Source organism: Lithobates pipiens, unplaced genomic scaffold, assembly GCF_037356315.1.
Source record: "Lithobates pipiens isolate NorthernLeopardFrog02 unplaced genomic scaffold, aLitPip1_a1.2 Scaffold_1, whole genome shotgun sequence".
In the NCBI taxonomy this organism is placed as follows: Eukaryota; Metazoa; Chordata; class Amphibia; order Anura; family Ranidae; genus Lithobates; species Lithobates pipiens.
The window spans coordinates 211,529,174-211,592,861 of record NW_027507685.1 but is presented as its reverse complement, the minus strand read 5'-3'; the positions used below and the strand labels follow the sequence as shown (position 1 = coordinate 211,592,861).

The 63,688-nt window shown below is 43.6% G+C and overlaps 1 protein-coding gene across 1 annotated transcript; it reads left to right on the top strand.

Annotated features, from left to right (window-relative positions):
- Positions 1-19,641: 19,641 nt before the first annotated feature.
- On the top strand, positions 19,642-61,900 carry LOC143982716 (cytochrome P450 2C8-like). The gene is made up of 9 exons (XM_077481675.1): positions 19,642-19,869; positions 29,550-29,712; positions 37,013-37,162; positions 39,571-39,731; positions 43,826-44,002; positions 44,808-44,949; positions 53,527-53,714; positions 57,475-57,616; positions 61,537-61,900. The coding sequence occupies exons 1-9, from the start codon at positions 19,690-19,692 to the stop codon at positions 61,716-61,718; spliced, it is 1,485 nt and encodes a 494-aa protein (XP_077337801.1). The 5' UTR covers positions 19,642-19,689; the 3' UTR covers positions 61,719-61,900.
- The last annotated feature ends 1,788 nt before the right edge of the window (positions 61,901-63,688 follow it).

Genomic DNA, 63,688 nt, shown 5'->3' with positions numbered 1-63,688 from the left:
ACTCAACTTCTGTTCTGAGCTGAACCTGTCCTGTTAAACCACTGTATGGTCTTGGCCACCATGCTGCAGCTCAGTTCCAGGGTCTTGACATCTTCTTATAGCCTAGGCCATCTTTATGTATAGCAACAATTCTTTTTTTCAGATCTTCAGAGAGTTCTTTGCCATGAGGTGCCATGTTGAACTTCCAGTGACCAGTATGAGAGAGTGAGAGCGATAACACCACATTTAACACACCTGCTCCCCATTCACACCTAAGACCTTCTAATGAGTCACATGACACCAGGGAGGGAAAATGGCTAATTGGGTCCAATTTTGGAAATGTTCACTTAGGGGTGTACTCACTTTTGTTGCCAGTGGTTTAGACATTAATGGCTGTGTGTTGAGTTATTTTGAGGGGACATCAAATTTGCACGCTCTACACTCACTACTTTACATTGTAACAAAGTGTAATTTCTTCAGTGTTGTCACATGAAAAGATATAATAAAATAGGGATGAGCCTGATGTTCACCAATTCATGAACACCGAATATTATGGGGCATTTGTGGCAAATTTGAGTGCCATGGAACACCCCATAATGCATTGCGAGACCGCAGTGCAGTGATGTCTGATGATTGGCCAAAGCATGCACCTGACCTGCATGCTTTGGAAAATCACAGCGCGCTCTACTGCGAGAGTCATAATTGGCCAAAGGTAGGGTGTCTTTGGCCAATCATGGCTCAGGGGGACTAAGTACACGCCCCACACTTTATAAGGCTGCTTACATATTGGCCGTGTATAGTGTGTGACTGTGGACAGAGATAGATTGAGATAGATTAGGCAGGCAGATTAGTTAGTGGAAGTGTATTTAACATATATATACAGTCTAGTGTGTGTGTATGTATATATGTATGTGTGTGTATGTATGTATGTATATATATATATATATATATATATATATATATATATATATATATATATATATATATGCATTTAGTGTAGACTAGATATTCAGTGTAGACTCTATATTCAGTCAGTGTAGTATACATAACACAGTGTATTGAAGTGGTTAAGGGTAACCCCACGCCAACATTTTTAAAAAAAATGGTGTGGGGTCCCCCCCAAAATCCATACCAGGCCCTTCATGTCTGGTAGGGATTTTAAGGGGAACCCCGCGCCAAAATAAAAAAATGGCATGGGGTCCCCATAGCAAACCCTTATCCGAGCAAGCAGCCATGGCAGGCCAGAAAAACAACCACTGAGCAAGGGTTGTGGGAATGAGGCCCTTGCCCAAACCACCCTTCCTATGTGGAGGGCAAGCGACCTGGTATGGTTCAGGAGGGGGGGGGGGGCAGTTTCTCGCAGTCAACATAGGAAGGGTGGTTTGGGCAAGGGCCTGATTCCCACAACCCTTGCTCGGGGGGCTTATCGGAATCTGGAAGCACACTTTAACATGGGGGCCCCCAGATCCTGCCCCCCCATGTGAATGGTTATGGGATACATTGTACTCCTACCCATTCACCAAAAGAAGTGTAAAAAGTGTAAAAATGACAGGAGACAGTTTCTGACAATTCCTTTATTTAAAAAAAAGTGTCCCGCGATGTCCATCCAATGGGAGGTGGCTCGATGACTGCTGTCTCTTGGCTGTGACAGCTGTTATATAGGAAACGGCGGGGTCATGTGATGTCAGAGGGGTCACTCGATTACCTGTTTTTCATGACTTTCACGGTGTTCGTATGTTCGCACAAATGTTTTGTCTGTTCGCATATTCTGGTGTTCGGCTCATCACTATAATAAAATATTTACAAAAATGTGAGAGATGTACTTTTGTGAGATACTGTATAATAAAATCTTTAGTCATTTTTTATTCATCTTAAAAAAAGTTGATATTTTGATCTTTAAAACACAACATTCTAAAACCCATACAAAGCTATAAGCAAGGTATTACATTATCCATAAGACAATTTCTATTACACATACATTTATGGCTTCACAGTATGCCCTAAATATCCTTACCCTTCTACATGTGTTATTAGCAATTTGCATCAAAAACACATCCATTGTTTTGTAAGAAGCCTGTCAGGCCTATTGTATTTCTCCTAGTGCTCCTTATTATTCTTGTGGGTAATAGAATAAAGTCAAGGAAGAGGTCATCTCTTAAATGCCATCCTTCAGTCTTTGTGGGGTGGTTTGGGCCATTTTTATAATATGATTTTTTTAGAATTATAGGTTTCGAAATTATTATTTTTTTTACCTATCTATGGGGTGTTTTATCAATGTTTTTCACTCAAGATTCACATATCTTTCCTTTTTTTGCCATTACAAAATTAGTGAATCTTAGGTGAAAACATATACAACATTAATAGAAGTGGACAGAATAAAAGATTAGGGCCTTCAGTACACATCTGTGAGGATTTATTCAAGATTGACACAAATAAGGAGAATGTCTGAAAGGTTGCAGCACTTTTATTTAAATTAATTAAGAAGATGGAGAAGAAGAAGATGGAGGAAGAAGAAGAACATCAAAGGAAAACCAGAAGAAAGAAAATGGAAGAAGAAGCTGAACGAAGAAGAAATTAATAAAGAACTTGTCAAAAACCATCTCTTGTGTTTTTTAACCTTTTTGACACTTTTTTTGTGAAATGGTAGGGGTACATTTGTACCCCATTACCAATTCACACGGGAAGCAGGATCTGGCGGTCTCCTTTTTAAAGGGGGCTTCTAGATTCCGATAAGCCCCCACCCACAGACCCCCACAACCACTGGGCAAGGGCTGTGGGGATGAGGCCCTTCTCCCCATAAACATGGGGACAAGGTGCTTTGGGAGGGCCGCTAAACCAAAGCACCCTCCCAATGTTGAGGGCATGTGGCCTGGTACGGTTCAGGAGGGAGGGCGCTCTCTCATCCCCCCCTCTTTTCCTGCGGCCTGTATGGTTGCATGCTCGGATAAAGGTCTGGTATGGATTTTTGGGGGGATCCCACACCATTTTTTTTTCATTTTGGCATGGGGTTCCCCTTAAAATCCATACCAGACCTGAAGTGTCTGGTATGGATTTTGAGGGGACCCCCACACATTTTTTTTTTTAAATTTTGGTTCGTGGAGAAATTCCATGCTGTTTTTTATCAATGAACTTTTATGTGTATTGTTGGACCGACTTTTTTTCCTTTAGAAATGTAATTTTTGCTGTCAGACTGTTCTAAACATGGGAACACATGCGCCCCTTTACAAGCATACAATAGACACCCCCAGGTATGAAATTTAAAGGAATATTACACTTTTATTGTTTCACTTTAAGCATTATTAAAATCACTGCTCCTGAAAAAACTGCAGTTTTTAAAACTTTTTTTTTGTATTGATACATGTCTCCTGGGGCAGGACCCAGGTCCCCAAACACTTTTTATGACCATGCAATACCATGCATTTAAGCCTTTACAAATTAGCACTTTTGATTTCTTCCATAGACTTTTGTTCCGCGGCTTTCGAATTTGCCGCGAACACCCAACATTTTTTGCTGTTCGGCGAACAGCCAATGTTCGAGTCAAACTCATATTCAACTCGAACATAAAGCCCATCCCTATCCGCAATTTCAATTCCAAGTTAGGATGTTGTGTAAAATCTGCATAAAAACAGAACGCAATGATTTTTGATTTCTATTCACAATAGAAAATATATCAAATGTTTAAACTGAGAAAATGTACCATTTTAAGGGTAAACATTTTTGGGAAATGATGACAGCAACTTTTATCAAATAAGTTGAAACAGGACCATGTTTACTATGATGTACTGTTGCATCCCCTCTTCTTTTAACAACACTCTATAAGTGTTTGAGAACTGAAGAGACCAGTTGCTGGAGTTTTAGGAGAGAAATGTTGTCCAATTCTTTCCTGATATAGAATTCTAACTGCTCAACAGTCCAGAGTCTTCTTTGTCACATTGTTTGTTTCAAGATGCAGCAAGTATCTTCAACTGGTGAAAGGTCTTCTACTACAAAGCCATGCTGTTGTCATAGATGTACTGAATATTGCAGGCCTTCACTTAACCACTTCAGCCCCGGAAAAATTTCCCCCCTTCCTGACCAGGGCACTTTTTGTGATTCGGTACTGCGTCGCTTTAACCGACAATCGTGCGGTCGTGCAACGTGGCTCCCAAACAAAATTTACGTCCTTTTTTTCCCACAAATATAGCTTTCTTTTGGTGATATTTGATCACCCCTGTGGTTTTTATTTTTTGCACTATAAACAAAAAAAGAGCGCAATTTTGAAAAAAACACATTATTTTTTACATTTTGCTATAATAAATATCCCCCAAAAATATATATAAAAAAAACTAATTTTTTTCCTCAGTTTAGGCCAATACGTATTCTTCTACATATTTTTGGTAAAAAAAAATTGCAATAAGTGATCATTGATTGGTTTGCACAAAATATATAGTGTTTACAAAATAGGGAATAGTTTTATGGCGCGTTTATTAATATATTTTTTTTAAATGGCGGCGATCTGCAATTTATGACATTATGGCAGATACTTCGGACATTTTTGGGACCATTGTCATTTATACAGCAATCAGTGCTATACAAATGCACTAATTCCTGTGTAAATGACACTGGCAGTGAAGGGTTTAACCACTAGGGGGCAGTGTAGGGGTTAAGTGTGTCCTGGGGCGTGTTTCTAACTGTGGGGGGGGGGGCGTGACTGTGTGTGACACATCACTGATCTCTCCTCCCATCACAAGGAGCAGAGATCAGTGACAGTGTCACTAGGTAGAACGGGGAGATGCTTGTTTACATTAGCATCTCCCCGTTCGGCGATTGTGGGTATTCCCACAGCGATCGAGCCCATGGGACCCGCAACCAGACTCATGGAGCATGCCGCGGGCGCGTGCCTGCTGGCTGCCTCTTAAAGGGCAACGTACAGGTACGTGATTCTGCCTGAATGAACCCTTCTGCTGACGTATATCAGCGTGAGGCAGTTGGCAAGTGGTTAAAAAGACGTCATCTGAATGGGAGCATATGTTATTCTAAAACCTGGATATATCTTTCAGCATTGATGGTGCCTTTCCAAATGTGCAAGCCACACATTTCATATGCACTAATGTGTATGGAATGAGTGCCCCCGTAATGCGTATGGAAGGAGTGCCCCCCCAAACCATCAGAGATGCAGGCTTTTGAACTGAGCACTGATAACAAGCCGGAAGGTCCCACTCCTCTTTAGTCCAGAGGATGCAACACCCATAGTTGCCAAAGAGAATATCAAATTTTGATTCTTCTGACCACAGAACTGTTTTCCACTTTGCAAGAGATTTGAATGAGCTTTGGCAGAAAGAAGATGGTGGTATTTCTGGATAATGTTCCGATATGGCTTCTTCTTTGCATAATAGAGCTTTACCTTTCTTTTTTGGGTGACACTGCAAACTGTGTTCAGACAGTGATGTTCGGAAGTATTCCTGAACCCATGCAGCATTGAATCATGCCTGTTTTTAATACAGTGCCATCTGAGTGCCCGAAGATTGGGGGGGGCATCCAATATTATGTTCTGGTCTTGTCCCTTGCACACATAGTGTTAGGACCTGGGCTTGAACCTGGGACCTCTGGTGTGTCTGGCAGTGACCCTGCTTGCTGAGCCACCTGGAATGCTGGACAGCTCCTTGGACAGCTCCTTGGACAATTCCTTTAGTGATCTTGTCTTGAATCTTGTTTGTCTTGAACCTTGAACCCTTTGCTCCTCCCATGAACTTCCTGATATAAGCCATGTCTCTGCACTTCCTCCTTGCCAGAATATTGTGCCTTTACCAGCCAATATCTTGCTTCTATCTCTCCTGCTGCCGACCGTATCCTCGCTACCTTTCGTTACCGACATTTGGCTTGCTCCTGGACTACGCTTCTGCTGAATCCCAACCTGCAACTATTGGTTACCGACTTTTGGCTTGTTTCTCAACTACGCTTCTGCTTGATCTCTACCTGCTATATCTGCTACCAGACCCCCGGCTTGCTCACCTCCTGGTGGGGCTATCCTGAGGACCGCGACCTGGCACTAACACGCAGCCAAGCCCATCTCCACCTTTGGGAGCTCTGGTGAATACCGGTTAGTGCTTAGACCCCGCACCTCAGGTGAACCCGTGCCATAAGCCAGGGTGACCTGTGTGAATATCTGCTCTGCTGCTATAGCTACTGGTCTCTGAGCCTGACTCCAGATCGTGACACATAGATTTCTCCAGATTCTCAGAATCTTTTGATGAGATTATCTACTGTAGATGATGATATATTTAAAGTTTCTGCAAGTTTATGCTGAGAAACTTTATTTTAAAATTGTTTGACATTTTTTAGCAGATTGTGAATCTCTGCCTATCCTTACTTCTGAGACACTCTCACTGTATTCAATGCTCTTTTTATACCCAATCATGTTACTGACCTGTTGCCAATTACCGTATTTATCGGCGTATAACTTTTTTCCCCTTAAAATCAGGGGAGAATCACGGGTGCGTGTTATACGCCAATCCTCCGCGATTTTTGAACGATTTTTGACCCTCTGGGCGGCTTTCAGCTGCCTTCGGCCCTTCTTGCGGCGAGAATGGCCGAGAGCGGGCAAAAGCTGACGAGAATGGCCGAAAGCCGACGAGAACAGCCGAAGGTGGCCGAAAGCCGCCGAGACTTGATGTGTCAAACCCATTGGTAAATCAGTTGTCTTGATGTTAGGATTGGTGTAATGGAAAGGAGGGGGGAGGGTACTTCACCTGGGTCATTATGTGGGTACTCTCCTTCATTGACCAATTTGTTATTGAGAGTTAATGATAAAACTTTCCATTTTTTTCTAAATAGTTTATAAAAATATGCCATCAAATGAGGCAAATGTGGGGCACATACCCCCGAGGTAGGGAGAGGCAGGTCCTATTTAGGATTTTTAGGAAACACAAACAGGCCACTAGAGTCACAAACACTCATCCAAAGTGTAGACTATGCCATCCCTTTTCCCCACCCACTCTATTCAATAAGCTGTACTGTTGCTTCCCGCAATGACCAATGGTGGACCTTTCATTCATCCTCCAATTTTCCATTTATACAGCTAAACTCTGCAAGATACTCACATTCAGCAAAGTGACGGTTACATCTGGCTGCTGTCATCTTCTTGTTGTGAGTAAGTTCGAGTAATTCGTGTGAAATGTGACAAGCTTTCTTGTGTTTATGCTTGGCTTGGTGACAATGAAGGACTTCCATTCCAAAAACTTGACTTTGCCTGTGGTGTGCCACCATTTCCTTTTTTTTTTTCTTTAATTTGCCGTCATCTTCTCCCTGGGCTACTTTACGGTACAGGTTTACAATCTGTTGATTGGCTGGTTGGGGGGGTGACATGATCCAGAGCATGTGCAGCTCAGTGTACATTCAAAAGAAGACACAGGCAGGTAAATGTTTCTTATTGCAGGAAAGGTATATACGTTTTTTGGCAATAAAGAGGTGCCTGCTCACATTTAATTTCTTTACATTTCTGGTTTATTCCCCTTTAACCAACAATGACAATTAGTCATGCAGTACTGTACCCATATGAAACTTGCGTCCTTTTTTTCACACAAATAGAGATTTATTTTGGTGGTATTTAATCACTAGTGGGGGGTTTTTTGTAAATAAAAAAAAAAATATGTACATTTTGTTTCTGTCATAAATTTTTGCTAATTAGTAATTTTTCTTCATACATTTTGCCCAAAATTTATACTGCTACATATCTTTGGTAAAAGTAACCCAAATTAGTGTATATTATTTGGTCCTTGTGAAAGTAAGGCTGCTTTCACACTGGGGCGGTATTCAGGCGTTACAGCGCTAAAAATAGCGCCTGTGTAGCGCCTGAAAAAAACCGGCCCCTTTCCCTCCAGTGTGAAAGCCGGAGGGCTTTCACACTGGAGCGATGCGCTGGCAGGACGGTGAAAAAAGTCCTGCTAGCCGCATCTTTGGAGCGGTGAAGGAGCGGTGTATTCACCGCTCCTACCCATTGAAATCAATGGGACACCGCGGCAATACCGCTGCAGCGGCGCTTTGCGGGCGGGTTTAACCCTTTTTCGGCCGCTAGCAGGGGTTAAAACCACCCCGCTAGCACCCGCAGACCGCCGCTAAAACGACAGTAAAGCACCGCTAAAAATAGCGGCGCTTTACCGCCGACGCAGCTCCCGCCCCAGTGTGAAAGCAGTCTTATAGAGTCTACAAACTATGGTGGCAGTCACTGAAAATTGATCACATCTGATCAGGCCTTCAGTACATCAGGTGAATCTCATTTCTTGAGACACTAACAAGTCAGGAAAATACAAATACCCCACACATTTAGTAAGTAGCATGGTGAGTATTTTTAGGTTGTAATTTCTTCCAACAATTCTTTGCAAAATTAAGGTTTTTTTTGTTTTTTTTTTACAAAATTGTCATATTATCAGGTTATTTCTCACACACAGCATATGCATACAACAAATTACACCCCAAAATACATTCTGCTGCTCTACCCAAGTATGGTACCATGTGTGAGACTTTTACACAGCCTGGCCACATACAAAGGACCAATATTAAAGTGGCACCTTCAGGCGTTCTACGAACATAAATGACACATCTCATTTCTCAACCACCTATTACACTTTTGAAGGCCCTGGAGCACCAGGACAATGGAATTGCTCACAAAATGACCCCATTTTGGAAAGCAAACACGCCACGTGTAATCTATGAGGCATAATGAGTCTTTTTAACTGTTCATTTTTTTACAGAAGTTTTTGGAAAATGTGGAAAAAAAAATGAAAAGACATTTTTTTTTACACAAAGTTGTCAATTTATAAGATATTTCTAACACATAGCATGTATATAGCAAAAATTACACCCCAAAATACATTCTGCTACTCTTCCCGAGTATGGCGATACCACATGTGTAAGACTTTTACACAGCATGACCACATACAGAGGCCCAACATTGAAGTAGTATCTTCAGGCGTTCTAGGAGCATAAATTGCACATCTCATTTCATTCCTACCCATCACAATTTTAAAGGTCCTTGAGCACCAGCCCAGTGGAATTACCCACAAAATTACCCCATTTTGGAAAGCAAACACCCCAATGTATATTTTATGAGGCATGGGCTGCAAATAGGTACTCGGGTACTCTGATGGGCTGGAGACAGGTACTCGGGTACTCTGATGGGCTGGAGACAGGTACTCGGGTACTCTGATGGGCTGGAGACAGGTACTCGGGTACTCTGATGGGCTGGAGACAGGTACTCGGGTACTCTGATGGGCTGGAGACAGGTACTTGGGAACTCTGATGGGCTGGAGACAGGTACTTGGGTACTCGGATGGGCTGGTGACTGATACTCGGCTACTCTGATGGGCTGATGACAGGAATTCGGGTACTCTGATGGCCTGGCAACAGGTACTCGGGTACTCTGATGGGCTACAGATAGGTACTCGGGTACTCTGATGGGCTGGTGACTGGTATTCGGGTACTATGAAGGGCGGTGACAGGTACTCAGGTACTCATATGGACTGTGACAGGTACTCTGGTACTCATATGGACTGTGACGGGTACTCAGTTACTCTGGTACTCATATGGACTGTGACAGGTACTCGGGTACTCAGATGAACTGTGACAGGTACTCAGGTACTCATATGGACTATGACAGGTACTCAGATGAACTGTGACAGTTATTCGGGTACTCAGATGAACTGTGACAGGTACTTGGGTACTCAGATGAACTGTGGCAGGTACTCAGGTACTCATATGGACTGTGACAGGTACTCAGGTACTCATATGGACTATGACAGGTACTCAGATGAACTGTGACAGTTATTCGGGTACTCAGATGAACTGTGACAGGTACTTGGGTACTCAGATGAACTGTGACAGGTACTCAGGTACTCATATGGACTGTGACTGGTACTCAGGTACTCGGGTACTCAGGTGAACTGTGACAGGTGCTTGGGTACTCTGATGGACTGTGACAGGTACTCGGGTACTCTGATGGACTGTGACAGGTACACGAGTAGTCTAATCAGTGTGGTTGGTGTACACTAAGCGGTAACGAGATGTTACCGCAATCTCCTTCTCACACACAATTGGTGGGTGAGGAGGAGAACGCGGTAACATCTCGTTACCGTGGTTTGTTGACATTTAGTGATTGGCTGTGAAAGGAGCACAGCCGATCACTGGTAGACAGCCACCAGCCAATGGCTGTTTATCAGCGTCAGTGACAAGCAGTGTTCCTGGAAACACACTGCCACCGACGCGCAGCGTGCTCAATATTGCGTGACTGCGCTGTGCAAAGTGGGGCGGTACCCCCTGTGATCGGCTGTGACTTCATCATGGCCAATCATGTGGTAAACAGACATGCCCAATAGTTGTTCACCCCCCTTGGTGGAGAGTGGTGTCCCCATGACACGCCGACACCGAATTAACAGGGATGTGCACACATGATCATGCGCATTCCATGTTTAAAGTGAGGGACGTCTCATGACGCCCTCCCAGAATGAGAGACGCGCTGTCTGGCAGCCTCATATGACAGCCTGCGGGGAGCAAGCGGTTAAGTAGAGTTAAGAGCTAGGAGCTCATTTGTGCCTAGAGTTCTGCATTAAAGGGGTTGTAAACCCTCGTATTTTTTCACCTTAATGCATCCTATTCATTAAGGTGAAAACACTTGGCAGTTACTGGCCCCCCTGTTTTATTTTCCTGAGCCCTGGAAGTAAGGGGCGCTCTAAAAGTTAGGTAAGAGTGTCCAATTGTGAAAGAGGGAAGGGGGGAAAGTGAAAAAACATGTCAAAAAATAAAGTTCTACCCAAGCATTTATATTTCCCCCCCAAAAAATTCTGCACCCATCCCACCCCCACGTACACACACACATGGACGTAAACACACAGTCAGTGCTAGAAAAAAAAATGGCCTGGTCATGAAGGAGGTGAAATCTTCTGGAACTGAAGTGGTTAAAGCTAGACATATTTGGGATTAGGGATGAGCTCTGGTGTGTTTGCATGTTCCACGTGCAGAGCCCACCAGGAAGTTGGTGCAGTGCTGCACTAATCACAGGCAGTGAGACATTGCCCGATCTCTGCGGCCGCGCATCGGGGCAATGTCTCACTTCCTGTGATTAGCGCTGCGCCGACTTCCTGGCGGGCTCTGCACATGGACCATGCGAACGTGCCAGCGCTCATCCTTATTTGGGATCTATTTAGTCAGTGCAACCTTATCTTTTATCATTTACCAAAAAATGGGTAATATATTGCATTTGTGTGCCCTAAAAATAACTTCTATGTATTTTTTTACGAAAATGTTGTGCTTGATAAACTGTTGCGCAAATATCTTGTGACATAAAAATTGGAGCAACTACCATTTTTATTGTCCAGGGTCTCCTCTTTTAGAAAATATATAATGTTTGGGGGATTTAACTTATCTTTAATTTTTTTAAACGGTGTGCAAAAAATTTAAAAGATGCTCTGGCAACAAAAGGGTTAATGGGTAAAGGTCTGTTTGAAAACCCTGAATTATGAAAGAAGGGGCACTGTAGAATAAAATGGTGGCAGTTGTAACTTTTCCCAATAAATTACACTTCTAAGTACCATAAAAGATTGAGCCACCTGGATTGCTTTTACGTAAAAGACAATACTGCAGGCATAAGCTTGTTTTAATCTCTTTATAACTGGGATATTTATAAAGTATCTTGGTAGACAAGGGGCTAATGACAGGCTCAGAAGTTTGGATGAGTTTTAGAAGAGTTGAACTCATCCTCTGATAAACATTGGTGTCAGGGCCATTGGCCTTGGTGGGAAAATTGCTGATTTGTGACACCCTTGCAAACTCCATGTCTTGTCTCTAAATTGCTCCATCAGATATGAAACAGCACATTGTAGGTGGTTAAAACATTTCGGTCTCTTAAGGCGTACACAGCTTATGAAATGGGGAGGGTACAACTCTAATCTTGTTATTGGAATAAAGACCTTTATACAGGGAAGGTCCTGCCAACTATGAGGCTTTTTAAGTGCAGAAATTCTGCAATGTTTTCTAAGAACTGACTAGACACAACAAGGTAAGCATGGCTGGAGTAAACTACCAGCACAACGCTAAAGGGATTAGAAATCCTGTGTAGAATTTTATGGTCACGTACTATTAGATTTTTTTTAAAAAGGATTTTGCAATTTATGCTGCAGAAATATGTTGGAGAATGTCTGTTGGTCAACATCTAAATCGTTAAGAAAAAAAATGGGGACAATCCCAAAGGCTTGTCTAGGTGGGCAAATGCAACAGGTACACTATGGGGTTGATTTATTAAAGGAGCCAAGTGTGTTCACTTGTGTTGGGAATGTGGTGCTAAGAATTCGCAATCATGTGCAAGGAAAATTACAAACAAAAAAAATATTTCTTTGCACACAATTGGGTGATTGAAGTAGGAAAGTTTCAGCTCATTTACTAAGCTGAGCAAACATTTACTAGCAAATCAATCTTAAGGCCCGTACACACGATCTGACTTTTTGACAACAAACATGCAAATTAGCTGTTTTGGAGCAACATCTGACCGTGTGTACGCTCCATCGGACAAACTTTTTCGGTTTTCATCTGACTTTTGTGGGCTGTGCGAACGGACAAACTTTCTGGCAACAAAAGTCCGATGGAGCAAAGTCTGATCGTGTGTACAGAAAACCATAGGACTTTTGTACAAAGTACAAACACGCATGCTCAGAACCAATGCAAAAGATCAGACAACAATACAGAGGTTGACCAAAGGTGGCAGTAAAGAGCAGAAAAACCACGTGATTTGGTGAAAGTTGGCTGAAAAAGTCCTGCCGTGTGTATGCAATACAAGTTCTCGGCCGATGCCCTTTGTACAAAAATCCACAGGAAAGTTTGTACAAAGTCCGATGGTGTGTGTGAGGCTTTACGATAGTCAAGTGTTTTGATCACCCTCTTGAACAATTAAAATCAGGTGTTTGCAGTGAAAGTTATTGTTAGTGCTGTAAGTTGGAAAGACATTTCAAGGCCCTTTGACATAGGTGTTCTGTTGGTCCATTTCAGGATGTAGTGTATGTCTGTTTTAAGGTGAGAAACATAATTTTTTATTAATTCTTTTGACACCTAGGATAAGTTCTTATCTTGATTGCTTACACAGATGCTGCTGGATAAGGATGAGCTCAGGCGTGTTCGCATGCTCCACGTGCAGAGCCCGCCAGGAAGTCGGCGCAGCGCTGCGCTAATCACAGGCAGTGAGACATTGTCCCGATTTCTGCAGCCGCGCATCGGGACAATGTCTCACTGCCTGTGATTAGCGCAGCGCTGCGCCGACTTCCTGGTGGACTCTGCGCGTGGAGCATGCAAACACGCCTGAGCTCATCCTTACTGCTGGATAGTAACTCTCCTCGTCCAGCAACCAGCTTCCCTACATAGATTCACACAAGAAATTCCTACTTTTAGCCTCCATGCACACTGGTGTTTTTTTTTTTAGCTAAACAAATGTTGGAAAAAATGTTGGTAATAGCTTTTTTTTTTTTTTTTTTTTAGCGGCATTTTAGGTGTGTTAACGTTTTGTTAATATTTTTGCTAAAGGCTACACAAATATTTTTTTTTTCTGCTCCTAGACGCTGAAGAGCAAAAAATGCTGTAGGCATTGTGGCAGTATACATTGAGATCTTACAGCACCCATATGGCACAGCTTACAATGGATAATAGATAAGCACACTGTACAGTAGACATAATATTTCTACAGGTATCTAATGATCACACAGGAAAGCCTCTGAGGAGCAAAAAGGACAATTTCATATATAGTATATGTAAGAGGTTTTTTTTTTTTTTTTTTTTTTAATCCCTGATGAAGGGGAGTTTCTTCTAATCCAAAAATGCATGGACTGTTTTTAACCGCTTCCTGACCACCTCATGCAGATATACTGCGGCAGAAGGGCATGTACAAGCAGATTAACGTACTTGTATGTTGCCCTTTAAGAGGCGGCCCACCGGGAGCACCATGACCGCAATCCTGGTGAGGAAGAATGGGGACATGATAATGTAAACAAGCATCTCCCCGTTCTGCCTAGTGACACTGTCACTGATCAGCTCTCCCTGTAATCGGGAACGGTGTCATACACAGCTCATCACTCCCCAGGACACACTTAACCCCCTACAGCGCCACCTAGTGGTTAACCCCTTCACTGCCAGTGACCTTTTTACAGTAATCAATGCATTTTTTTTTTTTTTTTTTTTTTTTTTTTAGTAATGATCGCTGTATTAACACCAATGGTCCCAAAAATGTGTCAAAATTGTCTGATGTGTCCGCCATAATGTTGCAGTCACGATAAAAATCACTGATCGCCGCCATTATTGGTAAAAAAAAAGAATTGGCAATAAAAATGCCATAAAACTATCCCCTATTTTGTAGATGCTACAACTTTTGCGCAAACCAATCAATAAATGCTTATTGCGAATTTTACAAAAAATATGTAGACTACGTATCGGCCTAAACTGAGGGGGAAAAAAATGCTTTTTTAAATATTTTTTGGGGGGATATTTATTATAGCACAAAGTAAAAAAAAATTATTTTATTTTTTTTCAAAATTGTCGCTATTTTTTTGTTTTATAGGGCAAAAAAAATAAAAAATGCAGAGGTGCTCAAATACCACCAAAAGAAAGCTCTATTTGTGGGGAAAAAAAAGATATAAATTTTGTTTGGGAGCCACGTCGCACAACTGCGCAATTGTCAGTTAAAACGACGCAGTGCCGAATCGCAAAAAGTGCTCTGGTCAGGAAGGGGGTAAATTCTTCCGGGGCTGAAGTGGTTAAGTGTAAACCTATAAATTAATTAGGACCCCTTTTATCCTTTGGTCTGCATCTCCTTCCATATTTTTTTTTCTGGCAATGGCTTTTGTCCACTCACTTTATATAAACTCACATCAAAGCCCCTTGGATGCTTTTTTTCTTCACAATTTAATTTACAGCCACCTATACATAGTCATGGCGCTTCCAATCAGGTCCACCTGAAAAACCAAGAGGTGGACCTGATTGGAAACCCTGTGTGAAATGTACTGGCAAAACTACATGTATTTTACATCGCAAAATGCAAAGGTGTGTGTGTGTGTGTGTGTGTGTGTGTGTGTGTGTGTGTGTGTGTGTATGTGTATGTATGTGTGTGTATATATATATATATATATATATATATATATATATATATAACTCTGTGGTGCCATTCAGGAGATTCTTTATCTCTGCAATACTGTCACCTGGACAGGAAATGATAGAAAATCTACAGCAGATTATACACTAATAGATTTTTTTTTTTTTTAAACATTTGCACGAACATTCATACGGAGATTCTAATTAGTACAATTTAATGACTTGTCTAATGTCGTTGGACAGTACAAAAAGAAAATAGGCTATTAACAAATGGGTGCTGTGGTGAATCATAAGCTCAATAATGGCATGCAATGCCAAGCTGTGGTTTCCAAAGCGAGCAAAGTCCTTTCTTGTATTAAGAGAGGTATGGATTCCAGAGAGAGAGAGATATCATTTTGCCCCTGTACAGATTATTAGTATGACCTCATCTGGAATCAAAGCAGAGTTGTGAATGGCTTTGTATGTTAGTATTTAGATTGCTAGACAATCGGGAGCCAGTGTATTGATTGGAGGAGAGGGTTGGCAGACACTGAGCGGTTGGTGAGGTGGATAAGTCTGGCAGCAGCATTCATGATGGACTGAAGAGGGGATAGCCTATGGAGAGGCAGGCCAATGAGAAGGGAGTTGCAATAGTCAAGGTGAGAGATAACAAGGGAGTGAATGGGTCACTTGGTGGTTTCATTTGTTAAAAAGGGGCATATTTTAGAGATGTTGCAGAAGTGAAGTCTACAAGCTTTTGACAGTGACTGGATTTGGGGCTGAAAGGACAGGTCATAGTGTAGTACCCTGGCATGAGGGGAGAGATTGCTGGTTGCATTATTGATTTTGATGGAAAAGTCATGGAGGGGAGAATAGGCGGGGGGATATATACAAATGTAAAGCCCACTTCCTCGGGTGCTGTGTAGGGGAGCGGGTTTTGCACCATCACTGAAAATCTTCTTCTTGTCTCTTCTTTTCTTCTCCCTTCCCGTCTCTCATTAATCCTTCTCTTTCATCTCTACTCTCTAATCTCCTCGGGTCTTATTCTTGACCTTGGGGGTTTTTCTCTTGTTTGTTTTCTGGTTCTGTTTTGTGTTATCTCATGTGAGTTCTCATGGTTGATCCACAGGATTTTTATTTTATTTAAAAAAGCATGAGAAGGTATTTTTCTCTTCTAAAGTCACGGCCATATCCCCTGTCTATTGGGAGCAGCGGAGGCTCTAAGGATGGGTCAACTAATGTGACCGCTAAATAACAAACGCACTGATTTTCTGACTGGCGTCCATGGACCCACAGAGGCTCATGCGTATCACCTGCCCTGGCTCGCAGCGGACAATGGGGGTATTTGAACAACGACACCGCACAAGGCGCACCTATGTCATTTTCACGTGGGCACAGTTACCGACACACTTATGGTTTACACCACATTACCCACAAGAGATGACTCCAACTCTTCTGATCTGATTCTGGAATGATAATTTCCACAATTTTCCAACACACACAGTACAATTTATTAATTTTCTACTACAACTTCGGCCTGGTTCGGGTCTGCATCTTTCCTCTTACTCAATGCTACTCCTTTAGGGGGGGTGGCCCTCTTCCCCGGCACAGATAGATCCCATTAGGGGTGCTGGGGGATGGGTCCGCCACCTTTCTCACCCATGATTTGGACATGGATGGGGGACTGTATCTGAGTCAGGCGGAGGTCCACAGTATAATTCTGTCTGGTAGATAATAATTGCACCTCTTAAGCTGTATGCCTTTGCAAATTCATTTTTCCTGCACCTGTGTATCTATGTTGCTTTTGATAAACTCAATAAAAGACTATTGAAAATATACAAATGTAAAGCATCTGTGGTGTAGCACTATACCCTCACTCCTTTGTAATGAAAAAAGAAAACATGAAAAAATAGAAATTACAGTCTGAACTATAATACACCTCCCCCACTAAAGGGTATTCATGATCTATATGCGAGTACCTTAAATAACTGCTAGAAACTTCCCTCAGGGACTAAATGCAATAATACGTGATTTAATGCAACAAAATATTGGTGCGCTATAAGATGCCTCCTCTGAAAAATATTTTGTTCAGCACTTGTGAAACTGCAAAATACAAAGACTCTTTCCCAATCATGTAAAAGTGGTGCCACTCATATTCCCCCTCCAGGTCTATTATTGTTTCCTTGATAAAAATTAACCTGGCTATTTTTGCTTTTTAATTTTTAATTTTTTTATTTTTTCAGTTTCATCCTGTATTTTTAGTCTATTGATTATCCATTTCCCATTATTTTCATATTTTTTATTGAATTTATTTTCCCTATTACTTGCATTTTCGGTATATTTATTGCATTTGTATTTTATTCTTTCACAAATACTGTTATATACATCTTTTTGCTTTTTGATGTTTACATAGCTTGTTGTGTTTATTTACTATTATTTATTTTTTACTCCCTTTTTTTTTTTTTCATTTCTTTTTCCCCTCCACTTTGCTTTTCTTAATGTTGACATTGTTTGTTTAGTTTTCCATCAGTAACACACTTGAAGCAGCGTCACTGTGATTTTTGCACATGTGATTACAATGTAACCATTCTATCTTTTAATTGTTGCCATCACAGACTGCCAGCTGACTTTTGTATTTGGATTGTTTTGCTTCCTTGATCACTTTGTATCAGGGGTGTTACTCCATCCCTAGTTTTCTTTCCACCCAGCATGTTGTCAGTCTGCCTTGTCCCCAATGCCACGTGATTTGGAGCTTGTGGGGGGGGGTATTTAAATGAGAGCGGGTAGCCCGTGGGGAGTAACTGAAGAGGAGGAGGCCTCAAAATGCCTGCTGTGACCCTACTTTTACAGGAGACCATTGTCCAGTGCTGTCCTTGGGACTGAGCAAGCCAAGCAGGAGCAGCAGAGACTTGTCCAGCCCAGGTCTTCACCCGTCAGCTGGCTACACAGCGATCTGGACACTGTGGCTGCTCACTCATCCTTTCTTTGTGACTGTGTTGTGTGTTGAGTGGGCTCTTTCTCCTCCTGGACTATATTCACTCCTTTCACATTTTATTTTTTGAGTACTGTAATATGTTGTTTTTAACGTTCCTTTTATTCCTCCAGAGGTCTGCGCTGTTTTCTCTGTTCCCTTCCTTTTGTCTTCAAAAAGACACTCTTAAGCCGCTGAGTTTTTCCTTCAGATTTACCAAAACCATATAATATGAGGTCAAACCTTAGGAGTTTAAATATGTATGCAATCAGACAGGCCCTTGCACTACATTTGAAACAAAAATGTAGCGCTAAGGTGATAAACCCAATGAGATATAGAAAGTAGGTAAGTACAAACAATCCGTGCTGAAGGAAAAAGTCTCACACTTATTGTGCAAGAAATATTGCGTGTAATATACAACACCCAGTACAATATACATGCAGCTGTATATCATAAATAATAATTATGTGATGCGGTGAAAATAAAGCTACATAATACAAATACTGAAAAATAAACTATTGTCAGTTCATCAATCTGTAAAAAAGTCCTCTTGTCGTGTTAGACAAAAGCAATCAATCTTCTCATCTAAACCAAAGACCGAGGCGGGGGGGGGGGGGAACCAACAACAGCAACCCGTTTGTCTGAAGTGGTATTTGAGCACTCAACCTTCTATAGATACAAGGTGGATACTCTTACCGGAAATGTTGGACCCACCTGTCCTACGACAGTGGGTCTAAAGTGCTTGTAATCCCAAAGGATTATGTTCCAGCTTTCGATGGAGTGAATCCCGATATGCAATCCTCGTATAAACGTCCTCGGTCCCGGATAGAGGTAAGTATTCCCGATGGTCACCAACCAATGTTCTCCAGACTCAAGGGCGATGGTATTTCGGGAACCCAATGTATCCGAACTTGAATTGCAAATGAGGGCTCATATGGATGGTACCTCCTCTGCTGCCTCTTCCAGCTTTGTCTCCTCTCTATTTCGGTCTATGGTTTAGATGAGAAGATTGATCGCTTTTGTCTAACACGACAAGAGGACTTTTTTTACAGATTGATGAACTGACAATAGTTTATTTTTCAGTATTTGTATTATGCAGCTTTATTTTCACCGCATCACGTAATTATTATTTATGATATACAGCCGCATGTATATTGTACTGGGTGTTGTATATTACACGCAATATTTCTTGCATTTTATCTCACAATAAGTGTGAGATTTTCTCCTTCAGCACGGATTGTTTGTACTTGCCTACTTTCTATATGTCATTGTGTTTATCACCTTAGCGCTAGATTTTTGTTTCACATGTAGTGCAAGGGCCTGCCTGATTGCATACAAATTTTAAACTCCTAAGGTTTAACCTCATATTATATGGTCATGGTAAATTTGAAGGAAAATCACAGCAGATAAAGTGATAGTGTGTATGGGGCTTAAGCGTGTCTTTTTGTATTATATCTACAACGAACTAAACTCTCTGATGTACCATGAGCTTCAGATGTAATAATTTTAGCAGGGGTTCCTTGAAACTTGGAAATTAATTCAAGGGTTCCTCTGAAGAAGGGTTGTATAAGGCTAGTATAGTACATGCAGTATATGCTAAGGAGTAATTTTTACATCTGTTTGTTTTTGCATTATAGTGGTTCTGACAACTTTCCACGGCTACAATGGAGATCGGAGGAACAGGAACTCTTCTCTTGGCAGTCTGTGTCACAGCTCTCATATTCTTCATGACATGGATTAACAGCAATAAGAGGAAGAATATGCCTCCCGGACCCACTCCTCTTCCTTTCATTGGAAACATTCTACAGGTGAACAGTAAAGAGCTGCCACAGTCACTCCTAAAGGTGAGCACAGTTTGGTACTTGGCACTCCCTGGTTATATCGGCTATATTGTATCATTGTATGGTCCAACTGAGAAACCTCTTGCTGCCAAATAACGCATATGTGCAGCAGCAAAGTGGATGGGCTTAATGCCCACGTGTTGCACAAATGAGCCCATGAGTGGCAGAGGTTTCTGTGCAGTCCTAGCACAGTGATTGAGCTATCAAAGGCAGTGCTCTGTCTCCACTAGGGATGAGCTTCGAGTTCGAGTCGAACTCATGTTCTACTCGAACATTGCCTGTTCGCCTGTTCAGCGAACAGTGAACAATTTGGGCTGTTCGCAGAATCGCAGCAAATTCGAAAAGCCGGAACACCCTATACAAGTCTATGGGAAAAATCTAAAGTGCTCATTTTAAAGGGTAATATGCAGATTACTGTCCTAAAAAGTGTTTGGGGACCCGGGTCCTGCCCCAGGGGACATGGATCAATGCAAAAAAAGTTTTAAAAACGGCCGTTTTTTCAGGAGCGGTGATTTTAATAATGATTAAAGTGAAACAATAAAAGTGTAATATTCCCCTAAATTTCGTAGCTGGGGGGTATCTATAGTATGCCTGTGAAGGGGCGCATGTTTCTGGTGCTTAGAACTGTCGCTGCACAAAGTGTCATTTGTGCAGGAAAAAAAGTCCTTTAAAATCACTTGCGGCTAAATTGTCGGGTCTCCGTAATACAGAGAACACTCAATGAGTGTTCTCTGTATTAGCCGACAATTCATTCATTCATTGATTAAAAAAAAAAAAAAAAAAAAAAAAAAAAAAAGCGTGGGGGTTCCCCTAAATTCAATTACCAGGCCCTTCAGGTCTGACATGGATATTAAGGGGAACCCCGTGTCAAATTAAATTTTTTTTTTTTTACGTGGGGGTCCCCCTAAAAATCCATATCAGACCCTTTATCCGAGCACGCAACCTGGCAGGCCGCAGGAAAAGAGGGGGGGATGAGAGAGCGGACCCCCCTCCCTCCTGAACCGTACCAGGCCACATACCCTCAACATTGGGAGGATGCTTTGGGGGTCTGTGACCCCTCAAAGCACCTTGTCCCCATGTTGATAAGGACAAGGGCCTAATCCTCACAACCCTGGCCGTTGGTTGTGAGGGTCTGCGGGCGGGGGGCTTATCAGAATCTGGAAGCCCCCTTTAACAAGGGGACCCCCAGATCCCGCCCCCCCCCTGTTTGAAATAGTAAGGGGGTACAAAAGTACCCCTACCATTTCACAAAGAAAGTGTCAAAATGGTTAAATAAAACAAACACACTTTTGAAAAATTCCTTTATTAAAAATGAAAAAAAAAAAAAAAAAAAAAAGATTCCAGCGGTGCTAATCCACTCTTGCTATCCAGCGACGGATCTCCGGGGTCCAGCGATGGATGATCATATCCAGCGACGGGGGAATCTCTCAGTCCAGCGCTGTCCATACATCCTTCTTCTGTCTCCTCTCCGGAGACACTGCAGAGAGCACAGCGCTGACGTTTCTTATATTGGGAGGGCGGGGCCACCCGTCACCTGACCCCGCCCCTCTGACGCTGGAGAGGGAAGCCAGGGGTTCCCCAGTGACGTGTGGGTGACCCCGCCCCCTCTGATGTAACGGAAACCTGCTTCCATAATCTATTAAATGAATGTAATGGCAATGTTTTTTTACCTTCATATTCTGTCCTTGTGGCAACTGGTCATCGGGACTGGAAGTGAGAGTAAAACACCCATTTCCAAACTGTCATTGCCATTCAGGGACACCAGAAAAGAAAATATGATTTTTTGATGCACTTTTTTTTTTTTTTTTTTTTTTTTGCCAATTTTTGGAAAAACACAAGCAAACCACGGTCACCAGTTTAGACTATCTAGACTATTATTTATTATTATTATTATTTAGACTATCTAGACTATCTAGACTAGTTTAGACTATTTATTTTAAAACAAGTGTGGTTTCCCCCCCCCCCCCCCCCAAGAGCAGTGATTTTAATAATGCTTAAAGTGGCACAATAAAAAAAACAAAAATCCTTTAAATACTGTGCCTGGGGGAGGGGGGCCCTTAGTCTTCCTGTAAAGTGGCTCATCTGTAGCATGCATAGAACATGCTGCAACAAAAAATGAAATTTCTAAAGGAAAAAAAAAAAAGAGTTAAATTTATTGAAAGAAAAAATAAAGCAAAAAACGGAGTCCCCCCTCCATACCAGACACTTTGGATCTGGTATGGCTTTTAATAGGAACCCCATGCCAGATTTAAAGGAAAAAAAAATGGGGTCCATACCAGACCCCTATCTGAGCAGGCAGCCTGGCACCCCCCTCCTGAACCATACTAGGCCCCAAATCACCTCCATCTTCATGTTGATGGGAACAAGGGTCTCATCCCCACAACCCTGGCTGGCGGTTGTGAGGGTATGCAGGCAAGGGGCTTATCAGAATCTGGAAGCCCCCTGTAACAAGGGGATCCCCAGATCACACACACCTCCTTATATGTAAATAGTAGTACCCCTACCCATTAACCAAAAAAGTGAATGCTGATCATGGATGTAATGCTCCCTTTTAGTAACAATAATAAATGCATGTTTTACCTGCAAAAAAAGGTTTTTTTTTTTTTTTTTTTTTAAAGGTGAACTTAGCCTTTTAAAATGGACAAACACCACCATTTTTATAAAGCTCGTTCAGTACCTGTTCAGTTAATCCACCTGATGCCCAATCTTATAATAATGTACTCCCAGTGACCGCTTTCAAATGGGGAAATGAAGCCTAGTGTTTTCCCTCCGCACAGCCATGTTTACTGACAAGTGTCTCATGTGTGGCCAACTGGCCATGTTGTCGAAGTATCCTCCATCTCAGCCCAGTGGGCACATGACTCAGCCCAGCCCTCCTTATGTTTCCCAGACAGTGCTCAGACCCCCCCCCCCCCCCCCCAGACTCTCGCTCACCTTGCTGGATGTCCCCTTTGCTCCCCCCGGGAAGCGGTAGACTCAGCTGCCTCTCTGGCTCCGGTAGACAGCAGCAACAGAAGGAGCGCAGGCGGCTTGGGCTTGAAGTCCCGGTTTTTCAGGCTCCGGGTACACACGGTGCGCATATGCAGCAGATTGCAGGCTCTGTTTGGGGTCAAGGAAGAGAAGGCCGTGGAAAACGAGGGGGCCGGGCTGTCCTCAGCCAGAAACCACCACAGGAAACACCGGAGCAGCTGCGTTCCCCCTGCTCTTCGCCTCCTCCATGGTCTGGACCACAGTTCCTGCACTGCTACACCCGCCCTGTCCGCTGCCTAAGTTGTTGTTACTGCTCACGGGACCTTCCGTCTCTCCTCCACTGCCTCCTTTGTTTTTTCATTCTGGGATACTGTATTGTCCAGGAATGAAGGTGCCTGGGCCCCAGGACAGACCTGAAAAATGCGGGATAGGTTCTCACCCTAATGGGAATACAGACATCAACAAAAGACTCCCAGGGGCTGTCTAACCCTTCCACTGTACAAAATGAAATAAAAAAAAAAAAAGTTTGAGCTGCAACTGAACTTTAAAAAGGAACTAAAGTCAATGATACTTGTGCCTTTCCTGCAATGATCCTATGTCCTTCGCTGGGCTAGGTGCTGGTTTAACCACTTCAGCCCCGGACCAATAAACACCTTAAGGACCAGAGGTCTTTTTCCAATTTCGCACTGCACTGCTTTAACTGGTAATTGCGCGGTCATGCAATATTGCACCCAAACGAAATTTGTGTCCTTTTCTTCCCACAAATAGAGCTTTCTTTTGATGGTATTTGATTGCCTCTGCGATTTTTATTTTTTGCGATATAAATGGAAAAAGAGCGAAAATTTTGAAAAAAAAAGATATTTTCTTCTTTTTGTTATAAGAAAAATCGAATAAACTAAATTTTAGTCATACATTGAGGGCAAAATTTATTCAGCCACATGTCTTTAGTAAAAAAAAATGTCAATAAGCGTATATTTTTTGGTTTGCGCAAAAGTTATAGCGTCTACAAACTAGAGTACATTTTCTGGAATTTACACAGCTTTTAATTTATGACTGCCTATCTCATTTCTTGAGGTGCTAAAATGGCAGGGCAGTACAACCCCCCCAAATGACCCCATTTTGGAAAGTAGACACCCCAAGGAAATTGCTGATGGGTATGTTGAGCCCATTGAATATTTTTTTTTTTTTTTTTTTGTCCTAAGGGATTGAATAATGACAAAAAAAAAAAAAAAATATTTTACAAAAAGTTGTCACTAAATGATATATTGCTCACACATGCTATGGGCATATGTGAAATGACACCCCAAAATACATTCTGCTGCTTCTCCTGAGTACAGGGATACCACATGTGTGGGACTTTTTGGGAGCCTAGCCGCGTACGGGACCCCGAAATCCAAGCACCGCCTTCAGGATTTCTAAGGGCATACATTTTTTATTTTACTCCTCACTACCTATCACAGTTTTGAAGGCCATAAAATGTCAAGATGGCACAAAACCCCCCCAAATGACCCCATTTTGGAAAGTAGACACCCCAAGCTATTTGCTGAGGGCCATGTTGAGACCATTGAATATTTTTTTTTTTTTTTTTTGTCCCAAGGGATTGAATAATGACAAAAAATAAAAATAATTTTTTTTTTTTACAAAAAGTTGTCACTAAATGATATATTGCTCACACATGCCATGGTTATATGTGGAATTGCACCCCAAAATATATTCCGCTACTTCTCCCGAGTATGGGGATACCACATGTGTGGGACTTTTTGGGAGTCTAGTCGCGCACGGCACCCCGAAAACCAACCACCACCTTCAGGATTTCTAAGGGTGCAAATTTTTGATTTCACACTCCTCACTACCTATCACAGTTTCAAAGGCCATAAAATGCCAAAATAGCACAAATCCCCCCAAAATTACCCCATTTTGGAAAGTAGACACCCCAAGCTATTTACTGAGAGGCATGTTGAGTCCATGGAATATTTTATATTTTGCCACAAGTTGCGGGAATATTACAAACTTTTTTTTTTGCACGAAGTTGTCACTAAATGATATATTGCTCACACATGCTATGGGCATAAGTCAAATTACACCCCAAAATAAATTCTGCTGCTTCTCCCGAGTACGGGGATACCACATGTGGGGGACTTTTTGGGAGCCTAGCCACGTACGGGACCCCAAAAACCAAGCACTGCCTTCCGGATTTAAATATAAAATGCTACCAAAAAAACTGTTAGCGATGGCAGGGATCAGGCCTGACTCTGCGATCGCTGCAGTTATGTGTTTAGTGTTTTGTAAGTGACAGTGATCGATCGATACTGCACTTGGGTGGGCTGGGCGGAGGGGCAAAACGCAGGTGCTAGCAGGTATCTGGGCTGATCCCGCTAACAATGCGCTTTTTTGGAACCCTAAACTGCTGGGGACGCTAGTATAGATCTGATCAGATCAGATATTGATCTGTTCAGATTCTATACCACTACGGGAGGTTTATGCTTTGCGTGTGGGTGTTAGCGGTACTGGCACTAACCTAGCGCTGCCTGGGGTGACGCAGACCCTGACCCTAAAACCTAATTGATATCACCCGCCGGGTGATCAGGGGGTTAAACCTTTATTGGGTAATAAATGGTGGGTGCCCTGATGCTATAAAAAACAAACTAACCAGAGTCACCCGTAACACTTATACGGTGATCAGTGGTGAAAGGGTTAACTAGGGGCAATAAGGGGGTTCAAATTTTTATTAGGTAGTATATGGGGGTCCCTGGCGCTATATAAAAACCTGACGGGGAACCTAAATAACTAACTGGCTAACCAGCGTCACCAGTGACACTTATACTGTGATCGCTGGTGAAAGGGTTAACTAGGGGGAATCAGGGGGTTAAAACCATTATCGGGTAGTATATGGGGGTACCTAACGCTATAAAAACCTGGCGGTGAACCTAAAAAAATAACTAGCTACCTAGCGACACTAATGCAGCGATCAGAAAAACGATCGCCTAGTGACACTGGCAAAAGGGGGTGAAAGGGTTAACTAGGGGCAATCAGGGGGTTAAAACTATTATTGGGTAGTATATCGGGGTACCTAGCGCTATAAAAACCTGGGGGGGATCGGGGGGGGTTTGTGTGCATGTGTGTACCTACATGTCAGTGTAGTGTTGGTGCACACTTACTATTAGTCTTCTCCTCGTAGTCCGGTCAAAAAGACCGCCCCGAGGAGAATGACATCACTTCCTCCTTCCTGTGTAAACAATACACAGTGGGAGGAAGTTCGTCATTGGCCAGGAGCGATCCAGAGGGGGTGGCCAGAAACCAACGGCCATCCCCTCATCATGGATCGCTGCTGGAGGGAAACGGACCGCCGTATCCGATCGGACCCCCCACCCGCTGGAAGGCAGGCACGTACATCTACGTGCTTGTGCCTGCCTGTGCCATTGTGATGACGTATAATGGCAATACGGCGGTCCTTAAGTGGTTAAAGGCCATTTTCAAAATGCTTACCTCAGCCCAATCTTCCTCCAGCTATCGATGTGCACAAGAGCCTCAGCTCTCCAGGGACTCTCCCTCCTCATTGGCTAAGACCACAGTGGGAGCCATTGGCTGATAGTATATGTAGCGCCGGCTCCTGAAGAGCATGCGCTATGTTTTTGAAATTTAAGGATAAACCTGAACTGCAGTTTTGTTTGGGTATGATTATTCCAAATTTTGACCTCCGCATCAGTCTGACTGGACTATAGGGTGTTCAGCCTGGCCACTTGGGGCACTGTTTCTTCTGGCAGGCATGGAACCACAGTCTGGTTGGGTGCTTTAAGGTTACTTTCTCTCAGAGCCCGCCCAGTGGGAGTGTCACTCTTGCTGTGCTTTCTGGGAGAGGGTACTTAAGATGCGGATGTCACGTGGTTCGGGGTTCCAGTCCAGAAAATATGTTCTGACTCAATGGTCCTGGTCCTCCTGACCAGCCCCCAGAAAGGCTATGGCCTGGGGTGCGGATCCACCCGACATTATGTCTCGGGGCTGGCTAGCCCGAGGCAAGGAAACTAAAAAAGGGATTCCGAGGTGGTCTGGTACCATCTCCGTTCGTGGAGAGGCCCAGCAACTTCGTAGCTATCCAGGGGAGGACTCTTCAGAAGAAGGCTACATACAGGTTGGCTTCTTAACAAGAGCCTGGTAGGGCTGAAGTACCTAAAGTGAATCCAGTTTCGTGGGTATCGCCAAACCGGCTGAAAGATCCAGGTATCACACGAGTGTTCTATACTTTCTAGTTCAGATATAGTTTGTAAGGGCGCTCTGAAATTCAGGACCAAGCAAAAACAGATGTCTTTATGAACCAGAAAGTCTATAATAGGGTATCTTCCACACTTAGGGCTGCACTTATGGAGAGAAGCAATCTCTGAGTAGGAAACCGAAAAACAAAGAAAAGGCGCCTTTAAGTGTTAGAATTTAAAAGCTGTTTAATTTCCCCAAAAAAGGGTTAAAAACACTTACAAGATATGTAGACTAGCAGAGCATATCATTAATATCCATGTAGGTGGTCCTGCATGAATGCAGTGGTCACTGGCATATACCAGTTCTTTAGGCTGTGTGTGTCCAGTAGCAGGGAGGTCCAGGGGATGCAGGAAGGGAGGAAGCAGGAAGCAGTCATTAAAGAGGGACGCGTTTCGGAAAATCTCATTAGTTCCTTTATCAACCTCCACTGTTTGTGGTCCACTTAATGACCAGGCCATGGCACTGCGTCGCTTTGACTGACAATTGCGCAGTCGTGCAACGCTGTACCCAAACGAAATTGACACAAAGCGCTTTCTTTTTGTGGTATTTGATCACCTCTGCCTTTTTATTATTTTTTTTTTTTTTTTTCGCAATAAACAAAAAAAGCATCTATTTTGAAACATTAAAAACTTTTTTGCTATAAGGTCCCTTTGTTTAAAAATGAAAAAAAATTATTTACCTGTTTAGGCCAATATGCATTCTACATATTTTTGGTAAAAAAAAAAAATAAAAAAAATAGAATAGGCGTATATTGATTGGTTTGCGCAAAAGTTATGTCCCATACACACAAGTGTAATTTCTGTCAGAAAAATCTTGGATGGTTTTTCTGACGGAATTCCTCTCAAGCTTGGCTTGCATACACATGGTCACACAAGTTCTCTGATGCCACGTACACACGACCAGACTTTCCGGCAGAATAGGTCAGACTGAACCATTCCGTTGGATATTCCGATCTTGTGTGGGATAATCCGATCGCTTTTCTTTTAAAAAAAATTCAGACGGACCTAGAAATAGAACATTGTTTCAAATCTGTTCGACTCAATTCCTATTGGGAAAACCATTCGTCTGTATGCTGGTCCGACGGACCAAATACGACGCATGGGCAGCTATTGGCTACTGGATATTGAACTTCCTTTTTTAGTCCTGTCGTACCTCACCACGTTCAAAATAAACGGACTTTCAAATGGACTTTAGTCCGTTTCGTGTGTGGGCAAGTCCATTTGATCAAAAGTCCGTCGGGAAGACTGTCGGACCTTTTTCTTCCAGAAAGTCGAGTTGTGTGTTTGTGTGTGATGTACAACACTACGACAAGCCGAGAAAATTAAGTTCAATGCTTCTGAGCATGTGTAGGAATTTTGCACGTCGGAATTGCTACAGACGATTAAAGGAGTTAAATGTGTTCCCGTGTGTGTGTGTGTTTTTCTAACTGTGGGGGCAGTGTACTGACTGGAGGAGGAGACCTATCGCTGTTACTAATTACTAGGAAGAGCAGATCTGTCTCTTCTCTCCTGTTAGAACGGGAATTTGTATGTTTACATACACAGATCTCCATTCTGGCTCTCGTGCCCATGATTGCAGGTGGCTGTCTGACACTGCGCCCACCGGCCATGCGCATCAGGTCCCCCACCGTGCAGCAGGCGCGCCTGCTATGGCTCTTAAAGGAGCTGATGTATAGGTACAGAAATTCAAACAGGGGAGTCAACCTGTTGCCGTAAATGTACGTGATCCAGTGATCCATTGGTTAAATTAAAAATGAACATGACTATTGAGTTCCAATAGTCTCCGCCAGGTATTCAAATAAGCAGTCAGTGAACTGTTGATATTCACCTATGCTCTCAGCAGATGTTTGTGTAATACTAGCATTATCAACAAGTGTGTCCTACCACAGGTGATGTAACCAAATTGGCACTTGTGAGAGATGAAAAATCAACTCGGCTCTGCCTGAGTTGCTCCCAACCCAGATCAAAATGCACCCAGGCTGCCAGCCAAGCCTGGAAATTTACCTAATCTAACAAAGTTAACCACTACACTTCTAGCACACTAGAGGGTGCTATACTTCTTGTTGGTACAGAAAGTGCAGTGTCCAATTGATGAAAAGACTCTAAACTCTAAAGTCCCACCCCTTCTTTTACATAAAAAAAAATTAAAACAGTTTTGGCTGTTTGCTAAAAACTGAGCATGTGCAGAGCTACCAACATTGCTCTGCAAAATCCCTAGCTGAATTGGGGACTTGGACAGATTGGGTGTACTAAGTTAGTTGGAAGTACATGGAAATGGTGTTTGCATGGAAAACATTTTAATATTGCTGCTGTACATTAAACATTTATTGGAGACAAATCAATTTGAGACTGTATAATGATGGAATGGCACTTGTAAAATATTCATAACATAAAGTGGGTCAGGCCAGGTCAACTACCATGATTATAGTAGAGTAATCTAATCTTATGCAATTTTTCTTATAGCTTGCCAAGGTTTATGGAGATGTATTTACTGTCCAACTGGGAACCAGGACAATCGTCATCCTCCGTGGCTACGATACTGTGAAAGAGGCTCTAGTGGACAACTCTGATATCTTCAGTGACAGGGGGGGTATACCCGCAGTGCAAATGCTTTTTAAAAATTATGGTAAGTACAACACAGTTCTTGATGTAACTTAGAGTACCATGGCATGGATAGAATCTATCTGGGTGGTTTTAAATCTGGACTCCAGTTAAATCCCTAAATCCACAGATGATACGCATATAAGGGAGCTGTTTTATCTGTCAAAGTATTTGTATTTCTATCCATCCAGTCTTGAGATTTAAGGACCGGCAGCTGGCTCAGCACGCCGCTGAGAGCCTGAGTTAGCGGCTCCTGCCCACTTCTCCAGTGAGCGCTGGAGGGGCAGAGAAGAGAGATGTGACTGACAGTCGCTGGCTCTCTACTCACTGAAGACTGACAACCGACCGATCAGTGGTCTTTGAGCTGGCAGGGGACAGATGCTGCATCTAGCTAGGTGAGTATGACTGTTATTTTGTTTGACTCGTTTTTTATTGAATTTGAAAAATATAACGTTATCCATCACTTCAAGCAAACATTTTACAACATCTTGAAATGAGATTAACATAAGAAATTAAGGTTAACATAAGAAAAATTAACCGATTTACCATCTAAATCACGGTTCGTCATATATTGCATACAGGATTTGTGTAATAATGATCACGATCTCAGATTCAGAATATTCCATCGGTCCATTATCCATAAACTAAACAGTCAAACCTTCTATACACAAGTGTAACTGCATCATTCATTGATTTTGACCATCGATCAAGTGAATAATTATAATCCAGTTATAAATCATATTAACAACTAGGGCCTACACGTAAAGTATCTTATTGCTTTACTGTACTATTTATGAAACCAAGTAAAAGCTTGTAGCTTAACTATACCATCCCCGTGAGCGTAGTCCCCGGGGCCCAGGAGACATTAAATTTCTCAGCATTCCCATCTTTATATGCTAGAATCCTTTCATATTCCCTCACTGTGTTCACTCTCGCCATTAGATGTGCACTGGAAGGAGGATCTGGTGTTTTCCAGTTGTTCAGTATCAGGGATTTGGCCGCTAATAGAATATGCATGGTTACAGATCTAAGTTGGGGAGGGAATGCATTCAGATCTATATGTAAGAGGGCCAATTCTGTCTTAGGTGTTACCCGTCTACCCAAAATTTTCGATAGCAATGAAAATACCTCTAACCAGAAGGGTTGTATTAGTGGGCAGGCCCACAACATATGTACTAAACTCCCAACTATCCCACATCCCCGCCAGCACAGATTAGAGGAGGTTTTGGAAAATTTAGCCACAATATACGGGGTATAGTACCACCGCACCATAATTTTCTGCATTAATTTGTCGTAATTCGAACATTTGGAGTACATATGGGTGTGTTTTATGGCCGTTTTCCATTGAAGATCCGTGAATATTTTACCTAGTTCCTTTTCCCAGCTAATGGAATAAGAAGATTTCGTAAAAGCATCCTTGGCGTTCAAGGCGTTATAAAGTACCGAGATACCCTTAGGTCTTGGAGAGGTTGAATGAAGGCGGAGCCAGAACTTTTCCAGGACTGGAGTACTCAGCACTTTAAGCGTATTGAAGTATGAAGCTAGTTGCGTATATGTCAAAAATTCGGAGTCGGGGAGATTGCAAGTCTTTTGTAAAACAGGAAAGGGGATAAGTTTTCCCTGTGAAGTTATGTCCGACCAATTTACCAGTTTACGGGAGAGCCAGTTTGTTAATCTAATATGTGGTATAATCCATTTCGTAAATTCTAGGGGAATAGGAATAGATTTCGATGGATAGAATTCATTGCCTTTAATAGATATTTCCTTCCAGGCCTCCACTGAAGCCTGGATGGTAGGGTGGTCAGGAATCTCCGTACGTTTATCAATGCATGCTGCAATGAAAAGGGCGTATGGAGACGTGTCGCGCAGCCAAAGCCGCTCCAGCTTACACCATCGCTTAACCTCCCCCTCCGCGAACCAGCTCCTCAGTTGATCTAATATAAATGCAGTATAGTAGTCTTTTAAAACCGGGATTCCCATACCCCCTGTGGATTTATGTCTGTGTTGTATATGCCGGGAACATCTAGATTTTTTCCCCTCCCAAACAAAATTCGACAACTGTTTTTGTAGTCTAACGAAAAAAGATTTCGGTATAGGGATGGGTAAGGCTCGAAAATAATAAGTCAGTTTAGGAAGTACAAACATCTTATATGCTGCTATACGGCCTGACCAGGAAATGTGAAATTTTTGTAGTCTGTTAATATCTTGTTGGAAGATATTTAGTAGAGGTGCGTAATTCTCTTTATAAAGTGAGTTTGTAGGAAACGTGAGATTCACCCCCAGATATTTAATGGAGACATCAGTCCAGGGATAAGGGAATGCCCGCTTAAGATATAGTTCTACCGACGGTTTAATGTTCATACCTAGAATGAGTGACTTGGACGTATTAATTTAATAATATGAGACGTTACTAAACTCTGTTAATACTGAATGGGCTGCTGGTAACGAGATTGTAGGACTAGAGAGGGACAAGATAACGTCATCTGCGAATAATGAGATTTTGTACTGCTTATCACCTGCTTGGATGCCTTCAATAAGGCGATCCTTCCTCAACGTTTCCGCTAGCGGTTCCATTACAAGAGCAAAAATAATAGGGGAAAGAGGGCACCCCTGTCTAGTCCCATTTGTGATATTAAAAGGTTTCGAATACAGGCCCTCCGTATACACATGCGCTGACGGATGCGAGTATAGGGCTAGAATTGCATCACGAATCGCTCCGCTAATTCCGAATTTAGTAAGTACCCCCTTTAGATAACCCCAATGAATCCGATCAAAAGCCTTCTCTGCGTCTAACGAAAGAAGCAGAGAAGGCTCCTTTTTACGTTCGGTCAGGGAGAGCAAATTGATCAATCGCCTGGTAGCGTCTGTTGTGTGTCGACCCAGAACAAACCCCACCTGGTCATAATTAATCAGTTTAGGGAGAATTGTTTTTAATCTGTTTGCTATTAATTTGGCATGGAGTTTCACGTCCACATTGAGAAGTGAAATGGGCCGAAAATTTTGCGGGGCATTGGGCTCCTTCCCTGGCTTAGGTAGGGTAATAATCGTCGCTATAAGCATTTCTGGAGGGAATGATGCTGCTTTGGTCGCCGCATCAAACACTTGTGATAAGTGCGGAGTTAAAATCTTATCAAATAGTTGATAGTATTCTGATGAAAAGCCATCAGGGCCTGGAGCTTTATTTCGCGGGAGGGAGGAGACAGCCTTGGAAATTTCTTGTACCGTAAAGGGCGCATTCAATAAGGCGAGATCCTCGGTGGAAACCTGGGGTAGGTCAATGGAGGCTAAAAATTTGTGAATAGAGGACTCTGTGGGCTGAGGCGTGGAAGCATCTGCATGTAGATTATACAGTGACTCATAGAAATCACTGAAAATATCTGCAATTTCCTTGGGATTAGTATGTTTCTTTTTAGTTCTAGGGTTTATGAGAAAGGGTAATTTTTGCTGGATAGTTCTGTCCCTGACCTGATCCGCCAATAGTTTACCCGCCTTATTGCCGTACCTATATGTTCGAGCCTTCAGAGCTCTGTATTGCTTGTCGTGTTGAGCTAACAATAACAGTCGCAATTCCTGCCTGGTCGTGAACAAGGTTTCTATTAGGGACCGAGAAGGCTGCTTCTTATTCTCATTTTCCAAACGCTGTATCTTATCTAACAAGCCATTCAATCTCTCTGTCCGTTGTTTCTTAAGTTTGCTGCTCAGCTGTATAAGTAAGCCCCTAATAAAGGCTTTGTGGGAATTCCACAAGATAAATGGATCGGACACAGAGGGGGCATTTCGGGTAAAATAATCTGCAAGTTCATTTTCTATAAACTGTTTGTGGCAGGGCTGTGACATAGTGTAAATATCATTCCGCCATCTGTTAGCTCTCGTCTCCAGGCGACGATCCACTACATCAATCGAAATTGGGGCATGGTCTGACCATGATATGCAGTGGATCTCCGACTTGGAGACCTGCTGTAGAGTAAATTTATCCACTAAGAACAGATCTATGCGAGAGTAGCTCTGGTGCACGTTTGAATAAAATGTAAAATCTGCTTCTGAAGCGTGTTGGCAGCGCCATACATCAAACAATTCAGATTGGGCAAGGAACCTCCCCAAGGACACCCTGCTGGATTGTGGCTTACCGTGCCTAGAGACATCCAGTGCCCCCCCCGCAATTGCATTAAAATCACCACACCACAATACACGACCTTGTTGCACTTTAGATACTTTTTTCCTCAATTTGTTGAGAAAAGATAGTTGTTTAGTATTGGGAGCATACACATTAATCAGGGTAAATCTTGCATTGTTAATATCACCTATCAGAATAATATAGCGACCCTGAACATCTGAAATTGTTTCTATGCACTTAAATTGCACCGTATTCTTAATGGCTATAGCCACATCTCTCTTTTTAGATCCAAAACTAGCCAAATACACATGGGGGAATAGCTTATTTTGGAACACCGGAGATCTCTGGGCTGCAAAGTGAGTTTCCTGGAAGCATATTATATCACTTCGGAGGCGTTTGGCTTCCTTCCAAGCAAGTTGCCGCTTGAAAGGGCTATTAAGGCCCTTTACATTCAGAGAGGATATACGGAAAGGCATGATAGATGAGAATTTCTGGAGTTTACGTCAGATGAGAAGGCAGCACCAATTACTACAGAAATATGGGTATACAAGGAGTACTCTAGTAACACTGGGCACTTGACAAATTAGCTCGGTGGAGGAAACAGACGTGTATAATCCGAACGTTATCCCTAAAAAGAGAGGTGCGCCTGACACTGTAACCTGAAATCAGCAGTAAGGATGGACGTACAAACTGATAAACCACACACCTATTTATAAAAGTCAAATGCAAACGTAAGTATGATTATAACAGAACCGTAATGAACGATCGACTCAAATCGGTCAGTAGAGACAATTCGCTATCGCAACCAACGAATCGCCTTATGACCTGTGCGGTGATTTCACCGCTCTGCTCGGGGGGAGAGAACAGAAAAAAAACGTAGAAGTCTACGAACGTAGTCAAAACTGTAAACGGCTACATAGCGGCCGGGCACTCAAGGGGGGAAGAAACAGGGGTACAATCCCCTTGTGTTAAACTTGCTCGTGGGCATTGATGTCACCTATGGGGTGGTTGGAAGTCATCCTTGATCTGGATCATCTTCAGGCTCCGGGTTCAAAATTTTCCAATCTTGCAGAAGTCGCAGACCATCCTTCAGAGTAGAGATGAGATGAGTGGCATCTTCTCTAATTATTTGCAGTCTTGCAGGGTATATCCACCGATACGTAATGCGGTGATTATGCAGCACTTTGGTGATTGTGGATAGCTGCCTGCGCTGTTGCATTGTGAACGCCGAGAGATCGGCAAAGAATGACAGGTCCTGAAGGTCATCTGGTAGGGATTCTCTGCGTCTAGTTGCTGCCATGAATTGATCTTTAATGTGGTAGAAATGTATGCGAACAATAGTGTCCCTGGGGAGATGAGCAGCCACATGTTTGGGTTTGGGAAGCCTGTGGATGCGGTCTATTACAAGATCTTCCAGCGGCGTGTCAGGCAGGGCTGTTTGCATAATATGTAAGAAATGCTGCTTCAGATCAGGAGGTTTAACTGACTCCGGGATACCCCTGATTTTGACATTATTCCTCCTAGATCTGTCCTCTAAATTTGCCAGCTTGAGCTTCAAAAGCATCATCTCTTCCTCCCTGTCGTTATGGGCATCCACTAAATCATTGAAAGTCATAGCAAACTCCCCCATTTTGGTCTCCACATGGGTCACTCTATTAGAAACTGAGGCTATTTCTGACTTGTAGCTTCTGGTGAGCTCCTGGATATCAGAGTGAATTGTGGATCTTAGGGACACTAACATATCTTTTAAAGTGGTATCCAGGATAGGGGTATTAGTAGTGGGAAACTCTGAGAGGGAGTCCTGTAGTTCTCTAGTGTCCTCCAGTGAGGAGTTTAGGCTTACCTCAGCCTCCTCTCTGTCCGTGCTGTCCAATCTGGGCTTGCTTTTTGCAGGGCTGTTCTCTCCCGAAGGCGGAGGAGTGCTGGAAGTCTTCCACATACAGCGGTGTGGAGGTGCGGTGGAGTGGGAGATAGGTTGTTGCTTGCCAGACTTCTCACGTCCTCCCTGTTCCCCTCCGCCACGTGTACCGCCGCCATCTTGCTCCGGGGACTGCCGCTGAGTGAAGAAATAGTCAGGGAGCCTGTTCGGCTTGCCCCCGTTTTTCCTTTTTCGGTGAGGCATCCTGTGGTTTGCCCGCACCTCTGGGTAGTGGTTGCGCCGAGAAACGAGGCTTGTTAGCTGCAGAAATCCCCCTTTTGGCCCGTAGCTTAACGGAGCTCCTCACTGAGCGTCCATCCGCTCCGCCGGCTAGCCACGCCCCCCAGTATGACTGTTATTTTGAAATCCCGAACTTCTCTTTTAATGCACAGTACCACACTATGACAAAAAAAAATTAGCATGGTCTATTTTTTGTGAGTAGAAGTAAATTAAATCTTATTGATTTTAAATTGGCTGCCTAATGCAATTCATTTCAAAGCACTAAAATGCCTTTGCTGCACTTCCTTAATTTGGGTATGCATGGGACCTTATAGGTATAGATTAAGGAAGGGATATGGTGGTGTCTTCTTCTTTTCCCCAGCCCAGTGACTTAAAGAGGAAGTAAACCCCGATGGGTTTTATTTCCCTGCAAATTAAAGCCTAATGGGCTACTATGCATTGCATAGTAGCCCATTATGTGTCACTTAACTGAAAACCGAAGCCTGCGATGTCACTGATGTATCAACTGGCAGCGAGCGTCCATCTTCACCCCTCTTTCTTCTGGGGCCGCGAACTCTGGCTCTGTGACTGGCCGGAGTCGCGTGAGGTCACTCCCGCGCATGTGCACGAGAGCCACCAGTCACAGCATGACCCCTTTAGAAATGGCTCGATCTGCCCTTTCTAAAGTGTGCATGAGCCGTAGACATCGGCGCACAGCATTATTGTAAATATCTCCTAAACCGTGGAGGTTTAGAAGATATTTCCAGCACCTACAGGTATAGGCTTACCTGTAGGTAAAAGTGGTTGTACAGGCTGTACAACCACTTGAACAGTAAAAAAACAGAAGGAAACTGGTAAAGGTATCTCCTATCATCGTGATAGACCCTTAACATGCAGATTCCTGTATGTTCCCTCCCTGTCAGAGGGCTGTGACTGGGACTACAAGAAGCTGATACAAAGTCAAATTCCATTTACACTGCTTGCAGTAAAAATACATATACTGATAACACCTATGATGATTACAGAGCTGTATTAATTTGTCTTTTTATATCTAACTATTGTGTTGGTCTATAGGAATTATATTCAGTAATGGGGAGCGCTGGAAAGCATTGCGTCGTTTCACTTTGGCCACCCTGAGGAACTTTGGAATGGGGAAAAGGAGCATTGAGGAAAGAATCCAAGAAGAATCCCAATACCTCATGGAAGAGTTTAGGGAAAAGAAAGGTCAGTTAAAGGGGATGTACTGTTTTGTACATATTACCTTACTTAATATAGTCAACTGAACTGCATTTATCTAGCAACAGTATATAAAGATGGTCCTAACTGTTCTTAATGGGGGTAAAAAAAATGTTGGCCGGCAAAGTTGGGGCAACAGATGAATTTGGGCAATATTGTCCTACCAGACTCAGGGTGCCCTCTTCTAGGTCACTGGACACGTGCTCTGAGAGGGACATGAGGATGTGTTCAATTCCCCAGACAGGGATAGAAGTTGCTGTGGTTTCTCTTTGAATCCTGCTGAGATGGTTCCTCTTTTCCTTCATTACAAGTTGTGGGGATGCTCTACTACACTCTGATCACACTAGGCTTCCAAAAATCATACATCCTATCCTCCCCAGGGAAAAAGTTCCCAAACTCTGAGGGAAGCTCCTGTGCAATGAGTAGTCTTTTTACTTAGCTAAGGTCTCTTGATTGTGATCAGCTATGGCAGGGTTTTTTTCAGCCAGAAGCCCAGTCTTTTTTTTTTTTTTCCGGCCCCTCTTTTCCCCTTAGCAGCTTGCAGCTACTCCCCCCCTTGCTATGTTGTATCATCCAATCATGGTCCTTCAGGATTGATCCAGACCCGGGAAAGATGGATGCCACCTGCACTGAAGACCTTTTAGAGACTAGCATCGCAAAGTGTTCTCCCTAAAGATGGCTGCTGCACACCTTCATTAATATTGAGTTTACCCCTATCCACACTGCACAGGTATACTGCATCAGGAACAAAGAAAGAAGTTCCACAGCAATTGTCCGCTACAGTCCAGGTTACAAACATTTTTCTTTCTTGAGTGGCAAAATACTATCAAATGCTGTATTACATGCTGTTCATACTTGCTTAGTCACTATGAGATTTATTTTCTGCCTTTGCAAAAACCTGTTTGATCTTGCTGTTCTCTTTCTACCCATTCTGTCCAAGTCCCCAATTCAGCTAGGGATTTTGCAGAGCAGTGTTGGTAGCTCTGCACATGCTCAGTTTTTAATATGCTGAGCATTTCCTTCCTACCACATCTGAGAAGCCCTATACAGTCACATGTGAGTGTATACGCAGTGGTAAATTCCCTCCTCCACATGCCATCTAAAGATAAGGAGGTTGGGATATTACATGTAGATTGATGGAGGCTTCCCCTCCCTCTTATTCTAAGACACAGGCTGGAGGGGCGTAACACAGCCTGTGACTGGCAGAAATCCACCCACAACATGTAATTGGCAAGGAATAATAAAGAATAATATCATTAATATAATAACAGCTTATTATTTATTATTATTAATAATAATCATTTTATTTTTTACACTGTATTCCAAAGGCAGTGTTTTTTTTTTTATTTATTTTTTTTGGACATGTGACCAGCAGCAGAGGACTAGAAGCTCCTCCTCCTGCTTATGTTTATTATTAGATCATTACGTTCCATTCATTTTGATATGGCATTCGTTATTTCAGATAATTCGTAACTACGGATAAATTCGTACCCGTTACGTTCACTGACAGCTAAATTTGAAAGGAAATTCAACACCTATAATTTTTATATTTGTTAGATATTTCAGATGTTCATTCTTTTGAATTTTCAGACTTACTTCAGACTTTCTTCAGACTTTCATTCTTATTTTTGGATTTTCTAATTTCTGAAATTTCGGAATCAACGAATTTGTCAATATGGGTTAAACGAATTGGGAACTAAATGAATTGCACATGTCTACCTTTACGACCGTGCCGTAAAATTTTCTGACATATGCAGCATATTTAGGTAGTTCTTATCTGCCCCGATGGCGCTTCTGTGCAAGGCTCAGCCCACACAGCTGTTTCATTCATTTGTGGCAGATGGACTTGTAGTTTGAATAAACTGTAGGTTCACTGAGTGACCTGTCCAGCTCTGAAAATGACAGCCCATACATAGGTACTTTTCTATTCTCAGCATTCCTATCATGTGCTGCCCATTTAACAACTCCACTCCAGGGCCAGTGCTACTGTTGGGCAGGCAGAACCCAATGGGGTATTCTGAGAGACCAGTTTCCCATCAGATCCACCACACTTGTGGCTAACAGCAAGTGGCAGTAGGTGGATTCTATAGCTGCTATTGGGCTAAATAGTAGCTATGGAATCTTCCCACTGCCATCCGCTATTAATCCCAAGCATGGCGAACCTGAAGAGTAACTAGTCTCTCAGAGTTCCTCATCAGCATCCGCCTACCCTAAAACAAAACTTGTTGGCCATGTGCCTGTCTGTGTGCAACCAGGCAGAGAGCTCAGCTTTACTAAGCTGCACTGAGGATGAATTGTCTGGTATGGACACTCCAACCTCAGTACTGGCCTCCAGGCAACAGCTTTATGCATCTGTTTTAGATTTTAGCATTAAAATAATGTTGCATTGCTTTTAGGTTCACCTTGTGACCCTACTTACCCATTGTCATTGGCCGTGTCCAACATGATCTGTTCCATTGTCTTTGGTGAACGCTTTGACTATGAAGATGAGACTTTTCTCCATCTTCTTGAATCAATGAAAGAAATATTTAAGTTGGTGAACTCAGCAGGTATACAGGTAAGATCATTTTGTTGACCTTTTCGTAAATTTAAAAAGTCTGCATGAATGTATTCATGACATGTCATATTACACAAAAAACATATAATTTTGTAGAAAAACTCCCTTTATTAAAATGCAGCCTTTGAACTCCAGTCAAGTGACTTTGCTTAGGCTGCAATAGCATCAGTCTGTCTCTTCGTCCCAGTGATCGGACTGCACATTGTAAATTTGTAACAGGTTTCAAGGTGAGGGTCTCCAAAAGCACTCGTTTCTTTTCAATGAGTCAGTGTAGAACAATACAATAACAAGTCTGAGGCTGGGTTCACACCTATGCGAATTGTATGCGGGGAACCTGTATCTAATTTGCAATAGCAGGAGATTTTGACCGGCTCTCTATGGAGCCGGTTCACATATCTCCGCTGCGGCTTGGGAGGGAATTTGTACAGGAGCCCTGTGCATCATTTGGTCTGTTTCAGTCCAAAATTTGGGCTGAAATTGGACCTGAAATGATGAACCAGGGCGCACAGGATCCCTGATGTGAGCAACATGCACCGATGGTGTGAACCCAGCCTACAGTAAAAGGCAAATGCCAATTTTATTGGCAATATACAGTAAAAAGAACAAGAAGTCCTATAGACTAGCATTACAATAGACTTACAAAATTGGGTAAAACAAGAAGACCATCTCATACAATGATAACAATACCCTAATATATCAAAATGCACCCAAAGGACTGCCAATAGTGATGTATGGTCAGCCTGTGTAAGATTCTTAAATAAATCCCATCATGTTTTTGGAAGATGCATTCCTTCAGAGAAAATATTAGGTATGAGCAGTTAATTCATGAATAAATGTACATGAATAGACATCAAGCTTATCAGATGGGGTTGATACAGGTCACCCTCCATTAGGAGGACACACTTTTGAGCCACAGTGTGTGCACAGGGGCCCCCACTTGAGATGCACTAATGGGTCAGGGTGTGTAATCACAAGGAGACTGTCATATATGTATAAATCAGACCATATCCATGTGGTGCTGGCCAAGGTACAGATGGAATGGAAACTGGGTGGAACATTGTTTCTCTGCAGACTCTATAGATGTCATGAGGAGTGGTGGTCTGATTGGACATAGCAACCCTGAGTGACCTTGGTGTCATCTTTGGTGTGTGCTAATGCATACCAATGCCCCAATGTACTTGGCAAGCATTTGTGAATGGCTAGAATAGGAAGAGGAACCACACTTTGGTAAAGCAGTTAATAAGCCTTAGGAATAGGTTCCTGTTTGAGGAGGGACAAATTAAAGACACTGCTGTGTGCACTGCTATCCACCGATCTCTGAACTTACTGTACAGGACCTGTTCAACTTTCTCAAGAGCCACTTGTGCTGCCACTGTGCCAGTCAGCCCCCTTGCAGATGCTGCTCTGGTAATGTAGGCAGTACCTGTGTTAGCCCTTGTACACACGGTCGGAGAATCCGTCGGAATGTGTCCTATCGGACCGTGTTGTCGGATAATCCGACTGTGTGTGGTATGCATCGGACTGATTCCGTCGAAATATCAGTCGGACCCAATTTTCCAACATGTTGGAAATATTTCCCGACCAACTGGGCCGATCGGACATACTCCGATCATGTGTAGAGAATTTTGATCGGACCAAGTGCCACGCATGCTCAGATCCAATTCCTACATCAAAGCTATTGGCTACTAGCCTGAACGTAGTACCATCGTAACGAAATTACGTCATCACGTTCTGAATGATCGGATTTTTTCGACAACTTAGTCGGACCGTGTGTATGCAACAGTTTTGGACAAGATCCGATGGACAAAATCCGATGGATTTGGTTGTCCATCTCCGACCGTGTGTACAGGGGCTTACACTGTAGTACTGAAAAGATACTGTGTGCTACCAGCATTCTTGTCATTTCCACTATCATCATTACCACGCTGGTACTCAACGCTGTATCCTGGCCCAGGCCGACAAGGCCTAGGGCAGCACTTTGCAGGGGGGCAGCACGGAAAGAGTCCCCTGACGGCTTGCGCTGTTAGTGTAGCCCCAGTCTTATGGGGTGGACTGGGCTGAGAGGCAAATTTAATCTAGTGCCCCCATAAAGTGGCCGCACTGCTTCCGCTATGTGAGCGGCCGGCATTCCGCAACTGTGGGGAGGGGATTGCTGCTTCTAATTTAGCCTGTCCTGTCATCGGGGACTACAAACCTTCATCACTGTGCTATGTTTTCTGCTGCACCTTTGGCATGGTTATATCTTCTTAGTCCTCTCCATAAAATTATCAGAAATTTGTGCTTAAATTGGAAAGAGTAAGGGAGGGTTATAGCCCCCTGTCAGTTTTTTTATTTTTACAATCCCTGTCCCATTATAGAGATTTCCCTTCCCTTCCTGCCCCATAGCCAAACAGGAAGTGAGAGGAAATCTATGCAAATTAAGGGAATCCACCCCCCCCCCCCCGGGCCCTCACAACTAGTGTCCCCATTCAAATTTCAGGGCATGTCTTAAACGGCAAGGTGTGGCCTTGACAGGAGAGTGGGTCATGTTTAAATTGGGGGGGTGCACAAGTTTAGTCAGGCCTACGGCAGCACAAAACCTAAATACACTACTGCCTGTACTATTAGTATTGAGGTTGATACAAGAATTTCTGGATCTGTTACCTCAAGTGTTCAGCCACAGTTGCTAAAGCCATAATACTGGTCCTAATGATTGCAGATTGCTGCTTACCTTGCTATCTGTCTTGCCTACAACTCCATTTAATAATAACTGTTCAATCTTTTTCTGCACGATGGGTGTCATTCCTTCAACTTGAGTATCAACCTCCTGCCCTGCCCACAATAATTAATTATATTTTTGTCCAGGTCAAGTGAAGCTTTTAGAGAGGGGTGTTCGCAGGGCCGTATCATGAAATCAGTGGGCCTGTGTGCAAGATAAAAAGTGGGCCCTAGGCAATGTTAAAAAAATAAATAAATATATAAAAATGTGGAGGCAAAATGTGGGCGTGGGTTAATTGATGCTAAATACTGGGCGTGGCTTAAAGGGGTGTGGTTTAATAGTCTTAGCTAACTTAAAGTGTAGAATGCGATAATGTTAAATAGGGAATGTACAGTGCAGAGTGTAAGGAGGTGGATAGTATGTGCAGGATGGTGTCAGTCGGGCAGTGGACGGTGTCAGTAGTTTGTTTTTAAAATTTTTTTTTTTTTTACTTTTTTTTTTTATGATAAACTTAATGCTTATGCTTTTTTTTTGGGGGGGGGGGGGGGGGTTGGGGCAGTGGACAGTGGACAGTGCTGGTAGGGCAGGGGGGATGCTGACGGTAGTTTTTTTTATTTTATATTCTGTTTTACAATTTAATTTTTTATAACAATTTAAAAAAAAAAAAAATCTCCCTTTTGAGACAGGGAAAGGGACCGAGGACACAGATTGCCAGCTCCCTTTCTCTGCAGCCTCAGCATTGACAATGAATGTACAGGAGACAGAGGGTACTGTTCATTTATAAACTACCGCAGTCTGCTCAGTTATCAAAGGAGTGATCTATAGCAATTGATCACTGTGTCCAATTCAGAAAAGGAAGCAGCTAGTAAATTGCACATTTATTGGCCCCTTCATCTGCTTTCCATCATGACACCCCCCCCCCCCAGCAACTGAGAGGAAAGCCGGCTGCGGGGGGACGAGAAGGGCCACAAGAGCACACGGGGGGCCAGGAGAGGAGGACAACACAGAGCCTGAGGAGCACACAGTGGTGGTGGAGGAGGGCACACGGGGGGCTGGAGAAGGACAACGGGGATGATCCTTGCAGGAGAGACGGCTTCAAGGATTGATCTCCCTATATGTTTTTCCACTGAAAGCTACACAGGGAGATCGGTGCTTGCAGCTGTCCCTCCCGCAGCACCAATCATCCCTGACTGTGGACTAAGGGACCATCCATATGTGCACTGTGGGTCACAGTGGGGCCTTCCCCCAAGGACCCATGTGTAGTGAACATCCTGTACACATTGATGATACACCACTGGGTTTATAAAGAACATTTTCTCAAGTTTCCATATGTATGGCTTTTAGGCCAATGTTATCCTATTCTAATGTGTTTTCTTGTTTGGTTTTCTCCTGACAGTTGCTTAATAGTTTCCCAAGTTTTTTCAGTCATCTCCCTGGACCACATCAGAAAATTTTCCAGAAAATGAGCAAGATACAAGCCTTCGTTTTAGAGAAAGTGAAAGAACATCAGAAGACTTTGGACAAAGACTGTCCCAGGGATTATATAGATTGCTTCCTTATAAAGATGGAGGAGGTAATTTACAAAGTAATGTTACAAAGTAAGTCGCTGAAAGGAAATCATATCTGGGGCATTCCAAAGGTTATCCACAAACTGACACTAAATCGTAAAGGTAGATACGGGCTCATAGCTTTTATGAAATTGAATTGAAAAATAAAATATATGCTGTAATTGCACTTTAACCCCTTGGCGTTCAATGACAAATGCCAATCAAGTTCTATGGTGCCGGGCAGTGAGCACAGGGCCCACTAGAGGATGTCGGGCCCTCAGGCCACCCTTGTGAAGTCTGTTTCTGATTGTTTGGTCAGATACCTTCACACAAGTGGCCTTTTGGAGGTCATTTTGTAGGGCTCTAGCAGTGCTCATCCTGTTGCTCCTTGCACAAAGGAGCAGATGCCAGTCCTGCTGGTGGGTTAAGGATTTTCTATGGCCCTGTCCAGCTTCCCTAGAGTAACTGCATGCCTCCTGGAATCTCCTTCATGCTCCTGAGACTGTGCTGGGGGACACAACAATCCTTCTGGCAATGACACGTATTGATGTGCTATCCTGGAGGAGTTGGACTGCCTGTGCCTGTCAGTGGCCTCCACCTGTAAAACCATTCCTGTTTTGGAGGTCATCTCATTGTTGCTTATCTAGTGCACCTGTTGTTAATCTCAGCTGATTTGGTTTAAATTATATGAACAACCCCCTCGGCTACTTAACTCACCAGATCAATATTCCAGGAGTTTAATTGACTTGATTCTATACTCTGACTAAAGTGTTCCTTGGATTTTTTTTTTTGAGCAGTGTATTTATTTTATTAAATTGTTTTTGTTCACAGGAGAAGAATAACCCCAATACCGAATTCCACTTTCAGAACCTATTTGTTTCTGTGATGAATCTTTTCTTTGCTGGAACAGAAACTACAAGCAACACTTTAAAACGCAGTTTAACAATTCTGAGCAAGTACCAGGATGTATTGGGTAAATATGGAACATGACAAATATTTATTACGTGCGGAAATATTCTCAGGTTGTAAAGAGTGACTACTTTTAGTAAGAATGTTTTATAGCAGTCTTTTTTCGGACTAATAGAAAATAAGAAATGCATAACAATAGCATGAACACATCTTATTAGAAACCCCTCTATAATAATGAATATTATCAAATAGGGGTCGCTATGAAAAATACAACTCGAATTATTGTAATCTGATGTTTCTAGAGTAAATTATAAAATAAAAAAGCTTGTTGATTGTTTTAAAGTAAATTCCACAAAAAAAACTTTCACTTTTTTTTTTTTTTTTTTTGTACACATGTTGAAATGCATAGCTTTGGTCTAAATAATATTTAACTCCCCTGCTCCAATGAAAATATTATTTTGGAAATCAGAGGCCCTGTAAAATAAAATGGTTGCAAGAAAAAAAAATACAGTAACATCTCCAACCTGTGGCCCATGCAGCCCAAGACTGCTATGAATGTGGCCCAACACAGATCCGTAAACCTACTTTTAAAGTTGTTGTGTGGTATATTTTTACAAAAAAAAATTTAAAATTTACACTTGGCGAACACATGCGGCCAAAGAAAAAATTTGACAGTCTCTTTACTGGACTTTTATGAACAATCTCCCACTCTTTGCATCTTATTCATGTCATCAATTTCCAGCAGCACCTATACTTGTGACCAACTATTTTTAAGGATGAAGCACACAAAGGGAAAAATTAGATCCAAAATATCTGACCGGCACCTTGAAAATTCACTGAGAATTGCTATTACATCCATCAAATCAGATATTGATGAGGTAGTTTATGAAAAACTGTGTAAAATATTGCACTAGTTTTAGATTGTCCTCTTTTACATTTCTAACAAAAAATATTACAACAAAAATTAAGTTTTATTACTCAGGTAAATTATCTCTATCAGTGATTGATAACTTGTGATCTGCCCAACTTTTTCTGCTCATCAGCTATCCTTATTGTTGATGTATTTTAATATGTGGGCCAAGACCATGCCTCTTTTTCCTATGTGACCCAGGAAGGTCAAAACTAGGGATGAGCTTCGTGTTCGAGTCAAACATACGTTCGACTCGAACATCGGCTGTTCGTCCGTTCGGCGAAGTCCGAACATTTTGGTCCACTCGTGCCAAATTCGTGTGGCGCTCACGGCCCACAATGCACTGCGATGGCGCAGTGCATTGCTGGCTCATGATTGGCCAAGCATGCACTGTGACCCCGCATGCTTGGCCAATCGCAGCGCCAGCAGCGAGGAGAGCCATGATTGGCCACAGGCAGGATGCCTGTGGCCAATCATAGCTCAGGCTGTGTAGTGCACGCCCCACACTATATAAGGCTGCCAGCGCGGCGGCCTTGTGTAGTGTGTTGGCGTCTGAAGCAGTGGGTGTTCTGTGTACCTTCAACACAGTACACACCAATCGTTTTCGGACGATTTTCGATCTTGCTGTTGTGTAGTGGTTGTTGTCTGTGTGCCCTGACCGCAGTATACACCGCTATATTCACCTCACCTATATAGCTAGTGATCTATCTTTTATAATAGAGCTTGCAGTCAGTAGTGTTAGGAGCTAGTGCGTGCTGTCTGCGTGCTCTGTACCCAGTACATACCGCTATATCCACCTACATAGCTGTTCTCTATTTGAGCCCACTTGCCATCTGCAGGAGTTATTGGAAGTTGTGTGTGCCTTCAGCACAGCACAGTATACATCTGTATATACCCCTTTATCTCTGGTGTTCTATAATAAAGGCATCTGCAGGAGTTAGTGGGTGTTGTGTGCCTCTAGCACAATATACACTACCCAACTGCTTTTTTACCAAACTCCCTTCAGGCCATTACCATGTCTGGAAGGCCAGCAAGGAGAGGCAGACAGGCGCGAGCCAATAAAAGAGGGCAAGCAGGCTCTGTGTCTAGAGACAACAGTGCTGGTCGTGGACGCGTGCATTGTCGTCAGCACGTGGCCATGGGACACGCTTGTCCTTCTTTTCAGCAGCTGGACATGTTGAGCTGCAACATGCCAACGACTTGGTAGAGTGGATGACCAAGCCCTCTTCATCCTCCTCATCCTCTCTCACCCAGTCTCAGGGTACTAGCAAAGCAGCTGCCAACGCATCGTCTTCCCTCCTCTCAATGTCATCATCAGTGACTCCTTCCCTAGACCCACCACGTCCTCCTGAGGAGTCTCCTGAACTCTTTGAGCACAGTGTTGGGTACATGCTCCAGGAGGATGCCCAGTGTTTTGTGGGCTCTGATGATGACTCAGCTAGAGGAAGGCAGTAGCGTGAGCGCAGAGAGAGGGGATGCTCAAGAAGGACAGCAATCTGGCAGTCATGTTCCACATGCTGCAGCATACTGCCAGGTTTGCTACAGCGATGAAGAGGGAGGGGATGATGAGGGCACTGACTCCACGTGGGTGCCTGGAAGGAGAGAGGAGGAGGAGGAGGAGGAGGAGGCACATGTCCAACGAGGCAGGATGCCCTCCGGGGGCCAGGTTAGGGGCAGCACACCGACTGAATCACACCGCAGAGCTCCGCCTGTGCAGGGCGCTGCCTCTGCGCGTTATTCTAAAAGTTCTTTGGTGTAGGCCTTTTTTGAGACGAGTGCATCAGATCGCACCGCTGCTATTTGCAACATATGTCTCAAGCGTATCTCGCGTGGCCAAAACATCAGCCGCTTGGGCACCACATGCTTGACCAGACATATGTTGACCTGCCATGCAGCTCGTTGGCAAGCGTACCTCAAAGACCCACACCAAAGAACAAAGCGGACCTCTCCTTGCTCCTCATCAGCTGGCATCTCCAACCCCACTAGACCTTCAGTCCTCTCTGAAACCTGCTCTGAGAGGAATGAAGGTGTAGAATTAGGTGTGTCACAGCCAAGTGCTTCCGGGAACTTTGCTAGCGGTACACCCACGTCCGATTATAGCAGGCAAATGTCCCTGCCCCAGCTGCTGGACCGGCGGAAGAAGTTCACTCCCAGCCATCCACATGCCCAGCGGTTGAATGCTAGCTTGGCTAAATTGCTAGCATCTCAACTGCTGCCTTTTCAGTTGGTAGACTCGGCCCCTTCCGTGAGTTTGTACAATGTGCGGTTCCTCAGTGGCAGGTCCCCAAACGCCACTTTTTCTCACGGAAGGCGATTCCGGCTCTCTACCGGCATGTGGAAGGCAATGTCCTTGCCTCGCTGGACAGGGCGGTCAGTGGTAAGGTGCATATTACCGCTGACTCATGGTCCAGCAGGCATGGACAGGGACGTTACCTGTCTTTCACGGCCCATTGGGTCACTCTTCTGGCAGCTGGGAAGGATGCAGGACAAGGTGCAGTAGTGTTGGAGGTTGTTCCGCCACCACGCCTCCAAAATGCTACTATTGGCTGTGACACACCTCTCTCCTCCACCCCCTCCTTCTTCTTCCTCCATGGCCTCTTCCAGTGCTCTGTCCTCAGAACCAGCGGTGCTTCGTAGGCGTTCCAGGGGCTACGCAAGTACGCAGGCAAAACGATGCCATGCCGTGCTTGCGCTGGTTTGTTTGGGGGACAGGAGCCACACTGGGGCGGATGTTTTGTCAGCTCTCCCGGGGCAGGCCGAGACTTGGTTGACGCCACGCCAGCTTAAGCCAGGAATGGTGGTTTGTGACAATGGCACCAACCTCCTCTCCACCCTCCGACAGGGACAACTGACCCATGTGCCCTGTGTAGCTCACGTCCTTAACCTGGTGGTGCAGCGGTTCTTGGGCAGGTACCCCGGCTTACAGGATGTCCTGAAGCAGGCCAGGAAAGTCTGTGTGCATTTCCGCCAATCATTTAATCCCTGTGCTCGGCTGGCTGAGCTCCAAAAGGAGTTGAACCTGCCCAAGAACCGCCTTATATGTGACATGCCCACCAGGTGGAACTCAACGTTGGCCATGCTGCAGCGGCTGCACACGCAGCAGAGGGCCATCAATGAGTACCTGTGCGACTACGGCACCAGGACAGGGTCAGGGGAGCTCGGTTTTTTCTCACCACGCCAGTGGGGCATGATCAGGGATGCATGCACTGTCCTGTCACCGTTTGAGGAGGCCACAAGGATGGTGAGCAGTGACAGTGCATGCATCAGTGACACTGTACCTCTTGTCCACCTCTTGGAGCATACGCTGCGTGGAATAATGGACAGGGCACTTGAGGCAGAACAGAGGCAGGAAGAGGAGGACTTCCTTGCCTCTCAAGGCCCCCGTTATCCAGACAGTGTTTCTGCTGTGCCACCCATCACACAGGAAGAGGATGAGGAAGAGGAGGAGGAGGATGATTGTGTCAGCATGGAGGTGGAGGCTGGCACTCAGCATCAGCAGCAGCAGCAGCAGTCTTGTAGGGATGATTTACAGTCCCAAGAAACACGTGGACTTGTACGTGGCTGGGAGGAGGTAGCTGTGGATCATGTTGTCCTTAGTGACCCAGAGGACTCCGGACCGAATGCCTGCCGAAGGATCCTCGTATTCTTCGGATCAAGGAGAGGGACCATTACTGGCTGGCCACTCTCCTTGATCCACGGTACAAGGGTAAGGTTGCCGACCTTATCTTGCCATCGCAGAGGGAGCAGAGGATGAGATATCTCCGGGAGGCCTTGCAGAAAGGTCTGTGCAACGCGTTCCCAGAGACTGGGAGGTTACAAACTCCTGGTCCTGGACAACGTGTTGCTGAGGCATCGGTCAGAAGGAGCGGTGGAGAAGGTGGCCGTCTGACTGATGCTTTCAGACAATTTTTTAGTCCGCAGCCCCAAGGTATGATCGGTTCCAGCACCCATCGCCAGCGTCTTATTTACATGGTGCAGGAATACCTAGGGGCAAGGTCAGACTTGGACACCTTTCCCACCGAAAATCCTCTGGCTTACTGGGTCTTCAGGATGGATCACTGGCCAGAGCTTGCACAGTATGCAATTGAGCTACTGGCCTGTCCTGCATCCAGCGTTCTTTCGGAACGCACCTTCAGTGCTGCTGGTGGCTTTGTTACCGATCACAGGGGGCGCCTGTCCACCGAATCAGTTGATCGACTGACCTTCATCAAGATGAATCAGTCTTGGATCACCCACAGCTACCAAGCACCTGAAGCTGATGTAACAGAATAATTTGTTTTGAAATATCACATCCCTTCAAGACTGCCTATGCTGATGCTGAGTGACTGTCCTGTTATGTTGATTGTCTATCCTCTTCCTCCTCCGCTGATATGTTGGAAGAACATTTCTGGTTCTGGTTGATGCCATCAGCCCAATTTTTCTGCCCCTGTTTAACAGGGGCGTTTAATTACAATTTTTGATGCAATGCTTTGCAGCAGGGCTAATTCCTGCAATCAAACTAGAGTATATGGGAGAGGTTGCAGTGTGGTGGCACCAGCAGCAGTGCCTAAGGCCAAATTTTTCTGCCCCTGTTTAACGGGGACATGTAATTACAATTCTTGATATAATATTTCACAGGAGGGCCCCTTCCTGTGCCCACCCAGAGTAACGGTGAGGACTTATAGTGTTGTGGCACCAGCACCACAACCACAAAAGGTCAATTTTTCTACCACTGTTCAACAATGGCATGTAATTACAATTCTTGATATAATCGTTCACAGCAGGGCGCTCCAGCGCCCACCAAGAGTCACTTTGAGGGCTTACAGTGTTGTGGCAAAACCAACACCTTGTTCCGCCATTTCTGCAGAGCATATATAGGGCAGGCCCCTACTTTCAAACATCCAATTTACAAACATCTCCTACTTGCAAACGGAAGGAGACGACAGCAAGTGAGATGAAAAAAGATGGACGACAAAACAAATTATACAGGGGTGATAACCCTTCCCTATGTTTTCCAAAAAGCTTAAAAATAGTTTTTTTGACTGGAGCTACACTTTAAAAATGTACCAGTTGAAAATTACAAACAGATTCAACTTAACACAACAAACCTACACAGTCCCTGTCTTGTTTGCACCGCCTGTATACTGCTGTTCTGAGTATATAGGGCCTGGGGGCCACACGCATTTCCTTTTTTTAATATGGGTACAGGGTTCCCCTTAATATGCGTACAAGACCCAAATAGGCTGGTAATGGGCAGGGAGGGCTACCCATGCCATTTTTATCAATGATTTTCAACCATATTGCAGGAACCAGATATAACATTAAAACCGCAAGCAGTTTTAAATGGTGTTATTTCCGTTTATTGTCATTTTGTGCAGGGACTGTTCTAAACACGGGAAACACGTGGAACTTCACAGGCATACTACAGACACCCCCCAGGCACCATATTTAAAGGAATATTTCACTTTTTTTTTTTCACTTTAATCGTCATTAAAATCAGTGCTCCCGCCAAAACGGCCATTTTTAAAAACATTTTAGGCATTGACCCATGTCCCCTGGGGCAGCAGCCAGGTCCCCAAACCCTTTTTAGGACAGTATCTTGCATATTAGCCGTTAAAATTAGCACTTTTAATTTCGAACGTTCGAGTCCCATAGACTTCAATGGGGTTCTAAAGTTCGTTCGAATTTGGAGTCCTTTCGAAAAGTTCTGGTGCGAACCGAACCGGGGGGGTGTTCGGCTCATCCCTAGTCAAAACGTGTGACACCCCTGGTATAGAAGATGAGGTTGTATCATGTAAATGGTCAAATATGCCAAATTATCAATTTTTCTAAAAGCACAGCACTGATAATAAAATATGATAGGGTAAAAAGATGATGCTACTTATTTTGTAGGTCCTGTAAATGCACACAAACCCAGCACAACATTACTTAAATTTTGATTAAATCTAAAAAAAAATAAAACTGTTGGGTTAGTACAGAATAAATATTGTACACATTAAACTGCCTTTTTCGAGGAGGGGGATGTTGGCACAGTCTTGGTGAGGGAGGGGTGGTTACAGGCGCATTGGAGATTGGTGCTGATTCAGATAATAAGTCCTTTTATCCAGCAGCAGATGTTGGGGGATGCTGGGGGTTGGTGGTGTGAGCTTCAAGCCTGAGATTACAGTGTCTATGTATGCTGCAACAGAAGCTGATAGTAGAGGGATTGTGTGAGCTGGCATGGCCAGAAATAAGGTCATGTACCATTGCAACACGGACTCACCCGAGAGGCCATTTTAAATGCACTTCCCATGGGGTATGGCTGTTGTGGTTTAGTACTGGTCTATATTTATATGTGGATGCTACCGTGTATGCAACACAATGGTATTGTAGAACAATCAACTTCAGGCACGGGAAGTATTCTTTCACTAATAGCTAATTTGTGGAACCACACGATCTAGTAAAGAGAGCTGCAAATACTATCTTAGCGATGGGAGATCGTGCAGGCAGGGCCACTGTTAGAAATCATGGGGCCTCATACCGTCCCCTTGATGGGGGTGTGGGGCCCCAGGCACTGCCTACACTCCACCTATATGAATATCCCAATAATGCCCTCATCTGTGACCTTTAATGGGACATGTAGAGAAGAGCAGCTGAGCCTGGAGTTTCTGCTCACTTCCTCCTCCCTCTGAAGACATCGCCTACTCTTCAGTGCAGCCTGCAGAGTCCAAACTGTCCTCCAGCCTCTGAAAGCCCTGTGCAAATTGTGTATGTTCTGGATAAAGGTGGTGCACACTTCTGGGCTGAGAGGAAGAGGGAAGCCAAAACCTGAGATGCCTATCACCTCCATTATTATGGGACCCTTGCAATGCATCTCCAGCTCTTCATCCTGTATACCTATTTCACAAATAATATGAAAGTATAAATATCTAAATAAGGTATAAAAATATATTAGTTCTTTTAACACTTTTAATATAATATAAAAAAAAAAACCTTTCATATGATTGAATTTGGCTAGGTGATAGGTACTTGAGTCTTTATAGAGACTTAACGGGTCTTTTATGCACATAATGTCTCCCATGTCCTCTACCCAAGCATATGGAGCATAAACAGTGCTCGATTCATAGTTAGTTAGTAAGGTTGAATAAAGACACCAGTCCATCCTGAGTGAGTACACACTCGTATCAGTCCCTACCCTCAAGGAGCCCACAATCCAAGGTCCCCAACTCACATTCATAGACTAGGGCCAATTTTTTGGACAGAAGCCAATTAACCTACCAGCATGTCTTTGGAGTACCCAGAGGAAACCCCCGCAGACACAGGGAGAACATGCAAATTCCAAGCAGGTAGTGTCATGGGATTTGAACCATCAACCTTTTTTTACTGCTAGGCAAGAGTGCTACCCACTACACCAATGTTTCCTTGAGGTTTGACAGCTCTAAAGCCAGAAGTGCTCATGGCATCTGAATCCACAGGTTACAATAAAAACCTCAAAAGGTTCCTGCCTTTCCACAGGATACTAAATTTTATTTTATTTTTTTCCTCTTCTGTGTCTCCATTGGAGGAATCCAAAAAACACAATTTCTCCAGCACACCATTCAAAAATCGAAACTGGAAATGTGTTTGTTATCCAAAAAAAAGCAACATTTGAAGGCCAGTGAGAGCCTCTCCCTCAGGCAGTAGCCACTAGAGCCCTAACACTACATTTTCTTTATCAGTTTTGTTCCCTTAATATGTGTTAATAGAATTTTTATTCTGAATGTGTTTTCACAGTAAAAGCCCAGAAAGAAGTCGATCGTGTGATTGGTCAGAACCGCTGTCCCTCTATGGAAGATCGGAGCAAGATGCCATATATGGACGCTGTCATCCATGAGATACAAAGAATTTCAGACATTGTGCCCTTAGGACTTCCCCATGCAACAGCCCAAACCACTGTCTTTAGAGGTTACACCATCCCAAAGGTGGGCAGAATTATTCCTTCCTGGACATTATAACATTGTCTCCACTTTCTGTGATCTTGTTAATCCATGTCATAAAATGTTAGGGCACTTACAACATATCACTGTATAGAAATGGGGAGGGGGCACTAAAGGGTATTTAAAGTGGAACTGAACTCAAATCAAGTCAGATTTGGATGATATCACAAGTAGACGTTTTGCACCTACACATTTGTCCAGGCAAACTTTTTTTAATTGCACAATAATTGTGAATCAACTCTACCTGTTACTAAATCCTACTCCCCATTACATCAATAATGTAATCAGAAGCAAGCACGGGCAATATATTCCTGCATAGCCATGTCTGCTAGTGGTTACAACATTTCTTTCCCTCTTTGGAAGCTTTACTCCTTGATTGTGCCATGGGAAGGGTTAAATAATTACCTGCAATGTTTAGCTGCGGTGGTCTTTTTGGGGAGAACCATAAACAACGCTCAGCTATGGAGTGTCTTCAATCCTGGGGATGGTCAATTTGGATGAATCAATATGTGTACTGGATGGCAGAGAGACTCACAGGGAGGGGAGGAACGAAAATGCACATGGAGAAGAGACTGGTGACTACAGGAAATGTATGGAGTGCTGGGGATGATGAGAGCTTTAATAAAGTGTAAAAAAAAAAAAAAATATTCACTCATATTAGAGCACCGTTTTGCTCTTAGTATTAGGACTAGAAATCAAAAGTCGGTACTTAAACATTTAGAGGCTGTAGTAGAAACACAGTGAAAGTGTGGAGAGTATGGCTACGTGTTTCTAGGAAGACCACCTCTTTCTCAAGCTCCTTTCTCTGTGACTTGAGAAATGGGTGGTCTTCCATGAAATGCAAAGCCATAACTGCCCACACTCTTTCCATGTGACTCCAAGAGTGATTCTCCTACAGCCTCTGAACATGCTAGTACCAACTTTTGATTTCACAGCCTATCGGTCCTAATACATGAAGCCAAACGGGGCTCTGCTGATCCCCCTGGCACCTTCCTGACAAAAAAAAAATCTTTCCCATCTTTACTGAATCAGTAATGTGAGTGAATATTGTTTTTCTACTTTATTAAAGCTTTCATCATCACTACCACTGTATGTCCTGCACTAGACTATCACCCTCTGGTATAAGCTGGCTCAGTTATACTGCTCCGCTACTCTTGTGCCTTTAGAGACTGTATCAGCATTCGGCTGGGACCCACATGGTGCCTGTGTGGAGTGGTAATATTACTGGTCAAGGAACCTGTTACCCAGAGTGACCTGTTATATTGCTTTTGGCGTTGCTCAAAGTAGAGGTGAATATATATCCCTGTATGCCAGAACATGGGACACAGGCTTATCCTGATATCAATCCAGAGGTCTTGTAAATGTAAAGAGAGAAAGATTGCCACTGCTGCCAACCAGCCCAGGTAAACAAGCCATGAGGAGCAGCCTCAAACTAAATGTCTCCACCAAACCACACACCCTCTTTACTGTTGCCTAGAGTGTTACGGAACCTGTACTGCTGCGAGATATTCCACCGAGTAAGATAAAGCTGCTGTTGCTTACTTCTGTGCTCTGCAATAGGGATGAGCCGAACACCCCCTGGTTTGGTTCACACCAGAACCTGCGAACGGACCGAAAATTTGTGCAAACTTTAGAACCCTGTTAGTCTATAGGACTTGAACGTTTAAAATCAAAAGTGCTAATGTTAAAGGCTAATTTGCAAGTTATTGTCCTAAAAAGGGTTTGGGGACCTGGGTCTTGTCCCAGGGGACATGTATCAAAGCAAATTTTTTTTTAAAAACAGCCCTTTTTTCGGGAGCAGTGATTTTAATGATGCTTAAAGGAAATATTCTTTTTAAATATCGTACCTGGGTGGTGTCTATAGTATACCTGTAAATTGGCACGTGTTTCCCCTGCTTAGAACAGTCCCTGCACAAAATGAAATTTTTAAAGGAATAAAAGTAATTTTAAACTGCTTGCGGCTTTAATGTAATGTCTTGTCCCGGCAATATGGATGAAAATCGGTGAGACAAACGGCATGGGTCCCCCCCCCCCAGTCCATTACCAGGCCCTTTGAGTCTTGTATGGATATTAAAGGGAACCCCGTACCCAAATTAATAAAAGGAAAGGTGTGGAGCCCACAGGCCCTATATACTCTGCACAGCAGTATACAGGCGGTGCAAACAAGACAGGGACTGTAGGTTTGTTGTGTTAAGTAGAATCTGTTTGTAATTTTGAACTGGTACATTTTTAAAGTGTAGCTCCAGTCAAAAAATCTATTTTAAGCTTTTTGGAAAACGTAGGGAAGGGTTATCAACCCTGTAACATTTTCTTTGCTGTCTGTGCACCTCTTCAGAAGATTTCACCTCACTTTCTGTCCCAATGACAAATGTTGTTTGAAATTTTTGTTTTTTTTTAGTGAAACAAGGATTGGTGATAAAGCATCAGTGGAAAAGAGACACGTTTTTCCCATATCAACCCTTACAGGAGAGAATTTCCTTTCCTAGGGGTAGATTTAATCTCACTTCCTGTTGTCTCCTTCCGTTTACAAGTAGGAGACGTTTGTAAGTTGGATGTTTGAAATTAAGGGCCTGCCCTATAGGCTCTGCAGAAATTAGGGTGTTGCCACAACACTGTAAGCCCTCAAAGTTACTCTTGGTGGGCGCTGGAACGCCCTGCTGTGAAATATTAGATCAAGAATTGTAATTACATGCCATTGTTGAACAGTGGTAGAAAAACTGGGGCCTGGTGGTGGTGCTGGTGCCACAACACTGTAAGTCCTCACAGTTACTCTTGGTGGGCACTGGAACGGGCCCTGCTGTGAAATATTAGATCAAGAATTGTAATTAAGTGTCCCCGTTGAACAGGGGCAGAAAAATTGGGCCTTAAAAATAGGGCCACAACACTGCAATCACACAGATATTGTAGTTGAGCATAGCAACAAACCCTCCTGCAAAATATTGCATCAAAAATTGTAATTGCATGCCCCTGTTAAACACTGTGTTAACGGGGACATAGTGTCCACTGTCCTGAAGAGTTCAGTCTATCAAATTCTTAGTGAAAAGACTTTGGATTGTCCACAGAGGAAGATTAATCTCCTTGTGTAACTGATACTGCACTTTGTCCATTTCTTAACATGTGCCACAAGCACTTGGCTCATAGTTCTGCAAAAGAGAAAATGTCCTCCTATTTGTACATAGTTCTGGAGTATCCCACTCAACTCCCCATCCAAGTCACCCCCCCCCCCCCACCAAAATGAATACTCCTGGACTTTTCATTGAGCCAAAGAGTGACTGTGACCACGTGCCTGGCTGCAGGGCAACTACCAGGAAGAGAACCCTGGGCATCTTTTAAGTGGCTCCTATAGGAGAAGCTCTAAACACATATGTTACAAGCAGTAGAATCAATGAAAGACTGTTTCTCAATGTAGAAGGAAGGAGGGGGCATGCCCCATGGTACTATCTGTACTGCTGTTCTGCCTGAAGCTGTTAACCACTGCAGTGCCAGAAGTTCAGAGCCAGGAAGAGGACGGGGCATCCCTGCACAGAAGATTTCTCCATGATACAGCTACCTGCGCAACGTGGGACATACTTCATCACAGGTAAGTTCACTGACCAATGATGTAGATCTTTTTTAGCTAAAATATTTTTCAAGGTTGTCATGAAAGTTAAATTCTAGTTGGCTTTTTGAAAATGTATTTTTTTGCTTTTTAAAAAAAGAAATGCCTGTATTAACTGTCGCTTACTTCCCTGTTTTCGCTGGTTAGGGAACCACCATATTTCCCCTTCTGACATCTGTTTTGAAAGATCCAAAGTACTTTCCGAACCCTCATACATTTGACCCGGGTCATTTCCTGGATGAGAAGGGCAGTTTCAGAAAACAAGACGCTGCCATGCCATTTTCTATGGGTAACATTATTTCTCTTGGTTATACAAGATTTAAAAGTGTATTGCACAGAGCAATTTACTGGTCATGAAGAAACAAATACAGAGGCAAATGTTACTTATATACAGGGCTTTTTTTCAGCAGGAATGCGGGGGAAGGCATTTCCAGCACCTCCAGCGCTGACTGTACTGTATGTAATGGCAAGGGGTGCTGGGGTGTGCTGCAGGGTCTAACGATTGGGGGATCAATTTTAGCTGGAGGGTATCTATTTTTGAAGGGTGGTCTATTGTTGCTGGTGGGGGACCTACTGTTGCTGGGGGTGTTTTTTATATTTCTGGGGGGTCAGTTGTTACTGGGAGAGATCTACTGTTGAGGGAGGGGTCTATTTTTGCTGGCTGATGGGAGATCTATTGTTTCTGCTGGTAGTCTATTATTGCTAGGGGGTAATTTTGTTGTGGGTAGTGCATTGTTGTTAGGGATATCTATTGTTGCTGGCGGGGGACTCTATTGTTACTGGTTGCAGGGGATCTATTTTACTTGCTTTTTTTGTTATCAGTACCAAATTCCATACAAATTACTTGGCACCACAAAATGATACTTGGTTCTGTATTCTCTAAAAGGCCAGTAATGGGAGGTGGGTATGGGATGGAACCAAGAAAAGAAGTAGGTGGGGGTGGAAAAAAAGGGGTGACTCGGAAAGAGGGAAGTTCCTGAAAGTATTCTTTGAGAAAAAAAAAACCTGCTTACCGTATATACTCGAGTATAAGCCGAGATTTTCAGCCTCTTTTTTGAGGCTGAAAGTGCCCCCCTCGGCTTATACTCGAGTCATCGCTGTCTGCCCGCTCGATCAGCGTGTCGAGCAGACAGACAGCGGCCATTCTGATTCAAAAGCCGCGCCTCCGGCTCCGCCTTCGCCTGTGATAGGCGGAACACTGAATTTCCCAGCAGCCTGTGTTCCGCCTATCACGGGCATCTTCTCATCCTCGTACTACGGACGAGGATGATACGACGTCCGTGATAGGCGGAACACAGGCTGCTGGGAAATTCAGTGTTCCGCCTATCACAGGCGAAGGAGGAGGCGCGGCTTTTGAATTTTACAATGGCCGCCGACGAAGAGGGCACGGGACGGAGGCAAGGCAAGGCACGGCACGGGACAGGACAGGACGGGACGGGACGGGACGGGACGGGACGAAGGCAAGGCACGACACGGGACGGAGGCTCGGGACAAAGGCTCGGGACACAGGTAGGCTGGACACACACACACACACACACACACACACACACACACACACACACACACACACACACACACACACACACACACGGATGGAGACACACACACACGGATGGATGGATGGATGGAGACACACACACACACAGGGATGGATGGATACACACACACACAGGGATGGATGGATGGATGGATGGAGACACACACACACAGATGGATGGATGGATGGAGACACACACACACAGGGATGGATGGATGGATGGAGACACACACACACAGGGATGGATGGATGGATGGACACACACACACACAGGGATGGATGGACGGACACACAGGGATGGACGGACACACAGGGATGGACGGACACACACACAGGGATGGACAGGCATGTCTCACCCTCGGCTTATACACGAGTCAATAAGTTTGCCAGTTTTTTTGGGGGTAAATTGGGGGCCTCGGCTTATATTCGGGTCGGCCTATACTCGAGTATATACGGTATATAGATCTGCTAGACAGAAATGTAAAGGAATGCTTAAAGCAGAACTACAAGAATTCTATTGTTTCGTAGACTTAGATTGATCGAGCTTAGCTCACTAAACGTATCCATTTTAGATATCCAGAGTACACCTGAGGATGTCTGGAGGATGGAATCACTGTAGTAGTTCATACTAAAATGTACAGTTATAATACAATGATAGCCACGATCTGCCTGAGTTCTGCTCCAGAACCTTTCCCTTTACACAGTGACCACAGTGGGCATTCGCCCAGCACTGCTGCTATTTGGAGAATGCCTTCTATTCTTTTTCAGTGAATGCAAGGCATTCTCTGATTAGATGAGTTGGGGATTATGGCTCCATACAAGTGGTTTTAAACCCGCCCCCCCCCCAAAAATAAAATGCATAGTAGTGCATTATGTATTACTTACCTTAGATCGAAGCCCCCGCAGAGGTCCTCATTCACCTCTCTTGCCAGCGACATCACTCTCGGAGTTGCTTCCGGCTATCGCAGGCTCCGGCGCTGTGATTGGCCAGAACCGTGATGACATCACAGCAGTAACGGCACAGTCTAACTGTGCACATTTGCTGATGACATCGGCACATGCAAATACAGAGGATATCTCCCAAACTGTTCAGGTTTAGGAGATATCCAGGGTAGCTACAGGTAAGCCTTAGTATAGGCTTACCTGTAGCAAAAAGTGTTGTAAGGATGTAGTAATGAAAAAAGAGGTGGTCAAATTTGTGTCTTTTATACCTGCTTGGAGGTCAGACTTAAACAAAGCCCATGTGTTTTAATCCTGTAGGCACTTTTTAGACATCTTGAGCTGAGGTTGCCAACACCATGCTGGCCAATAACTGGTTCTCTATTCCAAAGAAGTTTTTATTTAACTTCCATGACTATTTTGTAAAAGTTTTGCATAGTTCTTGAAGAACTTGGACTTGGTGGAGCCAAATCTATCCTAGGATTTCCCATCTTGACAACATTATAAATAAGCATTCTGGAAGCTGCAAGTTGTGGCTTGGAACATGCACAGATTTGAGAATCCTTGCTGGGCCAAGAAGGGGAACAAGCTAGATGCTCCTTCTATATACCCAGAAGTACTAAACAGAGTGGAGGAGGGAGGAGAACGTGAGTGTGACTGTATAAACCTTCATTCGAAAATCAATTCGTTTTTGTCCAGCTTTACTGTATTCGTTGTTAAATTGCCTATGAGAAAGTTCCAAATTACAAATATTTTGAGTATATCCAGGGCTTTTTTTCTCCGAGAATAGGTGTAGGAACTCCCCCCTTCTGAGTCATACTTCGTTTCCTACCAACCTCTGAATGCCATCCCTTGGTTCTACCCTCTAACCACCTGTGAGCGCCGTCCCTTGGTTCCACTTCCTAACTGCCTCTGAGCACTGTCCCTTGATTACACCCCATACCCACCTCTGAGGCCCACCCCTTGGTTCCACCCATGCCCACCTCTGAGCACCGTTCCTTGGTTCCACCCCCTACTCGCCTCCAAATACTGCCTCTTCTAGAGAATACAGAACCAAGTATAATTTTGTGCTACTAAGAAACTTGTATGGAATGTGTTAATGGTAACAAGAAAGATAGTAAAATGGAGCCCCTGCAATGAGTAGCAATAGACACCACCTCAGCAACCGTAAAATCTCCCCCCCAGCAACAATGGACTCCTCACAACAAAATACCACCCTGGAAATAATAGACTCCCAGCGACAACAACCCTGTAGCCAGTATCAATACTCTCCAGCATCCCACAACAATAGACCACTCCCTCAACTGTAGATCCCTCCCAGCAACAACTGACCCCCACCAGCAACAATAGACTGACCCCCCCCCCCCAACAAAATATCACCACAGCAACAATAGACCTCCAGCAGCAATAAAAAATCCCAGCAACAATTGGGACTCCCCAGCAACATAACACCCTCACCAGCACCATAGACCCCCACACAAAAATAGATCCCCACCAGCAACATATCTCTATAGTGAATTATTGTAAACAATCTTGTGTGCACACTTATTGATATCCTGTAATATCACCAATATTTTGCTGCTATTATTAGTGTGGCAGGATCTCTGCCCGTCTGCGCCCCCCCCCAGTTTTCCTCTCATAAATGTAATACTTGTATGAACTTTAAACTAATTTGACAACTCCTTATCCATTAGGATGACACGTCTATTTCTTATACTTCCTCTACTTTTCAGGGAAGAGGATCTGTCTTGGAGAAGGACTGGCCAGAATGGAGATCTTCTTGTTTCTTTCCTCCATCCTCCAACATTTTAACCTGAAGTGTGACGAGGATCCTTCAAATATTTATATCAACTCAATGCCAAATACCAACCAAGCTGTCCCTTATACATACAAGATACGTTTTATGCCCCGTTAAGGCAGACATTTGAATGCTGAAGTTAGAAGAGGTTAATTTGTCTAGTATGAATTAAAAGAACTGTGGGTGAATCTGCACAGCTTTGATTTGTGGGAGCGAAAAACCTTTGCAAATTGTGAATGTTAATGTGTACTCCTTCAGTTAATGGGGTGCAAATCTTTAAAAATAAATTTTGGAACATTTTTAAGGCTAATAGGTTTTGATTTAGTGTCGGTAAAGGAGTGCCTGTCTATAACTGCCCTTTCCGGCAAGCTGCTCCATTCATAGAAACTGTACTACAGCTTCTATAAATGCAACACAATCTAGGAATGGCTGGGACAGATCTTGCAATCATTTGTCCATCCATTGTTTATAGATCATGTTTCATTCATAGAAACTGGGCAGAAAAGGGCAAGCAGAGTGGGATGCTCTTAATTAGAGCCTGTGACCGCCCCAACAGTTATAATAATGCTGCTGCACCATAAGATTATGATGAGGGTATGGACGGCGGAAGATGTCATAGAACAGTAGAGGCATCAGCACAAGAGACACAACATCCTACTGTGACTATAGATAACAGCCCTTGCGCTGATTTTTGTGTTTTTTTTTTTTTTTTTTTTTTTGTTTTGTGTGTTTTTTTTTTTTTTTTTACTAACTACACTTAGGCTTTAAAGATACAATGCCTAAGCCCTTGTACACAGGGTCGGACATTCCGACGGAAAATGTCCGATCGGACCGTGTTGTCGGATAATCCGACTGTGTGTGGGCTCCATCGGACTGTTTCTGTCAGAATATCCGACCGACAAAGTTTTAGAGCTGGGCTATAAAACTTTCCGACAACATGATCCGATTGGACTTTGTCCGATTGTGTGTAGAGAATTCCGATCGGACAAAGTGCCACGCATGCTCAGATCAAATTCCTAGACCAAAGCTATTGGCTACTAGCCTGAATGTAGTCCCGTTGTAATGAAATAACGTCATCACATTACGTACGATCGGATTTTCGACAACTTTGTCCGACCGTGTGTATGCAACACAAGTGTCGGACAAAATCCGACAGATTTTGTTGTCGGAATGTCCGCCCGTGTGTAAAAGGGCTGCCAGTCTGCACTCCCACACTGTGTTCCCACTTCAGGGGAGAGTATTTGGACCTCCCCAATGGGACCAGATTCAGGTCAAAGTGGCCAATCACTAGGTGCAAACAGTCACTTGAGGAGGGCCAATGGCATCAACTCTGGTGAGCTTTAACACTGGTACTCTTGCAGTGGGAAGGCAATGATGAACCATCGATTCTGGTGTAGACCTCTTAGCGCCAATGGACTGTCAGACATTGAATAGGCAAAGTGAAAGCTTCTCTTTAAAAATAATTGATTGGGACCCACTAATGATCTCTATGCTGTGGGCCCACAAATGTTTCAGAGTGCATTTGTCAAGTGAAAGATATGACCATTCTAGGCCTCCTTCTGTAAATGCCAGTTGTCCGGCATCAATAATTTTGAGGAATTACCCAAAAGAAACATGCAGCATAAGTTAGTGCAAATTCAGAATTGCTTATCTCAACAACTTTATCAGATTTGACAGTACAGATGCCAAAGCATCAGCAGGGTAGCCAGATAACAAACTTTCTCAGAAGCAAAGGTCAGCAATGGCTGTCTACTTATTTCTCTTATCAAAATTATCCTAAAGTGGCTCTGGCTATATAACTGTCTGTTTTTTCTGTTCACTTTTACTTGCAATGACTGTGCAATTTCTTATCAGATTGTTGTGGTAAAGTAACTCAGCCGACTGAACAAATTTTTTTCAGCTGTAAAGTATTTTTTTTTTTTTTTTTTTTTTATAACCGTTGTGAAATTTGTATGTGCCAATAAATTCCTTTTTATACCCCTCACCTAGTAACTTACCTCTGTCATCAGTTCTTGTAGGCAAGAAATTAGTGATCTATTGCAGTGTTTCTCAATTGCAGTCCTCAAGGCTCCCCAACAGGTTATGTT

Excerpts from the sequence above, each read along its gene's own strand:
- LOC143982716 (XM_077481675.1), top strand. The coding sequence starts at position 19,690 with ATGGAGATCGGAGGAACAGGAACTCTTCTCTTGGCAGTCTGTGTCACA. Across the intron at positions 39,732-43,825 it reads TGAACTCAGCAGGTATACAG|TTGCTTAATAGTTTCCCAAG; the intron begins GTAAGATCATTT and ends TTCTCCTGACAG. Across the intron at positions 44,950-53,526 it reads CAAGTACCAGGATGTATTGG|TAAAAGCCCAGAAAGAAGTC; the intron begins GTAAATATGGAA and ends GTGTTTTCACAG.